Source organism: Carcharodon carcharias, chromosome 13 (assembly GCF_017639515.1).
Source record: "Carcharodon carcharias isolate sCarCar2 chromosome 13, sCarCar2.pri, whole genome shotgun sequence".
Lineage (NCBI taxonomy): Eukaryota > Metazoa > Chordata > Chondrichthyes > Lamniformes > Lamnidae > Carcharodon > Carcharodon carcharias.
Window position 1 is genome coordinate 95463479 of NC_054479.1, and position 64819 is coordinate 95528297.

At 42.2% G+C, this 64819-nt stretch overlaps 1 protein-coding gene across 6 annotated transcripts; it reads left to right on the top strand.

Annotated features, from left to right (window-relative positions):
* The first annotated feature begins 2418 nt into the window (after positions 1-2418).
* On the top strand, positions 2419-60582 carry slc15a5 (solute carrier family 15 member 5). Of its 6 annotated transcripts, none has more exons than XR_005944799.1 (13): positions 2419-2481; positions 14701-14815; positions 15739-16544; positions 19955-20177; positions 23111-23280; positions 33813-34033; positions 36743-36929; positions 41484-41672; positions 43315-43446; positions 59059-59167; positions 59245-59703; positions 60064-60086; positions 60182-60582. XR_005944799.1 is itself a non-coding variant. In XM_041202706.1 (13 exons), the coding sequence occupies exons 3-11, from the start codon at positions 16175-16177 to the stop codon at positions 59387-59389; spliced, it is 1746 nt and encodes a 581-aa protein (XP_041058640.1). In that variant the 5' UTR covers positions 2419-2481; positions 14701-14815; positions 15739-16174; the 3' UTR covers positions 59390-59402; positions 60064-60086; positions 60182-60582. The 6 variants fall into 6 exon arrangements, 3 of the variants coding, with proteins under 3 accessions (XP_041058640.1, XP_041058641.1, XP_041058642.1); XR_005944801.1 differs by having other exon boundaries at positions 15739-15898; XM_041202706.1 differs by having other exon boundaries at positions 59245-59402.
* Positions 60583-64819: the final 4237 nt, after the last annotated feature.

Here is a 64819-nt window from a genome sequence, read left to right on the forward strand (position 1 = left end):
AACTTACTGAACAATCCCTAGTCTGCTAATAATTACATCAAGGCTAGTAAGAGTATCAGTTGGGCTCGCAATATGGCAATATATGGCAATAAATAAACTAAAGTTATAAGTATCTATTACACTCTTCACTACATAAAAAAACTCCCAACAATAAAAGCCCATTCAACACCTTTAAATCACTTTGAGTACTTAATCGCTGATTTAAAAAAAACAAATGTTTGTGTTCATTACCCCACATCAAAGACAGCTAAAACCTTAATAAATTCTTGGAGCTATTAATCAGACTGTGGGCTTACAGGCCCCCCACAGTGATAATGATAGGTTGTGGAATCAGTCAAGCAACAATATTTTAATGATAGCCCTCAGGCTTATGTTAACAGACAGCTATTGAAATTTCAATTCAGGGACATTTTAAAGAGCAAGGGATTTAAATAACTTGACATCTTGATAGTTCCACAGATCGTTTCCACCTTTTACACATATTCACATCTATTCTTAAAAATTGTATGTCACACACTGCAGGAAACGAACCTTGCACCAGCAAAAGTGGAGTCTGCTTGAACTCAGCACTGGGTGTCCCTGAGACTAATTTGGATCCAGACCACAGACTTGGTCCAAACATGGACAAGAGCTGAGTTCCAAAGATGATGTGAGAGTGGCTGCCCTTGAAATCAAGGCCACAGTTGACCATGTGTGGCATCAAAAAACCCTAGCAAAATTGAAGTCATTGGGAATTGGTGGGTGGGGTGGAAATGGAACAGTGGTGGGGGTAACCTCACCACAGGTTGGATTACCTAGCACAAAAGATGTTTGTGTTTGTTGTGTAAAATACCACATGAACTGCAATGTTTCAAAAAAGTTACTCACCTCCATAGGAAATTAGGAATAAACAATAAATGCTGGCCTTGCCGGTGATGCTCACATCCCTCAAATCAATAAAGAAAAATGCAGTGTCCAAGAATATTCCTGAGGCTTCCAGCGACTAGTTGGCACCGACAGGTTGGAGTTCATTGTAGATAAAAGGAACAATATTGAAATATGAAAAGATTCTTGATTACCTCCACCACGGAAGATGGGTGGAAGTTTTCGCTCCCGTTGGTCTATTTTGTCTGTAAACAATACATCTCAAAAACTGATGGACAAATTTCAAGGAAACATAGTACTCAGATGGGGTTTGGCTCAAGGAAGTATTGATTAGTTTTTGGCAAAGATCCATATCCAGATCCTGGAATTGTTTAAAGGGTCCACTAACATTGGGAGACAGGACAAAATGGCTTTTTTTTAAGAATTTTGTGTGTCGATTTATGAAGAATGTCATTGATACATTTAGAGTGTTATTGATTGTTTAGAATGTTGTAGATCATCTCAGCTGCTCTGGTGAAATTTTTCACAGTTATTAAAATGTGAGCAGAGGTCTTAGAGCAGGATATTGGATGTGGATTGGCCTGAAGCCTCCTTATTGAGATGGAAGCTCTTGATAATTTCTTTTCAGCTTTGTTGTTACAGAGCATCAATAAGACAGAGAAAAGCCTTAAGGAAGAGCTGTATAATTGTAATAATGTTGAGTTAACACAACAGGGTATGCCCTCTGCTGAGTGCTCTTTTCACTTGTTAGAATTTGGAATTTATTGTTTCTGCCTCTTTAAAAGGGGGCAGTTATGATCTAGGTGTTTAATCCTCCAAGATCTCTGTGCCCATCCAATTCTGGCTTCTTGCACATCCCCAAACTTAATCTCTGCATAATTTGTAGTCATGCTTCCAGCTGATAAGACCCTAAACTCTGGAAATCCCTCTCTAAACCTCTCCCCTCTCTAGCTCTCCCTGTCTCCTCCTTTACAACACTCCTTAAAACCTACCTCTTTGACCAAGCTTTTGGTCATCTACCCTAATATTTCCTTTTTGGCTTGGCATCAAATCAACTTGTGAAGCATCTTAGGATGCTGTGTTACATGTGCAAAATAAATGCAAATTGTTGAAACATATAATACTGCAGATGCTGGAAATCTGAATTCAAATGCTGGAAATACTCAGCAGGTCAGGCAGCATCTGGAAAGAGAATCAGAGTTAATGTTTGAAATGGGGGGGGGGGTGGTGGGGGGGGGGGGAGAGTGGGCAGAGAAAGGTCTGTGATAGGGTGCAGGGTAGGAGAGATTAAATGACAAAATGCTTCATGGGTACAAAAGCCAAAGGGAGTGGTAATGGATAAAGTAAGAAAAACAAAAGATATGTCATAAATGAGGTGTGAATGGCTGGATAGAAAGTTAAAAACAAAAAACTGCGGATGCTGGAAATTCAAAACAAAAACAGAATTACCTGGAAAAACTCAGCAGGTCTGGCAGCATCGGCGGAGAAGAAAAGAGTTGACGTTTCGAGTCCTCATGACCCTTCGACAGAACTGGTTCTGTCGAAGGGTCATGAGGACTCGAAACGTCAACTCTTTTCTTCTCCGCCGATGCTGCCAGACCTGCTGAGTTTTTCCAGGTAATTCTGGATAGAAAGTTGTTGTTTAAGGGTTACCTCATCCTAATTAAGTAAAATAGTTTGAAAAATATCCCTACTGAACAACTGCTGTTGTAATTTGATACAGCTCAGGGGGAAAGTACATTTGCAGTTTGCTCTTTTTTGATGTGTCATTGATGTTGGCAACTCTTGTTGAAGAATGCTTATTTTGCAGCTTGCCGAGAATGACGAGGCATTGCTCTCTTATACTGGGGCATTTTCAGATGGGACTAGTTCCAACATTGCTTGTTGTAACGCTTACAAGCCTTGAGAAAGCTGCAACATCGAAATGCTATATCAGTCCGGCACAAACATGTGACACGAACTTTCACATATAAAGTTACTTTTTAATTTAAATGATATAGCAGTTTGAGGGAGCTACATGATCTTGTGTCAATGTGTCTTTCTCTGTATCTCAGGCAGTGATTAATATTTTCACTCAGCAATACAAAGAAACAAAACTAGTTATGCAACCCGAAGAGATACACACGTGGTACAGTAACATAGTGGCTATATTACTGGATTAGTGATCCAAAGAGTGAATTCAAATCCCACCATAGTAGTTTTAGAATATGAATTTATTTTTAAACATGTGAAATGATAAACTGCTATCAGTAACCATGAAGCTGCTGGATTGATTTAAGCCCACAACTGGTACCTTGATGTCCTTTAACTAATTATATACAACCATAAACCTAAGTTTCTCTAAAACATTGCTACCCATATCTTAACATACGAACATACAAACATACAAACCAGGAGTAAGAGTAGACCACTCAGACCTTAAAGCTTGTTCCGCCATTCAATTAGATCATGGCTGATCTGATTGTAACCTCCCGCCTATCCCCGATAATCTTTCACCCCCTTGTTAATCAAGAATCTATCTAGCTCTGTCTTCAAAATATTCAAAACTCTGCCTTTTGAGAAAGAAAGTTCCAAAGACTCACAACCTTCTGAGAGAAGGAATTTCTTCTCATATCTGTCTAAAATGAGTGACCCCTTATTTTTAAAACATGACCCCTAGTTCTAGGTCCTTCCACAAGAGGAAATATCCTCTCCACATCCACCCTGTCAAGAAACCTCAGGATCTTATGGGTTTCGATCAGGTCACCTCTTGCTCTTCTAAACTCCAGCGGATACAAGCCTAACCTGTCCAGCTTTTCCTCATTAAACAACCCATCCATTCCTGGTATTAGTCAAATAAATCTTCTCTGAACTGCTTCTAACGCATTTACATCTTTCCTTAAATAAGGAGGCTGTACACGGTAGTCCAGGTGTGGTCTCACCAGTGTCCTACACAACTGAAGCATAACCTCCCTATTTTTGTGTTCAATTCCCCTTGCAATAAACAATAACATCCTATTAGCTTTTCTAACTACTTGTTGTACCCTCATATTAGCGTTTTGTGATTCATTTGCTAGGACACCCACATCCCTCTGAATCTCAGAGCTCAGCAATATCTCTCCATTTAAATAATATGCTTCTTTTTTATTCTTCCTGCCAAAATGGATAATTTCACATTTGCCAGATCTTTGCCCACTCACTTAACCTATCTATGTCATTTTGCAGCCTCCTTACATCCTCTTCACAATTTACTTTCCTACCTATCTTTGTGTCATCAGCAAATTTAGCAACCATTCCTTCAGTCCCTTCATCCAAGTCCTTTATATAAATTGTAAAAAGTTAAGGCCCCAGCATTGATCCCTGTGGCATACGACTCATTACATCCCATCAGCCAGAAAAATACCCAATTATGGCTACTCTCTGTTTCCTGTTAGCTACCAATCTTCTATCAATGCTTATCTGTTACCCCCTACACCATGAGCTTTTATTTTCCACATCCCACAACTCCCCCATCATGCCTGTAGCCCTTGACCTACAATGGCTTCTGGTTTGGCAATACATTGATTTTAAAATTTTCATCCATGTTTTTAAATCGCTCCATGACCTCATCCCTTCCTGTCACTGTAACCCTTTCCAGTCCTATAACCCTCTGAAATCTCAGCACTTCTCTAATTCTGGCCTCATGCAAATCCTCGATTTCCATTGGCTGATCATTGGTGGCCGTGCTGCTCAGAGCCAAAGTGTTGGAGTTCTCTCCCTAACCTCTCCACCTCTCTGCCTCACTCTCTTTTAGGACATTCCTTAACAGCTACCTTTTTAACCAATCTTTTGGTCATCTTTTCTAACATCCTTAATATGGCTAGGTATCAAATTTTATCCAGTAATGTTCCTGTGAAGTGCCTTGGGATGTTTAACTACATTAAAGTCACTATATAAATGAAAGTTGCAGTTGCTTACAATTTTTATTTATTCATTGACAGGATGTGGGCATCGCTGGATAGACCAGCATTTATTGCTCATCCTAATTGCCCTTGAGAAGGTGGTAGTGAGCTGCCTTCTTGAACTACTGAAAGCCATGTGGTGTAGGTACCCATAGTGCTGTTAGGGAGTTCCAGGATTTTGGCCCAGTGACAGTGAAGGAATGGCAATATGGTTCCAAGTCAGGATGGTGAGCTTCTTGAAGGGGAACTTGCAGGTGGTGGTGTTCCCATGTATCTGCTGCCCTTGTCCTTCTCAGTGGTAGAGGCTGCAAGTTTGGAAGGTGCTGTTGAAAGAGCCTTGGTGAGTTCCTGCAGTGCATCTTGTAGCTGGTACACACTGCTGCCAAGGTGTGCCAGTAGTGGAGGGAATGAATTTCTAAGATGGCAGATGGGTTACCATTCAAATGGGCTGGTTTGTCTTGGATGGTGTCAAGCTTCTTGAGTGTTGTGGGAGATGCACTCATGCAGGCAAGTGGGGAGTATTCCATCACACTTCTGACTTGTGCCTTGTAGAAGGTGAACAGGCTTTGGGGAGTCAGCAGGTGAGTTAGTCTCCACAGAATTCCCAGCCTCTGACCTGCCCTTGTAGCCACAGTATTTATATGGCTAGTCCATTTCAGTTTCTAATCAATGGTAACCCCCAAGATTTTGATAATGGGGGAATTCAGTGATGGTTAAGCCAATGAATGTTATGGGGCGATGGTTAGTTTCTCTCTTGTTGGAGATGATCATTGCCTGGCACATGAGTGGTACAAATGTTATTTGCCACTTATCAGCCCAAGCCTGGATCTTGTTCAGGTCTTGATGCATATGGACTTGAACTGCTTCAATATCTGAGGAGTCGTGAATAGTACTGAACATTGTGCAACCATCAGTAAACATCCCCAATTCTGAGAATATGATGGAAGGAAGGTCATTGATGAAGCAGCTGAAGATGGTTGGGCTGAGGGTGTTACCCTGAGGAACTCCTGCAGTGATGTCCTGGGACTGAGATAATTGATCTCCAACCACAAACATCTTCCTTTGTGCTAGGTATGACTCTAACCAGTGGAGAGTTTTCCATCTGATTCCCATTGACTACAGTTTTGCTAGGGCTCCTTGATGCCACACTCGGTCAAATGCGGCCTTAATGTCAAGGGCAGTCACTCTTAACCTCACCTCTTGGGTTCACCTCTTTTGCCCATGTTTGAGCCAAAGCTGTAATGAGATCAGGAGCTGAGTGGCCCTGGTGGAATCCAAACTGAGCATCAGTGAGCAGGTTATTGCTGTGTAAATGCTGCTTGAAGGCACTGTTGATGACCCCTTCCATCACTTTGCTGATGATTGAGAGATGCACCTTAAATGTGACTTCAGGTCCCACATCAAAGTGGTTGAACTTTCAAGTGGTCTACTAGTGGTTTAAGTAGAAGACCCTTTCCACCATCTTGGGATGACTAGCACTAGGCAATAAATGCTGGTCTTGCCAGCAATGGCAACAACCCAGGAATGATAGGGAGGGAATCAAAATTGAAAAGATTAAGGTAAACCAGCTGACACCGTTAGATATGTAAATATGTAAATGTACTTTATCACTGTGGATATGTAAAACCAGCAGTAGCTCCCTGACAATTGCTATGCAGCAACACGTTAATGTTGGTAGTGATACATTAGGAAGGAGCTTAAATCAAAGGAAAATTCAATTTTATCAGGGTTTTTGGTCAGCTTTGGATAACAAAACATTCTGTTCCACCTTTAAAATAAAATGCTAAAAGAAAAGCTTTCCATGACAATTTTGGTCCAAAGCTCTGGAATTTTCACCTGAAACCTTTCCACCTCCATCTCCCCCCTTCAAGACACACACTTGGACATTTGCCTTTTAACCAGGCTTTTAGTTGCATTTCCTGAAAGCTCCTTATCAGCATAGTGTCAATTTTTTTATCTCATTATGCTCTTGTGAAGCATCATGGGGCTTTTTGCTACGTTAGAGGCTCTATGTGAAAGTTGCTATTGTTATTTAAACATTTTAAAGGCAAATGGAGCAAGGTCAAATGACTAGAATATGTGGACTTTGCTCATGGTAATGCAGATGCCTTTAACTGACTTACTTTTAATTTAAGGAGCCAGCACAGTTCCAAGTGCTCATAGGGGTGGTGTTTCATGCTGTATTATACTGCATTTGTTAAAACACCCTGCTGGGGAACTGCTAAACATGTCAAGATTTTAATGTGCTTAGTAGTGATCCAGGTTATTAATGTGCATATGTACATCTAAAGTCACTATGAATTTGTAGTAATATAACACAGTGACACCAGCAGGAATTTCTTTCAGAGTTATACGGATTGGAGCTAGCCAACTCAAAGAAAACTATTCCAAAGGTCTATTATACAAATAGCAATTTCACAATAAGGTTCAAACCGAATCATTATTACTTCTATTAATCCAACACTATGCAAATACGAGGAAAAGGGCAGCCAAGTCAGTTAGAAACTCTAAGGCATGAGTCCTAGTGTCCAGTTCCAATGGAAAATTCACCATAATTTACTACAATATCCCAGAGAATATTTACTAAATCCATCCCAACTAATTGGTTTGCACTGGTTGAAATCTGGAATTGACTAGAGCTGGAAAACCATCCTTTGTTTCTGTGTTTTGTCAAGAGATCTTTCTTTCTTTCAAAAGGAGTCTCCCAGAAAGAAAAATATATAAATTTCCAGCATCTTTGAATACCTTGAACAACCATCACCTCACCACCAAGACCAACTCCCCCCACAGCACCCCCATACCCCAACATTGCTTACACCATCTATGTCCCTGGTTTAATTGCCTGCAGATCAGAGGTTAACAGTGCCTTCCTTCTGGCCTCTCAAGTTGCACCTTACACAAGTTGTAACCACTACCGTTCACATCCTATCCAGTACAGCATCCAACTCACCTGTCACTCCTGTACTTGCCAAACTCCACAACTCACAAACACAGTGCACTGATTTGAAAATTCTCACCCTCATTACCAAATACCCACAAGATCGCAATTTATCTCCAATGTCTCCATTAAGCCAAATGTCTGAGCTAATACCCATTTGTCTTCTGATTCTTGCCAAATCCTAACTTCTGCTCTGGAAAAACATCACATGAAGGGTTAATTTTAGAGTCAAACAGAGATAACTGAGTATTCTTCAAAGAAAATTAGCTTAGAAACCAGACACTTTTGCTGAGTAGCTTTCTTGGACTACACAAATATAATCTATAATTTAATGGCTTGTTCTATGAACCAGAGGAAGTTTACAGTGTTAATTATTTAAATGGGTGGAGCTATTACATTCTATGACAAGCACCTTATGAAGTTGTCAAACAGTGGCTGACTTTCTAATTGAATTATAGGAATTGCCATCCTTTATCAATAGGGGCTATATTGTATTTCCAAAGGGTTTGGAATTATATTCCTGGGGAAGTTTATCTGAGTTGTCAGGTGGTTAGTTGGCATGTCATAGTCAGCCTTCAGCAAGCGGAGGACATAGAGTGACATAGAACCTTCATAAAAACAAGCTGACCATATCCTTGATTCCACTGTGAACTTCACCACACAAGAAGTGAATGTCTATTTGCGTATGTTTGGTGTACATATGTGAGAGACAGCTCAGGGAGCAGCACTTTAATATTTTGATAGATATGTAAAAAAAAATCACACTTATAACAGATTTGACCACCACAGTGCAAAAAAACTTCTCGCGAGATAGAAGGCTGCCATGATAGACTATAACACATTGTCTTACGCAGTATTCCATTCATGTACCTATTTTATTTAAATAAATCATCAGATAATTTTAAGTCTGAGCCTCAGTTTAATAAAACAGATTCAATATGCCTGCCAAAGATTAGAGTAATCATATGGCGGCATGTGATACTTCTCAATAGGCTAGCATATGCTGGGAAGGGTTTCTCTGTTTGATCCCAGGTCTTGCCATCATTTAACTAAATATAAGTTTAAGGAAAAACTCTAGGGAAAACAAGATCTGCTTATGGGAACAGTCAGTAATGCTGTGCTTTGAGTAGAATATCTAATATGAAGTGGCAATACCCACAGCATCTTGTTTCTTTTCCTGGGGAACCCTCCACCCAACAAGTCAACAGTGCAGCAAGTTTGGCAGAAGTTGGTGGCCTGGCAATCGATATGGATGAAGAAGCAGTCAGAGTCTTCATTGTGATGCCTTATTTTCTGAGGGAATACACTAAACCAGCCTACAAAGTCTGCTGGGGGATCAGGCTTGGAAATAAAGTGGTGCAGACATTACAGCTTGATTTTTCACCTTCCAGCTGTCCTGCTTCTGTGTGACTCCACAACATTCTGTCATAGTATGGGAGATAGCCTCTGTAAATCAGTAGTTCTCAAACTGTGTGCATTGTAAAGGACAAAAATGGAAGGAGCTCAGGAATGAAGCATTTCATTTCAATTGCCATCGTGTCATGACAAAGCAGGGACATTCTCCACTGACCTCAAAAAAAGCTGCCCTGTGATCCAGTGATTTCTGTGGAGTAATTTTCCTCTCCCAATGGCAGTTTAAATCTGGCAGCAAGCAAAGGGTAGGGAACAAATCACATTAAAATATTCACATACAACAAACCAGGAAGTTAAAACCCTTAATTTAAATTTTCGGATTGTGAAATAAATGATCACACTTGGATTAAGATGGAAGCTAATATAAAGATAATTTTTTAAAAAATAAAAATGTGGATTTTTTTATCCATTGTGGAAAAATTTGACAATCCACAAATATAAAATTAGATTTTCAGGACCAGAGAGGGTGCTTAGCCATTATTCTGAACTTAGTACATCACTAGCAACCCAGTTATACTTCATTCAATAATGTGTAACTTTTCAAGGGTTTTTAAGATTGAGACTACCAGCATTAAAGTGGAATTATTCATTAACTCATGGTTGCAATTGCAGACTGGAAACTTCTATGGAGGAGCATAGTATCACTGACAATAGCTTTTGAATCTCTGCATTATTCTGTTCATTATTCTGCAGACTTCAAAGTTGCTGTCAGTGGAGTGATGAGGGTGGATGCTGATTCAGTACTTGTGCCATCATTACCACAGCAAAATCTTGGCCCGGTTAAAGTTGTAACAAGCATTAATTTACAAACTATGCAAACAAAGACATTTGCTACAATTTGGATGCTATGTTACAGAGAGCCTGAAACAGATATAGAGTGTTCTACCAAATGTTCCATTCATCATTCTACAACCTGCACCAGTTGTGGAACTTGAATTGTGGACTATCCTAACTGAGAGATAGGTAGAGAGAGGTTTACGGGAGGAATTCCAATGCATTGGGTTTAGGCTGCCAAAGGCATGGCCACGAGTACATGAGGCCAAAAGTGGAAGAAGGCAGAAAATTCAGAGGGTTATGAAGCTGAAAGAACTTACAGAGATAGGGAGGGGCGAGGCTGTGAAGGAATTTGAATGTAAGGGTAAGAGTTTTAAATTTGAGGCATTGCCAGGCTAGCATCCAATGTAAGGCAGCAAGCACTGGGAATGGGCAAGTTTGACTTTGATAATCCTTGTTAAGCACGGCGTGCAAAGATCCAGGGGAAGCTTTGTTTTGGAGCCCCAGACTGAGTCAACTTACACGGTCTAAGGATGTCCTACTCTCCCCGCACTCAACCCACCTGCTGATCCTCACTGTCATGGTTCAAGTATATCAAGTAAAGAGTCAGTGTCTGTAGCAAAGGTGAGGAGGGCAAACCAAAACAAAAAAATGTTGTACTTTCATTTTGTTTGCTACTTCAATCAAACAGATCTGAGTCAAGTAGAACAAAATACAGCAAGACCTTTGAACATTATTCACACAGAATTTTATTCACTTAATGATCTAAGTGTAAATCTCTTTTTAACAACATCGCGTGGTAGATTAGTTTGAGAATTTAGGGAAAAGAGTTGACAAAATTTTGCATATTGATATTTGACAGCATTTTATCAGTGATAGTCTATATCACACAAAAGTTGAACATGACTTCCTCAAGTGGATTGGTGTATGGCCGTCATAATTACCGTGTGTGAACTTTATCCTTGTGAGATCTGATTATTACTTGACTGCAAGCATTCTTTCATTTTTCTTGACACTGCTCCTTTAAATGCATATTATACAGAGCTTTTCAATTAGGTTTAATAGTTTGCTTTACAATGTCCCACATTAGAAATTGTGCTCAAATATTTTAATTAAAGGCTGGTAAAATGGCTAGATATATGGCAGATGAAATGTAATGCAGAGAAGTGTGAAGTAACACATTTTGGTAGGAAGGAAATGAGAGGCAATGTGAGCTAAATGGTACAATTTGAAAGGGGGTGCAGGAACAGTGAGACCTGGAGCTCTAGGTACACAAATATTTGGAGATGACAGGACAAATTGAGAAGGCTGTTTTAAAAAATCATAAAGGATCATTGGCTTTATTAGCAGAGGGATAGAGTGCAAAAGCAATAAAGTTATGCTAAACCCTTTTAAAACACTGGTTAGACCTCAGCCAGAGTATTGCATTCAATCCTGAGCACTACACTTTAGGAAGGATGTCAAAGCCTTGGAGAGGATGCAGAAAAGAGAGGTTTTTTTTATCATTTATTCTTTCATGAGATGTGGATGGCACTGGTATGCCCCACCATTTCTAGAGTCACATGCAGGCCAGACCAGATAAGGACAGCAGACTTCCTTCCCCAAAGGACATTAGTGAACCTGATGGTATAAGTGATAATTTCATGGTTCACTGTTACTGCTAATTCCAGATTTTTTTTATTAATTGGTTATCATAAGTCATTTTTCTTAACTCCTAACAGCACCGAGCTGGTCCAACATGTGTAACCATTTAAAAATCCTACACAAACTCTCAGGACTTCCACAAAAATGTTATCGTTTAGTAAAATCAAATTTAGTTAGCTCTGCATTAGAGGTTTTCCTTAAAAAACTGAGATGTTCTTAATCATTAAAATAATGAGCACACATTAAATGGTGATTTCATTTTGAAAAATAAATTGTCAAGCTATAAAAAAGGAAATGATGTTTGATTTATTAGCTGAAAGATCGTATCTATCCCACTTTCGGCGGTGAGCCATTTAAATAAGGTGACTTTGCTTTTAAAGAATCACAGAACTGTTATGGTGCATAAGGAGGCCATTTGACCCAGTGTGCCTGCACCGACTCTCCAATAATGACTTAGTGCCATTCTACTGCCTTTTCCCCATAACCCTGCACATGGTTTCTATTTAAATAATCATCTAATGCCCTCCTGAATGCCTCAATTGAACCTGCCTCCACCACACTTCCAGGCAGTGCATTCCTGACCCAAACCGCTTGCTGTGTGAAAAAGTTTTTTCTCACATCATGTTTGCTTCTTTTGCAAATCACTTTAAATCTGTGCCTTCTCATTCTCAAACCTTTTATGAGCGGGAACAGTTTCTCCCTATCTACTCTGTCCAGCCCCCTCATGATTTTGAACACCTCTATCAAATTTCCTCTTAGCCTTCTCATCTGCAAGGAGAACAGTCCCAACTTTCCAGTTTATCTTCATAACTAGAGTTTCTCATGCCTGGAACCATTTTTGTAAAACTCTTCTGCACTCTCTCTAATGCGTTCACATCCTTCCCATAGTGTGACGCCCAGAACTGTACACAATAATCCAACTGAGGTCTAACCAATGTCTTATACAAGTTCAGCATAACCTCCTTGCTCTTGTACTATTAATAAAGCCTAGGACACAGTATGCTTTATAAACTGTTCTATCCACCTGTCCTGCCACCTTCAATGATTTATGTACATATACCCAAGGTCCCTATGTTCCTGCACACCCTTTAGTGTTGTACCCCTTATTTTATATTGTCTCTTCATGCTTTTCCTGCCAAAATGCATCATCTCACACTTATCTGCATTGAACTTCATCTCCCACCTATCGGCCATTCCACCAACTTGTCTATGTCCTTTTGAAGTTCTACATTGTCCTCCTCACAGTTCATATTGCTTCCAAGTTTTAGATCATCCACAAACTTTGAAATTGTCCCCTGCACACCAAGATCTAGATCATTAATATATATCAGGCAAAGCAAGGGTCCCAATACTGACTCCTGGGGAACTCCACTACAAACCTTCCTCCAGCCCAAAAAATATCTGTTAACCATTACCCTATGTTTCCTGTCACTCAGCCAACTGTGTGTCCACATTGCTACTGTCTCTTTTATTCCATGAGCTATAACTTTTCTCACAAGTCTGTTGTGTGGCATTGTATTGAATGCCTTTTGGAAGTCCATGTACACTACATTTTAAGCTGTAATTTTCAATACAGATGTCACTACTTTAACAGCACTCCCTAAACAACATTCCTTCCTAGTCCTAGCATACGGTGTGCTTACACATATTACCTAACACACACATGTACACACACACACACACACACAGGGCAGATTTTAATGCCCTCCCAGGTGAGTTTGGTGGTGGTGGGCTATTTAATCAGGCAGGAGGGTGGTAGGTGGGGCCCACTACCTTCCTGCCACCAATTAAGTCCTTGGCAGCTCACCCCACCAACATTTGAGTCCCTTAAGTGACCAATTAATGCCCAATTAAGGGTGTTATCTACCATCTATGGTATCAACCCAACAGCGGGCAGGGGGGTCATCATGCAGCAAGCACAACAAGCAAATCCTGGCATGTTTGCTTGGGTGCACCAGGGAGGTCCCTCATTCAAAGACATTTAGTGCCTGATTGAGGGAATCAGCATTGGGAAGGGGAAGGGGCCTGCTGAAAGCCAACCCCTGTCCTTGCTGCTGACCCCTGCTCTCCCACCTCCCCACTGCAACCTCCCTCCCAGGCCATCACTCACTTGTGGCCTAAGATCCAGCAACAATCCTAAGCCTAAGTTGGGTGTAGTACCAGCAGCAACCATTACCTCCCTGGTGGTGCCACTGTTCAAAAGAACTGCTGGCCTCTGATTGGCTGGCAGCTCTCAATGGTTGGAACTTCTGCCTCCGGAGTCCTTTATCCAGGGGAAGGCCTGCTGCTGTCTAGTTTAGTGCCTGAGTGGCACTGAAATCATCCCTAAAAGAGGCGATGCAGGGCTCTTGCCAATTCTCCAGCTGGCGGACAAGACTCCTGTCATGACTCCATTAAATACAGCCCACTCCCACAGACATACACACAAACAAATTGTTCTACATTAAATCCATGGGTCAGTGCTCCCCACTGCTAGACCTTTCCCCCTTTTCCTGACCTCATCCGACAGCTTTCCCAGTCACCCCCCTCCCTCTCTCTCTTGCTCTCTCTCCTGATCATCACCACGCTCTCTCTCCTCGCTGTCCCCAGCTCTCCCTCCCTCCCTGATGGTCCCTTTCCCTCCCTTTCCTGGTATAACTGGATGTTTACACTTGTGGGAGAGACTAGAACTGGGGTACACAGTTTAAGTATAAGAGGTTTACCGCTTAACATGGAGACTAGGATAATTTTTTTTTCTCAAAGGGTCATTAGTATGTGGAATTCTTTTCTCCAGAAAACAGTGGTTGGGTCATTGAATTTATTCAAAGCAGAGTTAGACAGATTTTTGATAGGCAAGGGAGTCAAGGGTTAAGGGGGGGGGGGGGGTGGGGGTAGGTGACAATGTGGAGTTGATAACACAACCAGATCAGCCATGATCTTGTTGAATGTCAGAGCAAGTCTTGAAGGGCTGAATGGCCTCCTCCAGCTCCTAAGTCCTATGTTCCTACCTCCCCTCTTATAAAGAAGGGGCATTGCGTGCATGGATGTTAGAGTGCAGCCTTTAAGATGACGCCAGGTAAAGATTACAGCAGTTGGTTGGGGCAATTATTTTTGGATCAGTGAGTTTACTGTCAGCTAGCTGTCTCATTATTATTATTATTGTTCCAGGAATGGCTGACAGAGGCAGAGGCAGCCAAAGAAGGAGAAAGGCCAGAGAAGATGATGCCATTTCAGATTCCGACCTGCAAAATCTCCCCAATGAAGTAGGACAGGAGATTACTGGGTGAGTGTATTAGGATATCTACCAAAAGTGCCACGTGAAGGGAGGTGGCACTGATAGTAAATGCCAGCACTCGCACCGCCAAGAATGCAGACTGGCACTTCACAGAGAGGTAAATGTCCTGTTCACATGAAGCAAATTATTGGATGGCTTGCGTTTCTTTTTGGATTCGCAGAACCTCAATGACACTATTCTCTCAGATTTATTGAAATCTTTGACCTTCTGCCCAGCACCGAATACACGAGTTTCAAATGATCACATCGCATTTTAGTGCGCGCTGCATTTTAAGGGGTGCAGAACTTCACGTTTTGACTTCAGAGGTGGTCGGACAGTTTTTCCTTTTTTTAGCAACAAACAGCTAAACATTTTTCGGTGGGGTTAGCCTGAGATGCAGGAGTGGGGCTGGGTCCACGCCGCTAATAATGTCCTCGGAACGCTTGTCTGGAATTTGGCAGTTGTCTGTCTGTACGTGACCAGCCCTTGTACAGCCGGGCAGGCTATGGGCTCATGGGCGGACACGTGGTTCACCAAAGAGACACACACCAAGCAAAGCAATATAGAGTCCGCATACCAAAACTGGGAGGCGGCGATTAGAGTCCATACTATCTTTACCTGCGGGGACTCTTAATCATTTGCTCATAGTTGTCGTTCATGGACTGCGAACTGTATAATATCTTTCAAGCGGCCTCCATGGGTTATCCCGTTTTAGGTCTGACCCGAAGTTCCACTGTAATGATAATCTTTCCAACACGCCTCTCTTAGCATTTAAACGGTTTATTTTTTCTAAATAAAGTAATACATTTTCCCACACACCTTTAATTTCCCAGGCTAACAAAAAGAAAATCTGTTTCACTAAAGAAGACGATTGTAATTCTGACGTTCTTGAATTATTGATGACGTGTTATGCTCTCTCTCTCCTAATAAAGGGATAGCAAAACAGTGACATCGATAAACAGGACGTTACAAGCAAATTGACGTGTAAACGCAACCACATCTGAAAATCTTGGAATTGTGAGAAAAAAGCAGAAACCTCTAGATATTCACATCTCAAGTCAGTCAGTCAGTCTCGTTCGAGAAACTAGTCAGGTAAACATTTCAGTTCCAGTCCTTTACCGGACCCCTAGTCGAATTATTTTATGATGCTATACGCTGCAATGAAGACTTGAGCTCCCAAAACTCAATTATTGAGATTGCCGTGTGGTTATCGATGAAGGAACATCGAGGTGCGATAAAAAGCTGTGAAATAGTCGTGCTTGCATGTGGAATTCGGGAGTGAGTCGGAGCAGCCTGGTAATTGGATAATGAGAACTGACAGATGATCTGCCCAGGCCCTCAGTCCGCCTGCCGCTGAGGCAGTCCGCAATGGCAGTGGTGGATTTGAAACATCTGCCAGAAATCGGTAGTCTTAGTCCTTCTCAACGAAAGAGAAGGAAACCCAGAGGCTTTAATCCGGAGCAGAGTGCAGGGGCACGGTACTCTAGAAAGAAATTGCAGATTGTCATCTGTCTGCTGTCGGTGGAGCTGTGCGAACGCTTTACTTACTTCGGGATTGTGTGCAACATGATTCTTTTCTGCACTCTGAAACTGGGCTACAAGAACTATCAGGCTGCGATTGTCAATCTATGTTTTGTTGGAGCTAGTACCTTGACTCCAGTGTTGGTAGGATGGTTTGCAGAGTCTTGTATGGGGAGAACCAAAGTGGTTTACATCTGTGCATTCCTCCACTTTATAGGTATGAGTGAGTGTTAGAATTTCCGGATGAGTTATTGTTGCATGTGCATTTGTTATAGTTTCTACCGTTCCCTCTCTCAATCCCATTTGCAGCATGCAATTGTTAAGGTTGTGTAGTGGTAAGAGGAAATTTCAATATGTTTAAAGTTGAATGTTAATAATGTATGATTTTTTTACAATTGTTTTGGAGATGAGGGTGTTGCTGACCACCATCCCTATTTGTTTTTTGAGAAGGTGGTGGTGAGCTGCCTTCTTGAACAGCTGTAGTCCATGTGGTGTAGATACACCCACAGAGCTATTGGGGAGAGAGTGCTAGGATTTTGACCCAGTGACAGTGAAGAAACGGTGGTACAGTTCTAAGTCAGGATGGTGTGTGATTTGAAGAGGAACTTGCAGGTGGTGGTGTTCCCATGTGCCTGCTGCGTTTGTCCTTTTGGGCAATGAAGGTTGCAGCTTTGTCATATGACATATCATGTGGGTGACCAATATAATTCCAATCCAGTGAGAACCATATTTTAAACAAGTCAATTAGTTCATGGGCCTCCTAAAGACTTTTAGGACTTTGTAATGTTAAGAACATGTAAAGGTTCCCATTCTTACAATAATAAAATGACCAGTCCAAGCACAAATGCACAGAGGTCCACTACCACTGAGTTCCAATGGCAGGTACAGTTGGTAGTATAACTTGCATCTGTATGTTGAGCGTCACACTGTACATACCAGTGGCTGTAGAAAAACTATGCTCTTAGCGCTTCTGAAGAGAATTCTATGGGTTACTTTCTCCTATGAGCAAGCTGGCATGTAAATTCACCGCCACTCCCCTCTCAGCTGGGAGCTGTGCCTGAAGAGAGAGTGGGGTGAGAATTAGTCCTACAGTGTTGTAGCACCCTCTCCAAATTGTGTTCCCTTCAAGTGCGGCTCATGTGCGGGGTTGAAAAATGTACTCCCTGATTTTCCAATGAAAGTGCCCATATTGGGAGGTTAAACTTGACTGTTCTTTCTAAATACCAATAAATGCAAAAGTATTAGGTATTAAGAAAATATGTATTTTTAAAATGTTATCATTTTGTACTATTCTGTTGTTTTCTTAAAATTACTTAGAAGAAATTGCTCCAGTATAAATATTAAAATATTATAAATAGTGGAAATGTACATTCCCATTTAAATAGTCTTCTCTTCTGTTTGTTAAGAAATCCTACTTAGCCTTAGTGGGAACCAGTTCACTGAAAGTCAGAAATTGCATAAGCAAATTAGTAGCATCACTGAAATATTGAGATCGTTTGGAAGTAGAGTGATTCTGAACAGCTACGCAGCCAGCCCACAGAGTAAGAAATTATACCCAGCTCTCAGGCTGAGCTGATCTGGCCATAACTGTCAGTCTTGATAGGAAACTGAGGAGCACAGCTGGGCACAAAGGCAGGTAGAGGCCAAGTGGCCAGAAGGCAACTTAGAAGGTGGTTGTGGAGCTTGATTGCAACTGACCTGTAGCTCCCGGGGCTTGGCATTGTGTGGACACAGAAGGCCAAACTAGAAAAATTAACAAGGGTGAGTCACAAAGGCCTCAGTTTCCACAACCTTGACTGGATGACACATTGCATTAAATGTGACTTGTGATAATTTTGTACTGCAAAAGGCAAAAGTGATGCCAATGCACGGTGTAAAAAATAGAAGGTTAACATTTTAGTAACTGACCAATTAAAAACATACATTTTATTAACTATCTGAATTGCCTTATTTTTCTTTGCTTAAGCACATCTTAGTTCTGTAAGGCATTTGTTTCCAGGCAGTGAATTCCAAGTGAAATATGGTTTGGTGCTGGTCTTCACACTCTACATCTAGTTACACTGTGACAGAATCAAGACTGTATTTTGCATGAATTTATTGTGTAAACATTTTTTTTCAAGCTTCTTCACTAGTAAAGTATATATAGAGATGTTCAATTTTATCATCTTTTGTACCTGTCACTGCCTGGTCAACATAAGTGAATGTTCCAGAAAGAACTGTAAATTGTCACAATAATACGTCCAGAAAGAACTGTAAATTGTCACAATAATACAATTTAGTTTAACATCATGATGTTAATGAATACTGCAAGATTAGTTATACTATGATTGAAAATCTATTACAAATGTTGTCTTTTTATTATCATGTAATTTCTAGTGATATGCAGTTACATTTATTTGTATTTAGGCAGAATGAATGAACAATTACTTAATGTTGGAAGTGCAGAATTTTGAGTAACAAGGGAAAAAAAGCTAATTTGTGCTTATATACTGTCTTTCGTGTCCTCAGGACATTCCAAAATACTTCACTGTCAATGAAATATGTTTGGAGTGTAGTCATTGCTGTAATTTTGGAGAAACTCAACTGTCATATCACATACAGCAGGATCCCACAAACAGCAATTGGTTAATTGACCAGATTCCTCCAGCATGCACACAAACCAGGAGGCCCGACACTCACCTTAAATTGGGCCTCAGGGCTGATTGTCAGCCACTAGCACCCAATGAAGTGCCAGGGACAGCCTGGCCATGTGACCACATCAAAATTGGGCCTATTTGTAGCCACCCTTGGGTAAATTCCTGGGGTGAGGAGGGTGTGGGTAGGAAGCGAGAACATGAGAGCGCTGATTGCAAACCTCAGCAGGCCATTCTGCTGCTGTGAATCAGAACTCTTATGAAATTCCTGCTCCTCCAGACTCCACATTAAAGTATATTTTTAAAATGAACCTGCTTGTTGGCAGATGCTGATTAGGCCTCAACAAACTACTGAAAGCCCAATCAATGCCTGCTCCATTCACAACTTTCTCCAAGGAATCCCTAAACAGGTGTTAGCCACCTCATTAACATACAATAGGGGCCTGTGATCTGGTCTGGGTGACTGTTGGAATGCCTGAAAATACAGATTTAGTGATTATCCAAATGCACTCCAAGACTGAGTATGTACCAGATTTGTCATTAATACGTAAAATGATCACATTGCTGTCAAATTTCTTCCCGATCTGATTTTGCGATGTTGGTTGATGATTGTTAGCCAGAACAAAAGGAAAATTCTCCCTGCCCTCCTTCAAGTTGTTACAAGAGATCCTTTAAAGCTGAAGTGAAGCCTTGTCTGCATATTCAGGAATGACATGAAAATTCTATTTATAACACTGAGGAAAAGTAGTAAGTTCTCCCTAGTGTCCTGACCAACATTCTTCCCTCAGTCAACAATACTGAAAACATCTCATTTGCTGTTTATGGTAGCTTGTTGCACACAAATTGTCTGCTGTGTTTCCCTAAAGGCAGTCAAAGGTGTTTCATTATTTGCAAAATATTTTGGAGTGTCCCGAGGTTGTATTAAGGTGCTTTATAAATTAAATAAGAGATGTTTATCTCTGTAAAGATGATTTTCTCTGTTTGTTTCCCAAAGGTACTGTTATGCTGCCTGTTGTTGCATTCCCCTTTGAGGATTTCTACATCGATACTCACCATACCATTCATGCTCTTGCTAAAAAGGAGCAAACTGTGCTGTTTTACATTGGCCTCATGTCAGTTTCTTTGGGTTCAGGAGGAATCCGGGCTGTTGTTTGTCCATTCAGTGCTTACCGCCTACAGGACTACAGCCAAGGCCAACTTCTAACTTTCTTCAACTGGTTAGTGCTCTTCCTGGGTGTCTTTTTTCTGATAAAGATATGCAATGCAAATTAATTTTGTTGATGTTGCACACTTCTAAGTTTGCTAGCCTTTCAGCTGTGGCTTTTGAAAACAATGTGTTGGTTCTTTCCTTTCTTCCGTTCTGAAGAAGGGTCATATTCAACTCGAGACATTAACTCCGTTTCCCTCTCCACAGGTACCACCAGAACAGCTGAGTATTTTCAGCACTTTTTGTTTTTATATCAGATTTCCAACATCCGCAGTATTTGGCTTTGATTTAGTGGTAAATTCACTGCCACTTAAAGTTCTGTTGTTCTCACCGACCCTTCTGTCAGTTCTGAGGAAGAGCCATATTTGATTCGAAACATTAACTCTGAATCTTTCTCCACAGATGCCTCCAGATCTGCAGAGTATTTCCAGCACCATCTGTTTTTAGTTTATGTTTTGATTTTATCTTGATCGACATTCGGAATCACTGCAGGAAAGTTGAAGTTGCCTAAAAAAAGAAAGACTTGCATTTAAGTTGCAAATTTCTTGACCTCAGCATGTCCCAAAGCACTTTACAGTCAATGCTTACTTTTGAAGTATAGTCATTGTTGTAATGTAGAAAACAATGCACAACAAGCTCCCACAAATAGCAATGTGATCATTACAGATATTCTGTTTTAGTGTTGTTGGTTGAAGGATGAATGTTGGCCAGGAGGAACTACCCTTCTCTTCTTTAAATAGTATTGTGCAATCTTTTATGTCCACCTGAGAGTTTAGGGTTTGATCAGGATGATGGCACCTCCGACAGTGTAACACTCCCTCAGTACTGCACTGGACTGTCAGCCTAGATTTTGTGCTCAAGTCAATGAAGTGTTGTTGAATCCACAATATTCTGACTCAGAGGTAAGACACCATCCATCTTTATTTTTACCAAGCCGAAGATCAGACAAACACTTCACAAACCATGAAGTATGAGGTTGAAGCCCTAGCAAACAGGCCAGGAAAAAATAGATCCAATAAACCATCAAAGGATTGCCAACTTTAGACAATGAACAACATCTACACAAACATTATCTCTGACAAAGCTCTAAACACAACAAATCATTGCCTAGCAGTTACCTTGAATCCCCTGGCACTGCTCTGAGCTCCATTCCAACAGAACTACCATTAGTAAGCAGAGAGAGCTTCAAGCAGAATTTAAAATACTGCCTCAACACCACCTCAGTGTTTAACTATCATTTCCCAAATTTTTTTTTTTATTCAGGCCAGCATTTATTGCCCATCCCTAACTGCCCTTGTTCAGAGGGCATTTAAGAGTCAACCACATTGCTGTGGGTCTGGAGTCACATGTAGGCCAGACCAGGTAGTGTTGGCAGATTTCCTTCCCTAAAGGACATCAGTAAAGCAGATGGGTTTTTTTTTTTACAACAATCAACATTGGTTTCACGGTCATTGTTAGACTTTTAATTCCAGATTTTTTTTTTATTGAACTCAAATTCCACCATCTACTGTGGCAGGTTTCAAACCCAAGTCCCCAAAGTATTAAACTGGGTCCAGCAACAATACCACGATGCCATCGCCTCCCCACAATATCAGGTAATAAAACCTGCAACAAATGGGAGTTGTCTCAGGTTGTGGTAAATTTAAATTCAGCTGACAGGCTGGTAAAGAAAAGGATTGATTTCACTAAGGCATAGCTTTAGGAAAAATTTAGTAGCGCATTAACAAACTGAGCACCTCAGTTTGTTGTTAGTATATTTAATGGAAAAACAAATAACATTTCATACAAGGAAGCAGCCTTTACAGAAATGGATATTGATCCAAAGGAACTCCTTTATGCCATATTTACATTGCTGTTCAAAACAAAGCTGGTCTTCACTAAAACACTCCTCTTTCACTGGAGTGAATCCAGTGAATCTCACTGGAATGATCAAAGGAGACCTCATGCTCTTGGTGCTGGTGTGTTAAGTGTGCATTTGTCACTGGCTTCATTCTTTCTAAGGAAAAGACTGTATTGTTCTGTGCAGTACAGCTTATTCCAGAAGTTAAGTGACTCACGTAGAATTCATTACTATGTGTGAAATGTTGAATTATTTGCAATATTGAATTTTTTGCCATTTTTTGTTTCTGCTGAAGGAGATCGATAGCCCCTAGAAGGAGCTTCATTTGTTTGCATGTGTGTTTGTGTGAAAGTGTGGTGCATATGTGAGTGTGTGAATGGAACAATGTATTATATTTGAGCCCCATTATTACTCTCAGATAACAGAATTACATTTCTCTTCATGTATATCTCTCTGCTACTTTTCCCATTCTTTAATGATACATTTTCTTCCTTTCACACTCTCGCTGACTCTCATTTCTCTCTCTTTATGGCTGTGACATATTTTTGGATTTTTATCTGTATGCTCTGGTTTGATTTCATAGAATTATACAGCACAGATTTATGTTATGCTCAGTCAAGTTCACCTCACAGTGGGTTAACTCCCAGAGATACACAAGTCCTTCAGAATGGTGGCTAGAAAGTTTACAGAGTGGAATACCAGGTGGGACAGTTGTTAGACTGTTTACTATGGCAGATTGTATTAGCTTTGAGATGAGGTGGTGTTGGTGGGTGGGGGGGGGTGTTGTTGGATGGTGGGAGACTGGTGAAACGGTGCTGCAACACAAGAGAGAAGGTGACTGGGTCAGAAGGTGACCGGGAGAACAGCCTGTGGGTGTTGTGATCAGGGCAAAGCAAGAGGTTGGAGAGAGAGAAGAGTAGTGCGATTATTTATGGATGGCTCCAGCGCAGAGATGCAATATGGATCAAAAAATGGCCTTGTGCATTGCAAGCTTCAATGCTTCATGGCAAAGTAACATTATTAGAATTTTAAGATCACCGTGTAAATCAACCAAAATCTGCCATCTTGTTTTCAACTCCAACCTTTGACCCATCTTCCCGCAGGTTTCACTGGTTTGTGAACTTGAACTCTGCAGTTGTGTTTGTGAGTATCGCCTATATTCAACAATCTATAGCCAAGAACCTCGGCTTCCTTATTCCTTTTGCATCCGTCCTGACAACCTTGCTGACCATACACATGGTGCAGAACAGACTTATATACCGACCTAAATCAGGTGAGACAGTAATTAAATGGCAATTGTTAGCAACTGCTTACCCACTTTGGCAATACTTTTCCTGATTGTGTTACAATTAAACTTTCCCAAGATTGTTTTCCGACTGAAACAGTTTAGGGAATATTTAGTTTTAATTGGCTGCATTTCTGATTAGTAACACTACATCAAACACAAGTGTTATTCTATGGGCGGCAATTTCTAGTCCTACTGAAAGTCAATAGACTTTTGGCTAGGCTGCCATATCTCCTGCAACGGATCCCACCATGACAGGGCCAGAAAATTCCGGCCTCTGGGTGGAATCATCCTAGAGGTATGGTAGCAGGTGGGAAAAAATCGTTTTACCTGCTGGCCGCAGTGGCAGGTTTTTGCGCCGTATCATTCCATTCCCACCTCATTAATTATGCAGCCACAGGAAACACCGGTGTCTCGCTGGCGGGTGGCCTCCGATTTCCCCGCCACGCTGTTACCTGACCCCATCCTTACGCAGGGCACTATATTTAAACTGCAGCCACGCGCACACTCCTCAATGCTTGCAGCCCAGGACTGCCAAGAAGAGTGCAACCCTCTGATTCAGTGACACATCCCTGGGACACCTTCTGGACGCCGTGGAGTCCCGCCACAATATCCTGTACTCCAACTCTGGCCGCAGGAGGCCCATCAGTGTCACCACTCCGGCTTGGGAGGCAGTGGCAGAGGTGGTCAGTGCCAATGCTGCACACAAGAGGTCGGCCGTCCAGTGCAGAAAACGGGTGAATGATCTCACCTGTGCCACCAGGGTAATGCAACCATCTCATCACTCTAAACTCACACACCCACACGGCCATCACACATTCACTGGCATCTCACTCACTGCCAGCTCAATGGACATCACCACTCAGTCTCACACACACCCTCACATCTCCATCTGGCCTCATCTCCTAGGGAGACTGCCTCCTCAGCCCTCACCCTCTTGAGGCCATGTACCCCCACACATACCCTGGTATACCCCCCTTCCCCATTATGGCTCTCGCCCTGTAACCTCTTCCCTTGCCTGAGGCCAGTTCTCCCCCTTCCCCAAGCAAGCCCTAGCCTTGCAGCCACTGAACAGCCACCCCCACCTTATGGCTGGTCTGGTAGGTAGAGACCTGCCTATGAGCCTCCCTAAACATGATGTGGTGCTGTCTGTGAAGCCTGGCACTGATGACCATGAGTGCTGCCTGAAGCAAGGTAGGCAAACAAACCTCAAAGTCCCGAGCGAAGTGCAGCCCACCAGGTGCACGTCGCTTATGTACTTTTGTGCAACACATTAGCATGATTGCCTGGATGATCCAGTGTAGTGGAAGTGATGATTCTGGCAAGCAGGGCTTATAATGAGATGTAAAGTATTGAAATTAGGTTCCCACCATGCAGCGGTGGGAAATGCAGCCTGCATTGATGGGAGCAGATGATCTCAAACTGGTTTCACAACGATGTGAAACCGATTTTTGGCTTTCTCTGCGCATTGTCCATGCTGCCCGTCATGACTCCCATGCCAACGGGGCTGGAAAATTCTGTTGCTGTGATGGCAACACCTACAGCTCTTACTTCAACCACTGGCTGACACTTTAACCACAGCTAAAAGCTCATATTACAAACTGTCCCATGCCAGAGGTGCTGTAGCAGCCTCTCCTAGCCTGTTACAAACACAACAAAAAGAAATATTGGTAACTGGGCACATCTTCAATGGAACATTCTTCTACATACTTGGAGATATCTTCTGACCCCACTGTGTTTCCCGCCCCAGGGTCATTAACCTACAGGAGGCAGACTGTCCAGCAGAGGCCAGGGATTATATTGGCCTTGAGGCCTAAACTTGTTGCATATAGAGAGAAAGAGGCCAGACAGATAATTGCATGTGCAAATGGAATCATTTCTTGGTGCACAGCTTGCTTTAGAAGCTCTTGCACAGGCCTCTACAATCATAGTATCAAACAGCACAAAAGGAGGCCATTTGACCCATTTTGCCTCTGCTGGCTCATTGAAAGAAGGTTCCAATTAGTCCCAACCCCCATAGCCATGAAAATATTCACTTTTAAAATATTTATCTAATTCCCATTTGGAAATTATTATTGAATCTGCTTGGAAATTATTATTGAATATTATTGAATCCTTTCAGGCAGTGCATTCTAGATCATAACTTGCTACTTAAAGAAAATTTTCCTTAACTCCCCTCTGCTTTTAACTTAAATCCGTGACCACTGGTTACTGACTCTTCCAGCCAGTGGAAATAGTTTTTTCCTTATTATCTCTGCCAAACCCTCTAAAATCTCCTCTTTGTGGGCCAAGACCACTCCACTGATGCTGGGGTCTAACAGTGGGCTCCGTGGTCTAGAACACAAAAAGTGCAGGTTTACAGTATGTGCAATTATCATAAGCCCAGCCACATATGGACATAATATGATGCCAAGGACCAGCCAGGTAATATTGGAAGAGAGGAAAGGACTCATTGGAGCAAATATCTCCTCCCATCAAGCAGTTTCTAGTTCTGCTCCATTAGCCTCAGATTCAGCAAAAGAAACTGTCCAACCTTCAATGTGTTGGCTCCCAGTTCCTCAAAATTAAAATTCCCATTCTTGTATTTAAAGCCCTCCATGACCTTGACCTTCCCTATCTCTGTAGTATCCTCCAGCTCTGCAAACTCTACCTGCTGAAATCCCAGTCCCTCTGACTCTGGCTTCTTGTGAACCTTTCCCTCCCTTTGCCTCACCACTGGAGCTATGTCCTTAGCAGGCCTGAGTCTCACTCTCTGGAACTTCCTTTCGAAATACTCTACTTCTACACTGTCCTTTACTCTTTTAAGACACTCCTTAAAAGCCACCTGTATGACCAAGCTTTTCATCACTGCTCCTAATCTCCCATTCTTTGACCAAAGGGCCATCTAATTCCTCACACTTCTGTGCATTGCCTTGGGATGATTGAAGGCACCACAAAAGTTGTTGAGGCAGTAATTTAAACTTGTGTGTTGTAATTCAGGAGATCTAAACTCAGTTGGGAGAAATGCCTTTGTGCACTGTTGCCTTTTCAGTACTGTGGCCTGCCATGGTCATGTGACCTCTGAGGTTGCCACATGGAACATGATGTGAGGAGTGTGCAGCTGAAACTGAGTGGATTTGGAAAGCTGGAAGAGAGGCAGCTGCTGTAAGAAACAGCAGAGAATAATTCAAACTTCAGTCTGGAAACTTTGTACAGGGCATTGACTGCTGGGTGAGTCACTATGGGGTTGAATATTCCAGTACCTGCTCTTATAGAGGTGAAGGGAGATTTGAAAATGAATTTGATATTCTTCCAGTTCCAATGGCAGAACTACAAAAGTTCCACCAAGTTAAACAAGAATTCTGACTGCACCTGAGATGACTAGCTGAATCTTGTGAAATTGAGCAATTGAAGGATTATCTGATCAGAAATAGGATTGTCTTAGGAATAAGGGATCCTGCCATGAAAGCACATCTGCTGAGAGAAGATAAAATTACTCTCAAGAAAGCTATTAAAAAGTGCAGAAGCTGTAAGGTGGTTAATCATCAGCTGAAGAGTATTGGTGGGAAAACTAGAGAGGCTTTGTACTATGCTGAGAGACAGTTCAGGCCTTCCGAGAATAAGACAATGGTGAAAAGGAAGAACTATTGAAAAAAGGGCCAGCAGAAAGATCAAGGCTAGATCAAGGAGCCTTAGTGAAACTAGAGTCAATGGGAATTAGGGGGAAATCTCTCTGCTGGTTGGAGTCATACCTCGCACAAAGGAACATGGTTATGGTTGTTGGAGGTCAGTCATCTCAGCTCCAGGACACCACTGCAGGAGTTCCTCAGGGTAGTGTCCTCGGCCCAACCATCTTCAGCTGCTTCATCAATGACTATCCCTCCATCGTAAGGTCAGAAGTGGGGATGTTCGCTGAGCTGGACAATATCCTGGCTTGGGCTGACAAGTGGCAAGTGATATTCGCACCACACGAGTGCCAGGCAATGACCATCTCCAACAAGAGAAAATCTGAATATCGCCCCTTGACATTCAATGCATTACCATTGTTGAATCCCTCACCATCAACATCCTGGGGGTTACCACTGACCAGAAGTTGAACTGGATTAGCCATATAAATACTGTGGCTACAAGAGCATGTCAGAGGCTAGGAATCCTATGGCAAGTAACTCACCTCCTGACTCCCCAAAACCTGCCCACCATCCACAAGCCATAAGTCTAAGCATGAGCTGTGATGGAATACTCTCCACTTGCCTGCATAAGTGCAGCTCCAACAACACTCAAGAAACTCAACGCCACCCAAGACAAAGCCAATCAAGCCCATTTTATTGACACCCCATCCACAAACATTCACTCCCTCCACCACTGACGCACAGTTGCAGCAGTGTGTACTAGCTACAAGATGCACTGCAGGAATACACTAAGGCTCCTTCGACAGCACCTTCCAAATCCATGACCTCTACCATGCAGAAGGACAAGGGCACCACCTGGAAGTTCCCTCCAAGCCACTCACCATCCTGATTTGGAAATATATCGCTGTTCCTTCACTGTTGCTGGGTCAAAATCTTGGAACTCCCTCCCTAACAACACTGTGGGCATACCTGCACCACATGCCACATGTACTACAGCGGTCCAAGAAGGCAGCTGACTACCACCTTCTCAAGGGTAATTAGGGATGGGCAATAAATGCTGGCCTAGCTAGTGATGGCCGCATCCTATGAATTAATAAAAAAAAAACTGCTGTAAATATTGTGGAGGACACCACACAAAAGAAAAGGAAGCATGTCCAGAATGGGGAAAGCAGTGCTCTAACTGCAAGAAGCTGGATCACTTTGCACACAAGTGTTTTGCTGGAAAGAAGAAAAGATTATAAAGATAGTTTCTGGAGAGATGTTGGATGACGAATCACACTACACCTTAGAACAGGTTGGCACCATCTAATCTCAGGGTAAAAAATGATTTGTGATTGTGGGAATGATGATTACAGAAGGAGAGCATCAAGTTAATGTGAAGTGTCAGTTAGACACCAGTGCTATGTGTGACATCATGAGCTTCTCAGGCCTGTGTGAAGTGGCTCACGGTAATGACATGAAAATGAATCTGTTGAAGGTAAAGTTGAGGCTCTCTGATGGAAAATATTCACTTCAAGAGGACAAATTAAGCTGAGAATCCAATGCAATGGGAAGAAAGAAGATAGTGAACATCGAGCAAAATCCCTGCATCTCAGCTGAGTCAAGCCACAAGCTTAGACTGGTAACCCTTCATGTACCAGAAGAGCTTTGCAATGTTTCTCATGGCACCAAACCATTGACTGCAGAGTAGATCCTGACCAATTACAGAGATGTTTTCCCAGGTCTTGGATATCTTCCCGGTGAATATCATTTTTAAGTGGATAAGAGTGTGAGACCAACTGAGCATCATCCGAGGAGAGTTCCAGCTGCCCTCACGTCCAGCCTGAAAGACAAGATAGAGGAGCTTGAAAAGGTGGGAGTAACCAAGAAAGTGACAACTCCTACAGACTGGGTTAGTAGCATGGTAACAATGAAAAATCCTGGGAAACTGAGTGTGCATAGATGCAAAGGACCTCAGTAAAGCTTTGGAGAGATCTCACTACTCCATGCCAACCATTGAAGAAAGCTTGCCATTTCTTGCCACCTTAGGTGCAAGGCATGGATACTAGCAAGTGAAGCTGGATGAAAGCAGTAGTTTTCTGATTACATTCTGGATGCCACATGGGAGGTATAGAAGATTGTGCATGCCATCTGGCATTTCTACTGCTCCAGAAGAGTATCAATGTAGATAGCATGGGATAGTCAATGATATTCCAGGAGTAGAATCGATCATGGATGATCTGTTAGTCTGTGGATGTGGGGATATGTTGGAAGAAGATATCGCAGACCACGATCAGAATCTAGTGAGTGCTAGAGAGAGCTCGCCAAATGAACCTGAAACTAAACAAGAAAAAACCTGCAACTGAAAGTGACTAAAGGTAAGTACATAGCTCATGTATTGACAGCAAAAGGACTTCACTCTGATCCTGATGAGGTGTGAGCTGCAGCAGCGATGCAGCAACCAACAGATGCGAAGGCAGTTCAGCAATTAGTTGGATTTGTGAACTACCTAGCCAAGTTCTTGCCCAATTTGTCATCAGAGTGTGAACCTCTGCACAAGCTAACTGTAAAGGATGCTCAGTGGTACTGGGGCACAGAACAGGTAGCAGTTTTCACTCACGGCAAACAACTAATGATGACAGTGCCAGTGTTGAGGTACTATGATGTCAATGACGAAGTCACTCTGCAGTGTGATGCCAGTAAAACAGGATTTGGAGCAACCCTCATGCAGCAAGGTCAACCACTTGCATTTGCATCCAGAGTGTTAACACAAATTGAACGACCCTATGCACATATTGAGAAAGTGTACCTGGCTATTGTCTTTGCTTGTAGATTCTGACCACAAGCCATTCAAAGCATCTATCACAAACCACTTCTTTCTGCTCCACAGCATTTGCAAAAAATGTTACCTTCTTTGCAGGGATATCATTTGGAAGTGAAGTACAAGCAAGGGAAGCAGGTGTATATCGCCAACATGCTGTCGAGAGCCACACTTCCTTTGAAGGAAGTTGATGACGCTGGCACAGTGTGTGAAATCATCCAGGCTCAGCGAGAAGAAATGGCACGAGATGGCTCTGAAAGTCATCAACCCAGCAGAGACACTGAATCTAAAAGACAAGCATCTTGCTCAGACCAAGCAAACTATGCAATGAGATGCAATGATGCAACTCTCCCAGTGCTGCAGGAAGCAATGATGAAAGGATGGCCTGAAACCATAAGGGCACACCTGTTGTTACAAGAGAGTATTGAGCATACAGAGATGAAGTGATTGCACAAAGGAACTAGAGTCACCATCCCTAAGGAGATGAGGAAAGAGATGCTGATGCGCATCCATGCAAGCAATCAAGGAATCAAGTCTAGTCTGAGAAAGGCAGGAGAATTTCTCTACTGGCCAAACATGAGCAATGAGATTTAGAACCACATCAGCCAGTGCAGTGCTTGTAATGGCCATCAAGCTTAAAAAGCCATTCACGACTCATGACATCCCAGAAAAGACTAGAAAGAACAAACAGTTTTTTTGTTCACATGTGATGGTTTTCTTTATAGACCATGGATGTGGGAAACTTGTAACTGCAAATGATGGTGCATGTTATTTGTTTTTTCCCTTTTTATGAAAAGGGGTAAGTTCAGAGAAATGCCTTTGCGCACTGTTACCTTTTGAGAACTGGCCTGCCATAGCCATGTGACCTCTGAGGTCACCTTCAGTAAACAAAAGATTGAGGCAGAAACCATTTTGCTCACCACATGAAACAGCATTGTTAACAATTAGCTGCAAGCTGTAGCAATTAAAGTGAGTTCTAAAACTCGCTGGTCATGAGAAGTCGAGCTATAAAATGCCCATAGTTCAGTCCTCGTAGCTATGAGCAGTCTGTGACAGTTGTCAAACAAGTGTTTTAAAGACTGAAGTTTGGTCGTTAACATTTCACCATAACTGATTCAGGTTCATGAGGTGCTGTCACTAAATGCAGTACAGGGAGCAATTTGATGGTGTGTTGATAGTGATTCCTGTGGAATCAGTGCTATTTACAGCTCAGATAATGGATATGATTTCAAATTGTTTCACTTATAGCGGCACTATGAGTATCATTGCGAATGGGCATGTAGAAACTGAATTACCCCGGCACAAGAAATTGTGCTGGACGTTTCAGGAGCAGTGAGCTGGAAAAACCATGCCAAATGCCAATGCTGACTGCCTCAAATTAATTATGTGCTTGGTTTGTTTTAGTAACTCCTTTTTAGCAGTGCTGCTATCTCTGCTGTTTTATTTTGGTACATGGTGCTATCACAATAAATCAAAAACAATAATTCCCCAGAACTAATACGTCAGTGCATTAACAACAGCACAACATGAAGTTACAAGCCAGGGCATGGGTTCTGTTCTACAACTCCACTCCTCTCACCCCTCCAGCCCACACCATTTTCAATCTGATCCAGGTCACCATGAAGATGCATGTAGTCAAACAGAAGCAAAAGTGAGGAAGGGAAGTCGGAGTTCAAAACTAATGAGTGAACCATGGGAATGCCATCTCCATCAGGTTTCTTTCCAAGACACAGGTATTCTTGGCTTGGAAGTATATGTTGCCATTCTTTCATTGTTGCTGGGTCAAAATTCTGGAACTCCCTACCTAACAGCACTGGGGCTACCTGCCACTGCCTTAAACTGCTGATCATATTATTCCCTTCCTGGCTCCCATGTTAGCTGATATTGTTAATGGTACTCTCTTCAGGTGCTGTCTCCCTCTGTTTCAAATTATCATCATCAGCTCTCTCTTCAAAAAACCCTGACCCCTCCATCCTGCAAACTACCACTATCTCCAACCTCCCTATCCTCTCAAGTCCATGTTGAACGCGTTGTTGCCTCCCAAATCCGAGCCCAACTTTCCCAGAACTCTATGTTTGAATTGAATCCCTCCAAGCGTGTTTATCCCCAGCCAGAGTACTGAAATGACTGTTATCAGTCTTGACCTGTCAACTTTTGAACAGTTTTTAAAATTTGTATGGCTGGGGGGGAAGCAGCTTTAGTTCATAATCGAGGTTAACAAACCATTCAACGGCTTTAGCTTACACAGTGTGAATGATTGTGATGCCACCAGGAATGGATCTCGTGGGGCAGGCATTCAGTACATGCGCAATGGTCTGACAGTCACAATTTGAGCTGTTCCTCATGTTCAACTTGTGGAACAAGTGGCCACATCTTCCCTGGCTCACTCTCAAGCAGTTGAGGGTTGTTCAGATTTTCCGTGGAAGGTTGAAACCTGGGACTTCACTACTCGGGTCACACGGTTGACCACCCTATTCACCTCCAATGCCTCTCCACTCTTGTCCTGTTGGGTGGGGCTGCGCTCACCTGGTTCCAATTTTATCAATCGTATTGTAAGCCAGAGAGTTGTGATGGCTTGTCTTCCTACTCCCACTCAGTTACCTCTGGTGTCCCCCATGGAACTATCCTTGCCCCCCTCAGTCCCAATCTGATTTCCCATTTACATGCCACCCCTTGACAACATCATCTGATAACACAGTGTCAGTTTCCACATATATGCTGATGACATCCAGCTTTACCCTACCTTCCTGAATTCCCAGGCGAATTCCAGACAATGGATACACATCCTTTGTTCAAGACCTGATGGAGAGGTGGCTTGTTCAACAAGTTAATATTGCCTTGCTGAGCTGAATATCTCATTCTGCTTTTTAACATCTGACTAGCAGCCACATGGAAAGGAGCTCTGCCCAGATTGAATACCTAGCCCCATCTACACTGCTTCATTGGAAATTCTGCATCATCACGCACAAGACTGATTCATCTCTGCATGCTTATCACATCCTGCGAAGTAAACACTACCGGAAAGTGAAATTATACAGCATCGGTTTTCAGCCCGTCGACCTCAGTGAAGGAATGCCTCATTGGACTTTGATTCATGTGAACCAATATTTATTTTCTCTGGGGTCTCAGTACTGTAAAAACCTTCCTTTCTCTATCCCTCCCTATGCTGCCTGGGTGTGGAGGTGATGTTGTGAACCTTCCCGCATTTTGAGTGTGTGTAAGTAAACTAACCCTTTGAGTTCACCCTATCTTGAGTTTACTGTGGGGGTTATTAATAGAAAATTGGATCACACAAAAAACCTAGGGATTGGAAAATACGCCACCACTTATAAAGAGGGAAACAACTTAGAGGAGAAATTAGGGCTGTTAAAATTAACTCCCCCCACTCCCCTGTCTGTAACATTAAGACTATCTATTTGTACCTCTGTAACATTGCCACAGCTGCCCCAGCTCAGCTGCTGCTTAAATCCACATCACTGCCTTTGGTACCTCCTAGTCTTGACTATCTTAATGCTCTCTGGTTGGACTTCCATCTTCTACCCTCCATAATCCAGAACTCTGCTGCCAGCATCCTAATACACACCGAGTCTTGTTCACCCACCCACCTACCCTGTGCTTGTTGACCTACACTGGCTCCAGGTCGGGCAACACCTCAATTTTAAAATTCTCATCCTTGTATTCTAATCCATCCATTAACAAACCATTCAGTTATAATGAAAAACTGCTGCCTACTATCACCTTCTCCAGGCAACCAGGCCTGGGCAATATTTTTCTTTATTCTTACATGGAATGTGGGCATCACTGGCAAGACCAGCACTTGCTGCCCATCCCTAATTACCCTTGAACTGAGTGACTTGCTAGGCCATTTCAGAGGCAGTTAAGAGTCAGCCACATGCTGTTGGTCTGGAGTCACATGTAGACCAAACCAGGTGAGGATGGGCGCTCCTGTCACTTGAGGGTCTGCATTGAGAGGACTAAGTCACAGCACTTGCTTTATAGTGAACCATAATCTTTGTCCAAAAGTCTTAGGCATTGTTAGAGAGTACCAGATGTAACCTGTTACAGGTCACAGCAATCCTTGACATATCTTTACTTTAAGTTTCTATTTGTAGGTGGCTCCCTGATGACAGTTTTTGGTGTTTTAGTCAATGCTCTGAAGATGTGTTGCATGAGATACCGTCACATCAGTGGAGACGTGAGCAGTTGGTTGGACCGAGCTAAGGAGAACTACGGTGGCTGGTACAGCGAAGCCCATGTGGACAATGTCAAATGTCTTGTCAGATTAATTCCACTATTTGCCTTTCAGATTTTATATAGGTTCTGCATACTCCAGGTAAGCTTCTTCAGCTGTTTGCAGCGGCCGGTGTATTCAAATAAGCTGAGTGAATTCTTGAAGGGAAGTACTCCGGCAGCAAATGTTAAGGTTAAAAATGAGAAATTACCAGAAAGTGAAGAGAATCTCTTGAATGATCACCTCCTTAACTTAATAAGGTTCCCTTGCACCTCTGGTATTTTGCACTTTTTGAAAATGGTTACAAAATACTCATCAAGCAAGTCTGCCATTTTCTTATGATCCAGTATAGTCTCACCTCCATCTGCCTTTAATGGGCCCACATTTCCCTTTACCACTCTCTTTCTCATTCAGTGAAGTTCAAAACAAAATGGAGGGAAAGGAGCAAAAGAGAAAACTAGGGCTATAATACAAAATAAAGCCAAGCAAGATATAGAAAATAGAGAGGGGAAACAAAATCATTAGAAAGGTTAAGGGAGAGTTTGAGGAAAGACTCCCAGGGAATATAAAGGGGAAAGGGAAAGAATTTTATAAATAAATAAAGGAATAGTTAAAGAAAGGTTCAGGGCAAAGAAAGGAAAAAAAATAAATTTTGTTTACGTAGAATGAAGGAATTGTGGAGATACCAAATGGGTGCATTGTCTTGGTTTTCACAGAAGAATGAAGGTGGGAATGGGGCAGCACGAGAAGGGAAGAATAGTAGGCAAGGAGTAAAACCAAAAAGGTGTAGTTTGAAGTGGAAAAGATAGCCCTGGCAGCATTCATCCCACAATGCTGAGGGAAGTCATAGAAGCAGACAATTTGACTAGACAATCTTTGACACATCCTTAGATACAGAAGCTGTGCCAGAGAACAGGCCAATGTAACAGTTCAAGATGGTGAATAAAAGGATAATCAAGGTAAACATTGACCAGATAGCCTAACATCAGTCGTGTTCACACTTCATAATATAGAACAAAAAAATATACAAACCTAGAAAGATATGGGTTAATTAAGGACAACCAACGTAGATCATGTATGACAAACATAATAGAGGACATTTGGAAATAATGGATAATATTACTAAAAGAAATGCAACAGGTGTTCTGTACATAAATAAAATACATTTAATGAGGTTTAAAATAAATGTGGCAGTTTGGCTAAGAAGTTGGGTAAAGAATGTTTTGTTAGATTGAACAAATGCAATTCAGGGGCAAGGCTAAGATTGTTAATACTTTCTGTCAATATATTATATGAAAGATCTGGTCTTGAATGTAGAGGCATCGTATCAATTTTTTAGACAACACAAAAATAGCATGGTTAACAATGAAGAGGACTGTCTAATTGCAGAAGGTTATAGGCAGGTTAGTTTATTGGATAGGTATCAAATGAATTTCATGTGAGATGATGCATTTTGGGAAGAAGAATGAGTGTAAATAGACACTAAATGGCAACACATTAAAGTAAGTAGAGGAGCAGAAAGATTTATGGATTTAGATTCATAAATTTTTAAAAGGTGAAGGACAAGTTGACATCAAGGACAAGTTGCCTGGATAAGGGCAGCTCCAACAATACTCAAGATGCTTGACACCATCCAGGACAAAGCAACCCCCTTCACTGGCACCATCTTAAACACTCATTCGCTCCACCACCGGTACACAATGGCAGCAATGCATACCGTCTGCAAGATGTACTGCAGTAGCTTCTTCAACAGGTACCTTCCAAACCCACGATCTCTACCACATACAAGAACAATGGCAGCAGACACATGTGAACAGCACCACCTGCAAGTTCCTCCCCAAACCACACTCCACCCTGACTTGGAAGTAGATCACCATTCCTTCATTGTCACTGGGTCAAAGATCCTGGCACTCCCTCCCTAACAACACTGCGGGTGTACCTACACCACTGAGACATGCAGCGATTCAAGAAGTGCAATTCTCAAAGGCAATTCGGATTGGGCAATAAATGCTGACCTTGCCAGTGATGCTCACATCGCATGAATGAATAAAATAAACTGTAAAAACTCATTGATTTATAAAGCTACAAACTAGCTATAAGCAGAGTACGGAAGCAAAGAAATAGTGCTAAATCTGTATAAATCATTGTTCAGGTCCTAGTTAGAATACTATGTTCACCTTTAGATGCCTTACTTTAAGAAATATGTCAAGGCCATGGGGGAGTGATATGATAATACACTAATATGATACCAGCGATAGAGCACAGAAGGTTAACAAGAGATCTGAGAGAGGCATTCAAAATTTTAATACAGTAAAGAGAGGCAAACTATTTCCACTGTTCAGTGAATCAGTAACTAGGGAATATAGATTTAGGATCATCACCAAAAGAACAAAGGAAGATGTTTGGAAAATGTTCTTACTCAGTGGATTGTAATGGAATGTTCTATCAGAAATAGTGATGGAGACAACATCCACAATACCCTATAAAAGGGAAGAGGAGAAATATTAGAAAACACAAAAAAATTCAAGGATATGGGGGAAGGACTGAAGAGAGCTGGCACAGTCACAATCGACTGAATAGTTCCTTCTGTGTTATAAAATTCCAAAGTTCTATTCTTACTGATAGCTAGAGGTGCTTATATTTAATCTAGTCTGCAAATTTGTATTTCTATATGTGATTTAATTGCAGGAAATATTTGAGGTGAATTTTATGTATAAAATGCTATTTAGAAATCTTTACTTACATTGGCTATGTATTCCAAGATAAAAGGCTTGTCAAAATCACTGCTAATGTTATCAATTATAAACACAGATCCCGTCAACATATTTCATACAAACAATGCACTCCAATCTGAACCTGAGGGGATTTCTCCTTCCAATAGCAGCACTGAATGTAATAGGTCTCATTCCTGTATTGCTGCTCGCACCTTTTCTGGAATATATTGGAGCTTGCTTACTGTCTGTTCGTAGAGACCCATTATCACCATTGGCACAGATGGGTAAGTGTTAGGTAGTCAACACATTATTAACAGTGCCTCATTGTTGACATTTTTCATTGCAGGCTGTTTTTCTCACCTGGGCTGATAGTTTTCTACAATAGAGAAAGAACTTGCATTTATATAAAGCACTTATCACAACCTCAGAATGTCCTAAGGGGTTCACTCTTGCCATGCAGGTGGCAGACTTGAAATGTTAGCTCTGTTTCACTCTGCACAGATGCTGCCAGCACTGCTGAGTATTTCCAGCATTTTCTGTTTTTATGAGGTCATTTCCCCAGGCCAGTGGAGGCAACTTTGGGGGCAATAGATCAGGAAAATTGCATAAAATGACATGGGGTCAGAATCCCAATTTAATTCAGCTCCTTTCAGCTTTCCCAGGGGTAGGTTGGGAACGCAGCAGGGGAGCTCCATTGACACGGGGGAAGCCAATTGAAATGCCATAGAAGGTAATTAGGAACAAACTTGTGCATGGATTCCCTCTTCCCAAAGGCACAGGAGTTCCATGCTGTGTCAGCAACCCAGCAGGCTGGAGAAGGCGATTGCACAGTGGGAAGGACTTCCACAGTGAATCTGACAAGCTCCTGTCATGGTCAGGTAAGAGGCTGCTATTCAAAGCGCTCCTTCTCTCGGAGAGCGCTATCACTGTTTGACAGGTGTTTGCTAACTACCTGGAAGTCACTTCACCCCGTCCAGCACTTTAGCCACCCCCAGTTGCACTTCTCCCTTGCCAGCCATGACATGGGAGCAGCTTACGTAGCTCCATCTTGCAGGGTTTAGAGCATTGGGGCTTACCACTGCTGTCAGCAGCAGCAGCATCAGCTGCCTTCTCCCCAGCTACATGCGCCTCCACTGGGCAGATAGGATGGACACAAGATCTAACTTGAAGAAGGTAAGACCCCGAACACAGGGTCTACAGGGGGAGGCTTAGATCTCTCGACATGTCTAAGTACCAAATCCTCAGGAGGCTCGGGCTGTCACTGCAGGTCACCACTGACATCTGCAGCTTCCTGGAACAAGATCCCCTTCCCAGTGGAGCAGGTGGGCACACACTGCCAGTGGTCAAGAAGGTGCCTGGCACTGGAAATCCATCCACCATTTGTATCTCTGCCTGTCCTCAAGTTCTGTACTCTCTTCTCTCACAAGGAAAGAACACTGAGAGGGGTGAGTGCTGACAATTGCTTGTGCACAGTAGAGGGAAGGACACTGAACTGTGCAGGGTGACCATGAAATATGGGTGTCAGGGGGTGAATAAGCTGATGGTGAGTGTGAGTGTTGGCTATTCAGTTGGGGATATGAGGTGCCTGGAGAGAGAGGAATGAATGGAACTGCAAGGTGTGTTCTGAGGAGTGTTGTGCAGGAGAATGCTGCATTCCTCACAGTGTGAGGATTGGCACCTAAAAGTGTTATGCCACTCACCTTCCTGCCCACTTTAGAACCTGCATCACCTTGGTGCACCGTCCCCAGGTTGGAGGGAGCAGTCCCCTGCTGTTGACCTCCTTGGCCACTAGGATCCACACCTGCTTGGTTGAAGAGCATGTCCTCTTCCTTTCATCCTTGGGAAAGTTCACCTCACTGCAGCCCCTCAGATCTGTCAGCTGGACCTCCAGATAAGAGTGAGAGACCCAGGAAGCAGCCTTCCCAGGTCACCTCCCCAAGCCTGTGGGTGATGCAGCCTCAAAATTTCAAGTGCTGCTAAGCTTTCCTGAGACACTTTGTAGTCTTGTTAGACAGCAGTGCTTCCCCTGTCAGAGGGCCATGAAAGCCTGCCCACCCTCACCACCTCAGTTCACATGAAAAATTGACTGAGGTATTGAAGAGTTGGTCACATTTGTAGAGGTGTATCCAAGCGAACAGCAGCAGATCAGGGCCCATGGGGAGAAAATGGGAGGGAGGGAAGAAAGGACAAACTTTATTCATGAGGCTCGGGTTTCTGAATGTACAGGAGGAAGCCTCTCCTGTCTGCTGCACAGTCAGAAAATTAAAAAATTATGAGCAATTTCTCAATGTGTGCAATTGGCATGCGAAGCTTCATGCCACCAATGAATCTTTGCAAAACGAGCCATAGAGTTATCAATATTGTTGATTTCAGTAATACTTTTCGTAAACAGTTGATCTTTTCTCTCCATACTGAATTTTTACAACATCTTCTGATCCCTTTAGAATATGGTGACTTTAGTGGAAGCAATTCAAGCTATTCAATAGGTGATGCACACATCATATTATGTTCTTATGCTACTGAAGATTAATATCTACATATTTCATGGGTGATGAGCACCAACATTAAGCTGTCATATCTGCCCTTGAATAACTTATTTATTCCACAGCCTGGCTGTTAGTAATGATTTATTCATCTTGTTTGCTTTATGTGTTACTAGTTCCTGTGAATAACATTTTTCCTTGAGCTGACCTATTTGGAAAAGATGACTGGAATAACAAAATATGCCTAATCCGATAAATTGCTCATCCAACTTTGAGTAATTGTTTGACAGGTGACTTTCCAAGTGGTTGGTGGAAAACCATGTAACATAGCTTTCCAAAAGCCTTCCAAAAAAATTTCTTACAAATGATTGCTGAAACCAGTGGGAATTCAAAGCAAAGCATGGGGATGGATAAAGAACTGGCTGAGAGTAAGGAAGTGGGGGGTAATGTTCTCCCTAATTTTCCTTTCCTGTGCACAGTCTAGTTGCCTCTCTGTACAGTCCCTTTAAGATTGTCGCATTCGCACATGTCTTAAAGGGTCTCGCATGCGGTAAGTTCTGGACTGTTGCGTGGCCACACACTCGTGTCACTTAGAGGGAGCATTGGTGGTGGGTGCTTGTTAGAGGAATGATGTCAGCAGGAGGGGAAGTTCTGTTTGGGGTATCATGGGTTTCAGTACTGGAGCCCTCCAATGTTTCTAATCTAGATTAATGGGGCTGGATTTTTGCTGGGTGCTGCAGTTCCTTCCCCCCTGCCACCCCCTGGGCTTAAAGGTGGGTGGGTTGGAAGGAGGGGTGGGTATGGGGGAGCCTGCCCATGATCCTGTTGGCTGCCCCTCAGCATTTAACACTGGCTGCAACATTAATTGCTTTAATGCAAGATTTCCAGCCCTATCTTGGGAGGAAGTCCCACTTTTGAGGCTTGTTGGACAATCTAACTGGTCAGCAGCTCTGTAGTCCCAGCAGTCCCGATGATGAGGAGTCTGGACTGACAGCTAAGTCTGGGTTTGGGTGTCCCGGAAAAGAGGGGAGTGAAGGGACTGGGCTCAAGAGGCCAGAGGGGAGGGTAAAGGTGGAAGTGTTTCCTGCACGAGGTAGGGGGGTTACCTCTGGTGGACGCAGATGAGCCACAGAGGAGACCCCCCCACTACTCCTTGCCTAACACCAGCCCAGGCAGATAAAGCTGCCAGCTTCCTGGATGGGTGGACCTCCCCCAACACAAGTAAGATGTCGGCAGAGCAGGATGAGACCCTTAAATGGCCATTAATTGTGTAATTGTGCTCCTCTGTCTTCAACCCCTTTGGCGGGGAAGCATAAAACCCAGCCCATGGATTTAGAAGCTCAACTTAAAGTGGTCAACTTTGCAGTTGGCATTAAACTGTAGGTGGAGAAGTTCAGTCAGAGAAAGCAAGTGGGCAAATCAGTGGTAGAAGTTGAATGTATTGTGCGTATTGGAAGAAAAAAATGAGTACCACGATGTACAAAGGGTAATGTAGAAGCAAGGTCTTGTGGTGAAGTAGGTAGCGCTCAAAATGTGGCCAAACAGGTTGACTATTAACCTGTAAATCCTTCTGATATACTTATGGCAGGTGTCAAAATCGAGCAAGTTTCCTGGTCATCCACCTGCAGTAGACAACGGCAAACCACTGCAGTTTCTTTTCAAGCATAACCATGGAGCAATACAGAAATCCATGGTTACCAACACCCTATCAGGTGATGGTCCCAGAAGAGAGAAAGGATGTAAAAGTAGCTAAATGTTGAGAAGAAAGGAATATGGAAGTGATAGTAGATTTGGCAATTAATACATCACTGTGGGATAGTAATAACACAAACTGTCAAATTATCAGGTCAGTTAAGTAGAAAGTACTATCTTACATCTTTATATTATAGTGCCTTTCTGACTGCAGGATATCTTAGAGCTTTTCACAGCCAATGAAGTGGTTTTGAAGTGTTGTGGCTGTTGTAATGTTGGCAAACACAGTGACCAGTTGACATTTGTCAATTGAGCTGGTTCATGGCAGACTTTATATTTAGCATTATGTAAATCAGCAAATAAAACTCTTTTAAAACTTACACAATTGTGGGTGCAGTTTGCATCTGAAGCGCTTATTGCACCCAAAGAGGAAACTCCAGGTCCCCAAGTTTTTTTCAAAACTTTTTATATGGACAATATGACTTCCCTCAACTGTAATTATTTTTGTGATATATTTCTGTCTGCCAACAGCAGAAACAACATAAAGGTGAATAGATGGGTATTTGTGGATAATACTTTTGATGAGCCTATAGCTGAGGAAGACCTGTGAGGCAAAGACTCCCCTTCTGTCATTAACTCTCAATGACTTTTAACTTCCTCCAGTTACTGGTCACTTGTGTGCAGTGTTGTCCATAGTGGTCGCTGGGATATCAGAGGTGCACAGGAGAAGCTTTCCGCTGGTGGAGCAGACGCTATCTGGAAAGGTGCTCCTCGTGTCTTCGATGCCCTGCTTTCAACTCGCTCCTCAGTACCTCTTGCTCGGAATTGCAGAGGCATTGGTAACACCTGCCTGTAAGTACAAGTCTCTTATGTGATTGGCGATTCATTTTAAGAATTATTTCCAGAATTTTACTTCTGAAAAATTCCAAAAGACTTTCTTTGCAACCCCGGTAGCTTGACAAATGCTCGAGTTTTGATTCACCAGATAGATTTTATGGTTTAACGCTCATTCACAAACCTTCATACATGTTAACTCTTCAGAAAGCAATTGTGCTGAAATCTAAGTGTAAATGTTACATGTGACAAATTTTGTCTGCCCAAAAATCTTCCAAAAATTGAACTGGAATCAGGGGATGCTCACTCTACTGGGCTAATGTTGTAATTATCTGCTCTTGATGTGGAGCTTTGCTGGAGAGGAGCATACTGCACTCAAAAGGCACTTTGGCAGAGCCTCTCAACTCTATTATCCCTACCACAGGGAAGGTCAAGAGCAGCAATGTCATGGAAACACCATCACCTCCAGCTTATGGATTGGACAGATACCATCATTCCTTCATTACTACTGGTTTAAATCCTAGAATTACCTACACAGTACCATCATCATGGGGAATTCAGAGACTAAAGGAGAAGGCACATTGCCAGCTTTTCAGCGATGAGCAATAAAAATGACCTTTCCTTTGACAACCACATCCTAATGTATGTGATCTGTCTCAAGGCAGGTCCTTGACTCATTGTCTGCTATGCTTCATCCTGAGCTATTTTATTGGTAGTTCCATTTTATCAGTGGTGGTTTGCCTTTGCCTTCTACTGATGGGAGCAAGACAAGGAGGCAGGCCCCAAGTCTACCTCAGCTGGAACGAACTGAACCTGCACTGTTGGCATTATTCTGAACCACACACTAGCAACCCAACCAACTGAGCTAACCAGCCCCCTCCACAGCCTAATAAATGTGCCCTTTTATTTGCAAAATTATTTTCCCTGTGAATGAACGTATTGTAATGAACAGCTAATGTAGTCAATTTTGATAACAGTGCACTTGGTCAGTTTCCTTTCGACCGTGCCCAGAAAACATTAGGATTAATTTTCTAAGTCTTCATTGCTGGGAAGGAACCACAGTGTACATTGGGAAGACATGGACTTGCTACCCACAATTTTCTATCAATTAATCTTACTTCCCTGACATGTGTGACTGATGGCAAAGGCTCCCTGTTTCTGGCAGGAGCTCAGGACACATTCCCAATGTATGTATAAAATATACATATTTGTATGCATAGATAAATATATATTAATTCACATTGCAACTATAGTGCTCTTTCCGTAATGCATTTGTTACAGATCTCAATGAGTGCTCTTAAAGCAATTTACTGATAACACTGTGCTCCCCAGGAATCTTTTAATGCAGCAGCTGAAGCACATATAAAATAGAATTCACTAAAATCCATCCTCGGGTAACTTGAATAATCAAACTGTTGTCCTAAAAATTATAATATGCACACATTCCATTCAGTTTAATTTTCACAGAGGCTTCATATTTTGTTATAAGGGTTGGCTAATGCTTATATGTACAAATGAGTTGATTAAAATACAAATGTTAATTAAACTGGCCTATTTCAAGTGAGCAGCAGTGAAAAAGAATCAGCGTTCCATGGCATTGAAAGCACTCCAAAGTTAGTTACTGTAAATGGTTGAGTCTAATGCTTAGTTTTGTTTACAGGTACACTGATTACTTTTAGACTATCTCCAAAGAGCATTCAAGGAATTGCAATGCAGTTCATGACTCTCTTCAATGGTGCAGGCTGCTTTGTGGGAGCGATTATTATTCAGACTATCTACCAAATATCTGGAGGTGAGAGCCATTTGTTTAAGGGTTCTATTTTTAAAAAAAATCACTGAGTGCAGTTAAAAAAACAATTTAGCACAAGTACGTTTTGCCTGTGATACAATAACAAATGACTGAACATGAGCTGGAGTGTGGGTTTTATTATTTTTCTTATTATATTGATACACTTGGTCAGCAGTCAGGTATGAAGTTCATGTGGCTGAGCTTTCGAGTTCTTTCTTCTGAAGTCAGAGATATCTGTTTATTATTAGTGGTCCTTGAGAAAACCTGTTTTCTGCCATTGGAAACTTTTGAAGGGCACTTTTTGCTCAACTCTCCAAACAAATGATGAAGCTGCATAACCAGGCTTCAGTCTGGTAAGAGGTTTCCCGTGAGATCACGGGTGGAACCATAGGACAGTGCAAAGCTGTTGAATTGTTACGGTGTCCAGGTAGAAACACGTGGGCTAATTTTAGCCTAACTCACTTGACAGGAAACTTAGTAGGTACGGTCAAATGCCAACTTTATGCCCCACCTGATTTTATTCTCCTCTGACTTTATACACCAAACAATATTGACCTTCAAACTTTGATGAGATATGAAATTAAATGTCCCTTTGGCATTGAAAGTGGCTTAACCAACATTTACATCACTGACCAGATATCCCGGGAATATATATTTTGAGAAACCCACATTAATAAGCCGCTGTGTTATCTTTCTGTGAACAATAAACGTGAATTGCTTCTCAGACGGTTATCAAATAGATACTTGAAAAGCATTTTTGTTAATTGGCCTCTTTAGTTTCAAGCCAGGCAGGAGATCAGGACATCCTCTGCAGGAGTCCAGAGCCATCAATTGTAGTACTTTATTGTCAATCATTTTACTTTCAAAAATTAAAGGTCAAAAAACTATATAAAAAATAAGAAAACTTGCATTAATGTAGCACCTTTTACATCCTCAGGACATTCCAATGAGCTTCATAGCCAGTGATTTATTATTTGAAGTGCAGTCCTGGTTGTTATGTGGGAAATATGGCAGCTAGTCTGTGCTCGGCAAGATTTCACAGGCAGCGAGAAATAAAATGGTTTTCAGTGGTTGCAGATAAATGTTGCTCAGGAGACCAGGAGAATTCCCGCTCCTTGGAAAAAATATGCCATTGGACCTTTCAGAACAGTTGGACGAAGCAATAGACAGCACTTCCTTATTAAGGCACTGAACCGTCAACCTGAATTAAATGCTCAAGTCCTCCAGTTCAACTTAAACACACAGCCTCCGAACTAAGAGAGAGGACTGCTGCCATTGAATCAAGCTAACACTTAGATTAAGTGAGCAACAAGATGATGGAATTCAGCTCATTCTATCACTCAAACCTTTGCAACTTTCTACCCCCCACCACCACTCCAGATCTCTCTCACACATTTCTTATGTAAAGATAAAATAACATATCTCTTTGTCTTTTTCTTGTAGGGAGTATATTTAATTTCCTTAGCTTCTCTTCATAACTGGTAGATTAAAGACTTAGGATCATCTTGACTGCCTTTTTCTCCTTCAACTTCCATCTATAGCAGAGAGATGCAGCTGGAGACTGTATTCTATATGTGGTCTTGCTAATGCCTTACACAAAATGTAAACCACACTTCCTTGGATTTATATTCTCTTAAACTACTTAAAAACCTCAACATTGTTTTAACCTTTGGTAGTTGATGCGTTGGTTTTAAAAGTTCCCTAGATTCGCAGAAGGTTCCATTAGATTGGAAAATGGCAAATGTAATTCCTTCATTCAAAAAGGGGGAGGAAATAGAAAGCAGGAAATTACAGGCCAGCTAGCTTAACATCTGTCATAGGGAAAATGTTAGAAGCTATTATTAAAGATATAGCAGGGCACCGAGAAAAAAATCAAGGTAGTCAGGCAGAGTCAACATGGTTTTGTGAAAGAGAAATCATGTTTAAGCAATTTATTAGAGTTCTTTGAAGGAGTCAAATGTGCTGTGGATAAAGGGGAACCAGTGGATGTACTGTACTTAGATTTCCAGAAGGCATTTGATAAGGTGCCACATCAAAGGTTACAGCGGAAAATAAAAGCACATTGTGTGGAGGGTAACATATAGGCATGGGATAGAAGATTAGCTAGCTAACAGGAAACAGGATAGCCATAAATGGGTCTTCTTATAGTTGGTGGGATATGATGAGTAGCATGCCTCAGGGATCAATACTGGGGCCTTAAACTTTTGCAATTTATATAAACAACTTGGCTGGAGGGACTAAAGGTATGGTTGCTAAGTTTGCTGATGACACAAAGGTAGGAAAGTAAATTGTGAAGAGATTGTAAGGAGGCTGCAAAGTGATATAGGTAGGTTAAGTGAGTGGGGAAATGTTATAGATTTGATTTTCCAGGCAACTTTTCTTGGTGGAAACATTGAAATTTATTTACAAGACAACATCAGCAGCTACCTGAGTGCATCTAACTCTATAATTAAAGAAGAATTCTTGCCTAGAGATTCCCCGTGCTGCCAGCTCATTGGTTTATATAGATCATGTGATCTTATAACACAGGATTACTCTTAAAACTATAGTCCTACATTTATCAGAACTATAATTACTACATTCCTCCCCCTTTAACTTTCTGTACATTTTATATTCACAAGGATATTTATCTCATGACATTACAATATTTACACAGGTCATGAAATTACAAGTTCAGTCTTTCAGGTGGTTTTCTAATCCGTGTGGAATGGCATAGTTTCATGACTTCTGAATCTTTGACAGGAACCACATTCTGTGGAACTGCATTAACATCAAGTACCTCAGTAAGCACAGGCAATTCAATGTCTTCTGCTTCGACAGAGACATCAGGCATGTCTATCCTTGGTTGAGCAACTTCAACAGGAACTACTGGTTCAGCAATGGTTACAGGTGGAACATCATTTTGTTGGGGTATGTCCCTTCTTCTTAAATGTTCCACATGCTTACAGGTGATCCGGCCCTCCACTTCCACGTGGTATGACAATGGTCCAGTCACAGAGCCTACTTTACCAGGTAACCACTTCGGTCCTCCATCAAAATTCCTTACATATACTACTTCTCCAACAGTAAATTCTCACTCAAGACTATGCAAATCATGAGTCGATTTTTGGCTTTCTTGACTTTTCTCCACCTCCTCTCTAAATTGGGAAGTATCAGGCTGTTGTGGTCACTTTGACAGATGGACCACAGGACTCTCAGGTACAGGTCACGATCAATTATTCGAGCAATTACAAGGGGAGAACCATCTCAATGCAGCTTGAGATAGCACTCTGCTAAATTACAAATGTTCAACATATTTATACATTATTGGTCATGTACAAGATCAGTTTCCAGGTTCCGATCTCGTCAACATATAGGTTTACATTAAACAGACATCTCGTAACAGGTACATGCATCATATGTCTCTATTTTTCACCCAAGCAGAGACCTTCCCTCCTATCTAAGCTGGGACCATCTGTTCTTCCCCTATCTGTTGAAGAGCACACTTAATCTTGATTGTTATTGCCAATGCTCTGACTCTAGTCCAGTTCCCAAGGCCTTTCTGTTGTTTGCAGGCCCTAAGGCTGTGCAAGGTTCATCTGGTAACCTTTAACTGCCAATGTGCTTGGAGATTTTAAGTAATTCATTCCTGTTCAATAAGTTCTTACTGTACCCCTATATTTCCCCCTAACAGTCCCCCCTTTTGGCCCTTGGCTTAGCCCAAGGTAGCCAACCACAGTGGTGTTGTACATTCCCCCCCCGCCACCTTTTATGTTACGCCGTCCATTGATACTGGCCAGGTATCCAGTTTTGGCACATAAAGGGTATGGGTACTGGTCAGACTATCTGTATCGTCTGGTCCTTTAATCTGAACATCTGGTTTACCAGATTCCTGCTCCACCTACTAAAGCTCCCCCAACGCCACCTTTCTTGTGACCTCCAGGTGCAGTATATCAAATACGTTAGATACATAATCAATATTAACTGTAGTATGACTAGGGCATGGGTCGGTTCTTTTGCAGCCCATATAGATTCCATTGTACACTTTGCTGCTGCTTTAAATCCACATTTCGCTTCCTCCGTTTCATATATCAGATGTGCACATACTACTGCGGTGGTTTCTATGCTATACCCTTCTAATGTGGTGCTAACTATATTTCCTCCTATGTCTACTGCATATGGCAGAATATGTGATACTTAATATAGTAATCCCCCCCCCCCATATAACCCCAATATTTTCTGTTTTATATAAGGTCCTGCCGGGTGTTGACATAGGTATGACAGGTATTACTAATACAATGCCTATTAGCATATTACAATTCACTATACATTCAACATTCATTCTATATACACATGTTAAATCGTTGAGCTGGCAACTGGTCAAGTCATGATCCTTGTGTCGTGAAAGATTAAATAAATGCTCATTAGTTACCCATAAAGGAACTACCCCTACATTAATCTGTCTTAAATTCTCTCAGGCTTGTTCCAGTGCTCAAGATCCATAGGCGCTGCAAATATAATTTCTGCTTGCTTCATCTGAAATAGTTTTTATCCCAATCAGTTTATTGATGGTCCCCGCAAGACTTTCAGGCACAGTCACCAGGCTTTGGATTACCAATGTCATGTCCTGATCTGTATTTAATTGGGTGTTATGAATTCCCTGTCCCTGCTCTAGAATCTCCTTAAGCTTAAAGCTCAGGGTCCGGACCTTCTGGTCAACAGTTGCCAGATTCTGAAATGACCACTGATGTCCTTGTATTGAATATTGTAGCAGCATCATTTATAAGGCTGCACTTAACGCGGTTCCCTCCCAAGCCTGATCGCATCTCGCCATTGAACTGAGATGCTTCAGTCATCAGCTGACCCATTAGAGTCGTATATAGTGCTCGAATATGTGTTGAGCACCACTCGGGTGGGGCAATTCCGGATATGTTCAAGACTACGGGTACCAGCTTGTGGTGTACATTATCGTACAAAACTTCTGATTAACCAGTACCAGACCATTCGTTGGTCCTGGATGCATAGTCGGACAAGGTAGGTCAGTCGGTGTGGTTTGAGGGGCTTCAATTATCTCTACTCGGACTGTGAAAGTAGATGTGGAAGGTGGCTGGACAATGGCGGACCTCCCATGCCCAATCTGAAGCAAACCCTTACTACAATTCGAAAGCACTTGTTCTCCTACTGTTACATTTATCATTCCCCGTTGCGTGTCGCATTCGGCACTGTCCGTGCTGTATCAAAGTTCCTCCTGAGGTGCAGGATGAGCAGTGATGATCCCCAACCTTGCTGCCAGTACTGATACGCCCACGACCAAGATCGTAGATCTGTGGAGACATTAACATCGGCTCCCGTTCTCCAGGTTACCACTTGGTCAATTGTCATGTATCTTTAACTGTGTGTAACGCCTCCATTTACTTCCCGTTTTCATACCTACAAGTGTGCGTGTATCACCTGTCATAATTACCTCGTATGGTCCATGCCTGTTTGCTCCGGCTCACCTTGACCATCACCTGTTGGTCTCTGACTTCCTTCCTTAACTCATGCAATTGCTTACTTATTTCCCTCACATTGACTTGCATCCTTCCTTTTAGTGGTCCTACATCTCCCACTCCTACTATGATTCCCTCGGGTAACTGCATTGCTTTCCTTGTCATTATTTCAAATGGGGTGAATCCGGCAGTTCTGCTTGGGGTAACCCTAAGGCACATTAGAATATTGGGCTGTTCCCTGTCTCTTGAATTGCTTTTGTGATTGATGTTTTTTTTTAAGTCCAGTTCATCCTTTCCACCATCCCTGAGCTCTGTGGCTGGTAGGGAATGTGGAATTTCTGTTTATATTCAAATTTATACATTTCTTTAATGACTCTTTCTGTGAAATGAGTTCCCTGATCTGAATCCATCTGGATAGGCTCCCTCCACTCCTTCCAGTCTACTGTCTCCTGCTGTTACCCCATGTCAGACCCCAATTCCTTTAAACTGCCGACACAATTCTACAATGCACCTTCTTATCCTATCTTTCAATGGCTCAGTATCTTCATTTCCAGTGATGGTTCTCTTTGGGAGCCGCTTAACTCTGTCTGTCATCATAGTGTTAATCCTGTGGCCTTACTTTTTGTACCTCACAGGCACATTAATACAATCAGTAATACATTTATTTAGCCTTTTTCCAGCTTTCTCTTTACCAGTATCCATCTTGTGGTAAATTGTTAAGTATTATTTCTCCTTACATTTCAGTTCCTGAACTACAGATTCCACATAGTTTTACCTCTAAGTTCTTTCCCCTGACCATGATCAAATTAAGGCTCTCTTGATGTCAGTTTCTCTATTGTCTTGATCGTTTATAATGTTTCCTTGCTCTTTAGGCTGTATTAACTATTCCATGTCAATGAGAATCTCTGTCTCTAGATCCTTGCTATCTCCCTCTGTGCATTTCCAATGTCTCAGCTGATGGCCAGATTATCACATTCACTTCCCTTAAAAAAAGTTTGTATATTGTGTCCTCTTTCCCTAACTCTTTCTCCTATTTGCCTCATACCACTTTACACATGCAACAGCTACCATCTTATCTTGTTCAGGTTGCCTGGAGAGACTTTAAAATAAATAAAATATTCTCATAACAGTTTTAAAAACAGAAATCAGGCGTTGACATGTTCCTTATCTTCTTCTCAAACAACATTTTATTGTCTCAAAAGTAATCCACTAAATTGTGTCTGACCCATTTCTTTTAGAATTATCCCAGATTCATTAACTCGCCAAAAATTGGATTTCTGCCAAACTTTCTGCCAAGCTTACCTTCATATTTTGGGAACAGACTTACAAATATAAAAGCTTGCAGCATTTGAATCAGTGCCAGTTGTTGTCAAACCTTTTAAAATGAAAATTCCCTTTTGAGAAATTATCAGGAACCAAACCTCAAATTTTAAACTTTGTAAGAAATGTAATTTACGCTATCAAAATTAAAACTACCTCTTTCTTATGTGTATTGATTTGTATCCAAGTTATAATTCCCCTAGGTTTATCGACACGTTCTTTATCTTGGATAGCATCCTAGTGATTCAAAAGTAACCTGTTAAATTACACTGCACTTTACATCTCAAGATTGTCCCAAATTCAAACTACAGTGCTGCTGGGATGCAGATTTCCTTTCATATTTAATTCATCTCTTCAAAAGAAACCCCTTTTATCCATTGGAACCAACTAGACCGTGTGTTTATTCCTTTTGGTTTTCCTAGAATCCCTTGAACTTCAGGTAATTTTTCCTCAGAATTTTAGAATACTCACTTGTCTGAATTAATGTAACTCGTATGTATCAATCCCAATCAGCTTGGGAGCTGGTGATACTAGTCTGCAAGGGGGTGGTACAAAGGTTGGTTCATCTAACCCTGTTTAACGACTTAAAACTCTCATATTCTAAACGAAACTTCAAATAGCAGTGGGGGAAATAAAGGGATCTTGAAGGCTCCACCTATAGGGACAATCAAACTGATGAAAGCTCACATTTCCCCAGCTTATTAGTGCTTATTAACTCCCTAGGGGTACCCCCTTTTCTCTCTTTTTCTCTCTCTCTCTCTCTCTCTTCAGCACAAGCAGCTCTTGTAACTTAGATCAATTCATTTTTTAAGTTACAGAAAATTCAGCAGCAGACCTTTCAGATCCCAATCATCCTTGCACAATTTCAGGAAAATCTCGTCATCCCGCACGGGACATTCATCTCTCCCTCCCTCAAGGCTTCCTTAACTGCCTCCTCAAAGTCCCTGTGCAGAGCTGTCGCCTTCTCCCGATCTGGGATGTCCCCAGGTTTCGCCCAGTCACCGCTTCTAAACTGTAGGGGTAATCTTCCCCAGATATCCCACGGGCACTTCGCCTTCACCAGTATGTAGGTATCAAGGGGCTGCATTGCATGGAAATCTTGCATTTCCCGCAGTTTGGTCCAAAAAGTCTGGGTTGCTATGCCGAGTTTTAAGTCTCAGCAGTTCTTTAAGCAAAACCTGCTTCTCCCCCGGGCTGAATGGTACATGCTTAACTTTCTCCATAACCCTCTCAATCTCCTCATCCTCCCCCTATTCCTCAGCCCCCTTTCTCCCTTCGGTTTTTAATTCGCCTTTCTTGACTTTACTTTTCCTAACAGTTACTGCCAAAGGGGCCATAGGATTCAATGGGCACAGTGGGGCAGTTGGTTCGTATGAGGGTGGTTTTGTCCCAACTCCATCATAGGTTTCTCCTTCGGAGCTCTCCTCCTCTTGATCAGTATCACTACAAGCTGCCGCCACTGCTCTGAATCTGACTTTGTCTCTCTCTCTCTAATCGACTGGAACTTAGTATTAACCCGTCTGTATGACTGCAGGTACAAGATAATAATAACCATCACCCCTTTCTTTTCCTTATCCTTTTTCTGCTCTACCCACTGCTGTTTTTGTTCTGCGGGGGTTCCCTGTGGATTCCACTCCTCCTTCTGCATTTTTAGTGATTAGTTTTGACTGCTGTTCCACTATGACCTTCGTAATGGAGTTGCCCAGTCGAGTTCCATAGCGCTATTTTGTTTCCCTGACGGCACTCTGTTCTTATTCCCGTCTATCTCTGTGCGGTACGTTTGCGCGGCCCTAACAACTTAATTATCTGAGATATGTGCGGTTTCACTGGGACCTGGCCTCCCTGTGCGGCTTCAGCTAAGATTATATTTCAAACCGTAACCTGCCAGCACGGTTCCGCCCTCCTCTTGCTGGGTCCTGGCCTCCCTGTGCGGTTTTGGCTAAGGCTATATTTCAAACAGTAGCCTGCCGGCACGGCTCCACCCTCCTCTTAACTGGGATCTGGCCTGCGCAGCTTCAGCTAAGGTTATATTTCAAACCATAACCTGCCAGCACGGCTCTGCCTCCTATTTCTGGTAATGGTCCAGCCCTTGCTGCGCAGCTTTGGCACTGCTAGCCTGCCTGCACGGCTCTACCTCTTGCCCCTGGCACCTCCTATCTCCTGCCCTGAGTCCTCCTCCTGATTCTTTCATACTTGACTGGACCGTTCTCGGGTAGGCTTACTGCACTAACTATGGGTGGTAAATAAATATACTCACCCACATTGCAGAGAAGTCCTGAGGATCCGATCCAAGTATCCTGCCGATTATGCCAAATTGTTGTGGTCACTTTGACAAATGGACCACAGGAGTCTCAGATACCGGTCATGAACATTTATTTAAGCAATTGCAAGGGGAGAACCATCTCAGTGCAGCTTGAGATAGCACTGTGCTAAATTACAAATGTTCAACATATTTATCCATTATTGGTGACATACAAGAACAGTTTCCAGATTCTGATCTTGTCAAGATATAGGTTTACATTAAACAGACATCTCGTAAGAGATACATGCATCGCATGTCCCTACTTTTCACCCAGGCAGAGACCTTCCCTCCTATCTAAGCTGGGACCATCTGTTCTTCCCCTATCTGTTGAAGAGCACACTTAATCTTAGTTGTTATTGCCAATGATCTGACTCCAGTCCAGCTCCCAAGCCTTTCTGTTGTGGGCCCTAAGACTGTGCAAGGTTCATCTGGTAACCTTTAACTGCCAATATGCTTGGAGATTTTAAGTAATTCGTTCCCTTTCAATAAGTTCTTACTGTACCCCTATATTTCCACCTAACACAGACTTAGTCTTATTTGCAGACAGCACCTCATCAGTAATTCTGCAGATGTTGCACCTGGAGTAGTGTGGGGGTGGGGGGAGGGTTGTTCTGTAGTGAAATAGGAAATGAACAAGTTTAATTTCCAATGATTCACCTGTTAACTTTTTCATTCCTGCCTTAAAAGTTTTTGACTGCTCTTTACGCCACTCCGATAGATGATGGATGGTATGGTGCAGTCTTCACGTTATTGATACCATTTAGGCTGACAAATCTTTGAAATTCAGCGCTAGTAAATGCAGTACGATTACCTGAGATGATCACTTCTGGCAATTCAAGGATAGCAAAGCTTTGGTGTAGTTTTTCTATAGTAGCACCTGAAAGTTTACCTATAAACCATAAACGTCTAACCACTTGGAATGTGCATCTATAATCAGTAGGAACATGGTTCCAAGAAAAGGATTGATGTAATCTATTTGCAATCTCACCCAGGGTCTACCAGGCCACTCCCAAGGGTATAATGGGGCTGCCAACAGCAACTTTTGTAGCTGTTGGCATTGCACAGTGTTTTACCACTTTCTCAATATCACTGTCCATTCCCACGCTATTGTCTTCATTCGTGAGATTCCTGGATGGGCACTGTATAAGAGTGGTTCCCTTCCTTGTGAAGGAACTACTACTCATGCGCCCCATAATAGAATACCATCTTGACTGCTCATTTTGTGTCTTCAGTTGAAAAGTGGCTTCAATTCATCAGAGACAAGTTCCTGGGACCAACCATGTAACACTTGGTCTCTCACTTGAGCCAAGACTAGATCATGGTTCATCTAGTTTTTTATTTGCTTGGCACAGACTGGTGAGGAATCTAGGAAATTCATCACTAATACGAGCTCTTGGGGAATTGGGACATGGTCATTGATCTTTTGCAAAGGTAGGCAACTTAGGGCATCGGCATTGGCTGTATGAATCCCTGGTCTATGCACAAAGATGTAGTCATATGGCACTAAAATTAGGGCCCATCTTTGAATTCATGCAGAAGCAATGGGGGGGATAGCCTTTTCCTTGCTAAATAGACCCAAAGTGGTTTGTAGTTTGATACTATCTTGAAATGTCACCCATGCACGTATTGGTGGAATTTTTTTTTTACACCAAAAATAATCGACCGACCTTCCTTTTCGATCTGAGCATATCCTTTTTCAGCTGTGGTAAGTGTCCTGGAGACATAGCCTATCGGCCTCTCTGTACCATCATCGTCCATCCAGTGAGATAGTGCCGCTTCCACTCCATGGGGGACACATCGCAGGTTAGCACCAATTTCTTTGTCGGGTCATAGTGCACTAACAAATTTGAAGAGTGCAAGAGTTGCTTTACTTTCATGAAGGCTTCTTCTTGGGGTTACTTCCAAACCCAGTGCTAGTTTTTCTTTAGCTGTGAATATTGAGGGGCTAGAACCATTGATAAATGTGGTAGAAATTGGCCATAATAATTTACCATCCCTTAAAAATGATTTACGTTTGGGGATGTTCTTAGGTGCAGGTGCCTCTCTGATTGCTTTAACCTTCTCTTCAACAGGGTGTAGCTCTTGGGCATCTACCCAGCGGCCCAAATAAATGACTTCATTTGCCTGAAAAGAGCATTTTTCCTTCTGTAGGCACATTCTTGCTTCTAAATAATGTTTCAGGAGATCCTCCAGAATAGCCAGATGCCTCTAAACTACTCCTTTTCTGTGAATCCGGTTATTAGTACATCGTTCAGGTAGACCACAACTTTCTACTTCTCTGTAGGTCTGAAGAAGGGTCATACGGACACAAAACATTAACTCTGTTTCTCTCTCCACAGATGCTGTCAGACCTGCTGAGTTTTTCCAGCATTTTCTGTTTTTGCTTGAGGTAATCCTTGTAGCAAGCTCTCCATCCTCCTCTGAAAAGTGGCACAGGCCGAAGAAACACCGAAGGGAGGCCTGTGTATTGGTATAACCCATTGTGGGTGTTTATGGTCACAAATTTTCAGGACGCATCATCCAGTTCCAGTTGCTGATATGTGTGACTCATGTCAAGCTTTGTATACGTTGTCCCTCCTGCTAGTTTGGCACAGAAGTCTTCAAGTTTGGGGATAGGGTACCTGTCCAATTTGGCTGCTTTGTTGACTGTTAGCTTATGTTCCCCACAGATCCGGATGGTCTGATCCGGTTTAAGGACAGGGACTATAGGTGCTACCCACTCTGAGAACACTGGACCACTTTTATGACACCCAGTTTCTCTAGCCAGTTCAACTCAGCGTCAACTGTCTCTCTCAGAGCATTTGGCACTCGTCCTGCTTTCAAGAAGCGTGGAGTTGCCTCTGGGTCTACGTAAATCTCGACCTGTTGACCTTGGATTTTACCCAGTTCAACCTTGAAGATAGTGTCTTTTTTTTAGCATCTCTGGCAGTCCCCCTGCTCGCAACTGGAAGATTTCAGACCAATTTAATTTAATCTCTTCCGACCAATCATGACTTAGAAGGCTTGGTCCTTCACATTCTACCACCATCACTGGTAGTTGTGCTGCTTGGCGTCTATAATAAACATGTATTCTGGTGACAAAAACAGAATTACCTGGAAAAACTCAGCAGGTCTGGCAGCATCGGCAGAGAAGAAAAGAGTTGATGTTTCGAGTCCTCACAACCCTTCCACAGAACTGAGCAAATATAAAGAGAGGGGTGAAATATAAGCTGCTTAAAGGGTGGGGGGTGGGGGGAGAGAAGTTGGGGGGGCGGTGGTGTGGTTGTATTCTGGTGATACCTTTTACCTGGATTTCTTCACCTGTGTATGTTTTCAACTTGGCAGACGCTCGTTCCAAATTTAATTGTTGGGCACCTTTATTTATATATCTGAAAGTGTGTTCTCCTACTACAGTGATGGAAGAACCCATGTCAACTTCCATTTTTAAGGGTTTACCATTCACTTGCAACATGACAGTAATTGGCTCTGTCTTCCCAACTTTCATGTCGGATAAGGAATAAACATCAAAATTGACTGTTTCTGGCTCTTCCACATTATATACTTCACTAGACTTAATTTGTTTCCTAGCAGCCTGTTTAAATCTTGCTTTGCAATGTTTCAATATGTGCCCACTTTTGTGACAAAAATTACACTCCATGTTTTTAAATTGCCAATTGTTAGGAGTATGATTGTTTCCACATTGATAAAATTAATTTCCTAAATTGTTGCTAAACCATTTCCTCTCAATTTTCAGTTAGCGAGGGCAGTTTCCCACTTCTCAGCGGAGTCCTCATTTTTTGGCACCACTTTCAATTGACCATTCCTGCCCAACTAGGAAAATGGCGCCATTTTACGCACCTTGAATCGCTTGTGAATTCCTTACAGCACTTTCCATCGCACTATTTTTAACACTTGCTTAAAATCAAAGTCCACTTCAGTCAGCAACCTTCACTGAATAGCTGCTCTTGCATGCTACAAATCAAACAATTCCTGAGCATATCATTCGGGGTTTCACCGAAATCACAATATTCCGTTAGTAGTCTTAATTTCGCCGTGTAGGTAGCAATGGTCTCCCCTGGAGCCCTATTCTGTGAATCGAACCTGAACTTCTGCATTGTGACTGAGGGCTTGGTTTGAAAATGTCACTTAATGAGGTCAACTAATTCACTGATGGTCTTCGAATCAGGGGCATTGGGGGCTGTCAGGCTTCAAATTAAACTGGCAGTCTTGCTCCCACAAATACTCAGGAGAATCGCTTTCCTCTTTTCCTCCCCTGTGATTTTGTTGGCTTGAAAGTAGAATGCAAGGTGTTCTACATATTGAGGTCAGTCGTCTGTGGCTGGTTCAAAGGGATCGATTCTGCCAAACTATGGCATCTTCCTTTCTTTTTAATTACTTTAGATATTCACAATCACTGGGCGAGGGACAGCACTGCATCTGATTTATCCTCATCACCAGTTTGTTATAGATTTGATTTTCCAGGCAACTTTTCTTGGTGGAAACATTGAACTTTATTTACAAGACAACAACAGAGCTACCTGCGCACTTGAACTCCATAACTAAAGAACTCTCACCTAGAGATTCCTGGCGCTATTAACTCATTGGTTTACACAGACCATTTGATCTTTCAACACAGGAATACTCTTAAAGCTACAATCCTATGTTTATGAGAACCATAATTACTACAGGAAAATCTGGTAAATGGAGTGTAATGTGGGCAAATGTGAAATTGTCCATTTTGGAAGGAAGAATAGAAAAGCTTATTATCTAAATGGTGAGAGGTTGCAGATCTCTGAGATTCAGAGGGATCTGAGTGTCCTAATGCATGAACCACAAAAGGCTAGTATACAGGCACAGCATGTAATTAGGAAAGCTAATAGAATGTTATTGTTTATTGTGAGGGGAATTGATTACAAAAGTAGGGCGGTTACGCTTCAGTTATACAGGGCATTGGTGAGACCATATCTGCAGTACTGTGTACAGTATTCGTCTCCTTATTTAAGCAAGGATGTAAATGCGTTAGAAGCAGTTCAGAGAAGGTTTACCAGACTAATACCAGGAATGGGCATGTTGTCTTATAAGGAAAGGTTGGACAGATTAGGCTGGAGTTTAGAAGAGTGAGAGGCAACTTGATTGAAACCTTTAAGATCCTGAGGGTCTTGACAGGGTGGATGTGGAGAAGATATTTCCTCTTCTGGGAGAATCTAGAACTAGGGGTCTAAAAGTAAGGGGTCACTCATTTAAGACATAAATGAGGAGAAATGTTTTCTCTCAGAGGGTTGTGAGTCTTTCAAACTCTCTTCCTCAAAAGGCAGTGCAAAGAGAGCTTTTGGATATTTTTAAGGCAGAGCTAGGTAGATTGATTAACAAGGTGGTAAAAGATTATTGGGAGCAGGCAGGTATGTGGAATGGAGGTTGCAACCAGATCAGCGATGGTCTTTTTGAATAGTGGAGCAGGCTTGAGGGGCCGAGTGGCCTTCTCCTGCTCCTAATTCATATGTTAATATGTTCGTATGTACTGCAGCCATGCACTGTAAAAATAATGGCAGTGTTCTGCCAGATGTTATACTTTGATCATGGGGGAATCATTGTATTTAATTATATATCCTTCTTTTGTAATCATATTTTTAGTACAAATCATGCTACCTCACATTTATCAATGTTAAGTCCATTTTTGATTCAACTTGTTAAGTTGCAAAAGATTTTTGTATTGCTTTGAATTATATCCCTTTCCCCTAATCTTTCCTACACTATTTGGCATAATCTACAAATTTAGACATTTTATTTTTTAATACCTTATTCAAGATCATTTATAAGCATTATGTGATTTGAGATGCCCCTGGAAAGCTCCAGTGGACAAAGTTGTCTAATTAGAGCAACCACATTGCTTACCTTTGTATTTTCTTATTCAGCTAAATTGTTATCCCATTTACAACACCATCCTTCAGCCCAGCAGCTGAGTGCTATGGTTAAAGGAACCTGGATTAAACCTGATTATTAATGCAACAGTTTTAACAAAAAAAGCTATTTAAGCCAGGCAAAATACTCACACTGCAAAGATGAATATGTAGATTTTTAAAAATATATAATTTTTTAAAAAGGCTAATTTTTAACTGGCAATTCAATTTTTCAAGTATCGTACATTGAGTTAATGAGCATCTTATTAATGGGAACATTCATTTAAAAGAACATTTGTTCAGGCATTGATTCATTCCCCACATACTTTGCAGCATTTGCTTAATATGAACAATTGGATAAAGAAAATGTTTTGCTCATGGTATTTTCATTATTAAAAGGTTTCGATCAGATTGTACATTTTCTTTGTTAATTGTTTCAACTGTTCCTGATTGGAGATGTCTTCTGATCAAAATTATGCAGAAAAATAACTAGAGTCAGGCAGGTTTTATCAAGCACAGCCTTAATGATGGTGTTTCTTGAATGTGTAATATATAGATAAAAGTGGGATTTATTCTGACTGGGGCCAGATCCATTCCATTGGTTCATTATTTTTGCTGTTTCCTTTTACATTGGCTATTTCCTCATCAGGCGATTGGTTTCCAAATAATCTGAATGTTGGGAATTTGGACACTTTCTTTTTCCTCATGGCTGCGTTCGTACTGCTAAATCTTCTGGGATTATGGCAAATTTCTCACAGGTATTTACATTGAGAGGAATATCCATGTTCCAGTTTGTGTTGTTGCAGACAAGTAATGTCTTTGCCTTGTCGCACAGGTACAGAGATCTTCAACAGGAAGATGATCGATATGTTAAAGGAGCTCTTCTGGAAAAGTTGATAGAACATGAAAAGTCTCTGAAGTTCTATGACAGTGTTCTGGAATGTCCCTCCACCTTCCATCCTGGGGAGATAGCGCTATGAGAACAAATTCAAAGTGGGTAGTGCTGGCATTACCTGCCTTATTCCCTTAAATTTGTCCTGCCATGAAATGTGTTAGGGAATGGACGACCTATCTTTTTTCATGGAACTACGCATGTCAAGTTTTTTAGTTATCACCTTGTCTCTTGTTGCCTAACTTTTAAGTATCAGTTCTTTTCTCCATAAAAAACTGGCATCATTTTCAATGAGAGTTCTGCTCTCATCAGTCCCTATTTAGTTTGGTTTTGGTTGGCGAATTGAAATACTGATATGAAATTATATTGGAAGTTTACAAATGAAACAAAATTAAATATTTGGTAAGTAAAAAATATTTTTGTATCATGTATACATATAGTTTAATGCAAAAAAATTTCATTTGCATCTGGCGTTTCCTTATGTAAAACAGTACATTTAATGTAAAAAAAAGTTTAATTTAGAAATTACTTAACATTTGGTTGATTGCTGTGATGGAATAAGTTAAATAAATACAATCTATTTCAAAGCTAGTACTAATATATTTTCAGCATGTGGAATTACAGGAGCTATCTGCTGTTGTTTCAGTTTCAAAGGACAAATCTTTATTAATCATGCTGTTCACAAGTGTATTATTAGTTCTTTCATAATGACTGGAGCTGAGATAGAATATGCTTAAACTTGGGGTATGTTTACATTTACAGCTCACTGCTAATTACAGTTCCGGGTGAGTTGTTGGATCAATTACCATTACGGTCAGTTTCTGTTTATGTCTATGCACTGTGACCATTAGTTACTTATCTTTTTTTTTCTGAATTGTAGGAACACAGCTATGCGGAAGACTTTCTGATGTCATCTGTTTCTGGTGGGGAGGGCCACTTTGCTCTTAGTCCATTAGAATTCCCTAAAATAATAGTTTCTCCAGTATCTTCATCAACAGTCAAGAGAACGCTGCAGTGGTCAGAATTAAAGACTTTCCTTCATAAATAATGACGAAATTATGACCTGGACTTTTCTGTGCATTGCTTTTTTTATTAGGTATCTAATAAAAAAGGTGCATGACTAGAAATTTCTGTTGACAGCTACCAAACCATATCAGAAGAAGCCAAAAACTCTGTGAGTAGTATACAGCACCACAAGGCTTGACACAAAAAAGGCAAAATACTGCAGGTGCTGGAAATCTGAAGCAAAAACAGAAAATGCTGGAAAAGCTCAGCAGGTCTAGCAGCATCTGTGGAGAGAGAAACAGGTAACGTTTCAAATCCATATGACCCTTCTTCAGAGCACTGAAGAAGGGTCATACAGACTCAAAACATTAACCCTGTTTCTCTGTCATAGAATTTCAGAGATTTTTCATGTTCTATTAACTTATCCAGAAGAGCTCCTTTAACATATTGATCCTCTTCAGAGCTCTGATGGGTCATACACACCCGAAACATTAACTCTGTTTCTCTCTCCACCGATGCTGCCAGACCTGCTGAGCTTTTGCAGCATTTTCTGTTTTTTGACAAAGAAAAACAGACCTGAACAAGTGCCCTGTCCCTTAACCAATAGGTGCATCTAAGATGAGGTAAAAAACAAAAAACTGCGGATGCTGGAAATCCAAAACAAAAACAGAATTACCTGGAAAAACTCAGCAGGTCTGGCAGCATCGGCGGAGAAGAAAAGAGTTGACCTTTCGAGTCCTCATGACCCTTCGACAGAACTTGCAAGATGAGGTATCTGTTCAGAAAGGCCAAACACCGCAGCAATTAAGCAGTGTTACATCACTGTTAGCTCTTCAGCTCAAAACACAGGTTTCTGCTTTGCTCTTCGACTCGCAGTTCTACCTCTGCACCAGGGCCGGGAGACGTGGCGTTAATCGCCGGAACCTGTGCCTTCGTGGGGGTGGGGTGCTTGGGCAGCAATGCCCCCTTACCATTCAATGTGCTGGTGAGCACAGCGGGTGCTCGGCTCCGGGGCGAAGTTCCAGCACTCGAGAACCCCCCACCCCCCGGTCCCGGAGCAAGAGGCCCCACGCCGGGCGGCGGTTTGTTTTGGCCGACAGGGTGCATTCTGGGTGACGTAGTCCGCCCTCGGCCGCGGGCCCGCGAACGGACTACACGAGTCAAGATGGCGGAGCTTGGGAGGGCTACAAAAGGAGCGGCTGCGGCATCTAGAGTGTTACCGACAGGACAGAGAGGGAGCGGGTCTTACACCCTCACAGCCACCCCCCCCCTCCCCCCCCGCACCGAACTCCCCCTCCGCAATATTAATCTCCAAACCTCGAGTGAATGCCGGCGGTGAAAGACTGTAGCGGGATATAGTCAGGGTCAGAGATTGGGCAGACGCAATTCAACGTAGAAAAATGTGAAGAGATTTTGCAAGTAAGAACATGGAAAGGAAATACAGACCTCAAAAATGTAAGAGGTTAAATGGAGCTGAGGAATTTGATTGTGCAGATATACAGGTACTTAAAAAGATGGAGCATAACTACACGGCCATAGAATAGATAAATGAATCCTTGGTGTGTCTAGAAGTACAGAATACAAACGAAAGGAGGTAATATTGGAATTTTACAGGACCATTATTAGCCTGTATTTGGGATTACTGTGTAGTTTTGAGCACCTTCAAATAGAAAGGATATAAAAGTAATAGAAAAGGTGCGTTGTAGACTCACCACTGAAGGGAGAGGAGGCAGAGTTAGGAAGAGAAACTTGAGAAGTTTGGGCTTTTTCAGTGAAGCTGCAGAGTGAGTGACTGGGAGAGAGAGAGCAGGCACCCTGAGACTGGAACCCACACAAACCCTCCAACTCCTCCCTCCCTCCATCCATTCAAAAAAACCTATCCACACCAATGGACCAAGCGGGGAGGAAATACAGGCTAAAAGGCAACCCACCTCTGACCTCCGCTTTTGTATGAATTCTGCCGAGGCCAGCTCGGAGTGTGCACCACCAGAGGAGAATGCAAGGTCAGTGTTAGTTAAACCCAACTCCTCAGCTTTGTCCCGGTCCCATTCCCCTTCCCTTATGACCAGGAATTGTGCTATAGTTCATGTCTCTCTCTCTTGCTCTGCTTCTTAAGCAAAAAGTCAGAAAAGGTTTTATTAGTTAGCTCAGCTCCTTGGCACTTTTTAATGGTCATTTTTATTAATGACTTTTTTTAAATGATCAATTTGCTTAGAGAACCCTGAGACTAGGAGTGAGCCAGACACACACACACTGCCCTCTCGCACCTCCACTCCTCTACCTCCCTCTCCAAAAACCTATCCACACAGAGGGCCAGGTGAGGAGGGAAACCCAGGCTGAAAGGCAAACTGCTTCCAAACCCCACTTTCCAATGAATTCCACTGAGGTCAGCTCAATGTGTGTGCCACCAGTGGCAAATGCACAGTCAGTGTTGGGTGAAGCCAACTGCTTAGCTCGGCCCCAGTCCTCTGCCCCTTCGCTGGTGACCAGGACTTGGGCCATAGGTCGTCTCTCTTCCTAATTCTGCTTCTTAAGCAAAGAGTAATGAAGGGTTTTATTAGTGAGATCTGCCACTTGGCACTTTTTAATAGTCATTTTTATTAATTACTCATTTTTTAAAATGATCAATTTATTGCTTTGAGAACCCTGAGACTAGGAGTGAGCTGGACACACACATGGTGGTTGGTACAGGGACACATACACATATGCCATCTCACACCCCCCTCCCCAAAAATCTATCCACACACGGCGCCAGGTGTGAAGGAAAACCCAGGCTGAAAGGCAAACCACTTCCAACCCCCACTTTTATATGAATTCCACTGAGGTCAGCGTGACATGTGCTCCACCAGGCAAACGCAAGGTCAGTGTTAGTTAAATCCAAATGCTTAGCTCGGCCCCAGTCCCCTCCCCCTTCCTCTTCCTCTTCCTTGGTGACCAGGACTTGGGGCTTAGCCTGTCTCTCTCTCTCTAGCTCTGTTTCTTAAGCACTTATAAAGAAGGCAAATGCACATGGGATACAGAGTAAGTTGATAAGGTGGATTCAAAATTGGCTTAGTTGTAGGAGACAGAGGTTGATGATAGAGGAATGCTTTAGTGACTGGAAGCCAGTGTCCAGTGGCATACCACAGGGATCTGTGCTCGGTCCCCTGTTATTTGTCATTTATGTAAGTAACATAGATGACTACGTGGGGGGTAGGATTAGTAAGTTTGTGGATGTTACAAAGATTGACTGGGTGGTTAACAGTGAGGTTGAGTGTCTTGGGCTACAGGAAGATATAGACAGGATGGTCAAATGGGCAGATAAGTGGCAGTTGAAATTTAACCCTGAAAAGTGTGAGGTGGTACACTTTAGAAGGAGTAATTTGACAAAGAAGTATTCAATGAACGCATGACTCTAGGAAGTTCTGAGGAACAACGGGACCTTGGCGTGTGTGTCCATAGATCTCTGAAGGCGGAGGGGCATGTTAGTGGGGTGGCGAAAAAGGCATATGGGACACTTGCCTTTATCAATCGAGGCATAGATTACAAAAGTAGAGGGGTCATGTTGGAGTTGTATTGACACTTGGTGAGGCCACAGCTGGAGTACTGTATGCAGTTCTGGTCGCCACATTATAGGAAGGATGTGATTGCACTGGAGGGGGTGCAGAGGAGATTCACCAGGATGTTGCCTGGGATGAAACATTTAAGTTATGAAGAGAGGTTGGATAGACTTCGATTGTTTTCGTTGAAGCAGAGAAGACTGAGGGGTGACCTGATCGTGATGTACAAGATTATGAGGGGCATGGATAGGGAGCAGCTGTTCCCCTTGGTTGAAGCGTCAGTCACAAGGGGACATAAGTTCAAGGTGATGAGCAGGAGGTTTAGGAGGGAAGTGAGGAATGACCTTTTTACCCAGAGGGTGGTGACGGTCTGGAATGCACTGCCAGGCAGGATGGTGGAGGCGGGTTGCCTCACATCCTTTAAAAAGTACCTGGATGAGCACTTGGCACATCATGACATTCAAGGCTATGGGCCAAGTGCTGGTAAATGGGGATAAGTAGGTCAGGTGTTTCTCACGTGTTGGTGCAGACTTGATGGGCCAAAGGGCCTCTTTTGCACTGAGATATTCTGTGAAAAAGGCTAAAAAAAAAGGTTTATTAGCTCTGTTGCTTGCCACTTTTTAATGATCATTTTAATTACTCAATTTTAAAATGATCAATTTATTGCTTTGACATTGTTGTTTATGTTTTCTTCATACTTTAACTTTTTTTTTGAAATTCATGTTTAAATGTTGTGCCAAGCCAGATCTCATGCAGCTGCTGCTGGGTTTCTTGCTGAAGGGGAATGAGAGGCTCACAAGAAGTCTGATTGCTTTTTGGAGGGCTGGAAAAGGGGGTTATTTTTGCTCCATTAGAAAAGGGAAGTGTTAGAAATGCTCAGCCATCTAGCGGCATCTGTGCAGACTGAAACAGAGGTCAGTGATCCTTCGTCAGTGCAGATCGTGGACATGAAGCATTGACTCTGTTTTTCTCTT

Bases quoted from the DNA above. Each gene is read 5' to 3' on its own strand.
- slc15a5 (XM_041202706.1), top strand. From the start codon at position 16,175: ATGGCAGTGGTGGATTTGAAACATCTGCCAGAAATCGGTAGTCTTAGT. The intron at 16,545-19,954 runs GTATGAGTGAGT...TGTTTCCCAAAG, and splicing joins TGCATTCCTCCACTTTATAG to GTACTGTTATGCTGCCTGTT. The intron at 36,930-41,483 runs GTAAGTGTTAGG...AACTTCCTCCAG, and splicing joins ATCACCATTGGCACAGATGG to TTACTGGTCACTTGTGTGCA.